We start from the raw sequence: 60,948 nt of genomic DNA on the forward strand, positions 1-60,948 counted from the left end.
GAATTCAGCCTGCCCAAAACTAGGCAAGCATGCTAACCAATTAACTAGAGGATGCGACTTATTACTAAAGGATACAGAGCCTACACATCCCTGGTCATTATTCTAGCCTTTCGGGAAGCGTAGCCCTCATGCATCACCAAGTTCCTCCATGCTCAGGGCATGCAGTTTCTGCCCATGTTTCCATTTAAACAAGTATGATTTAATTTCCTTAAGCTAGGATGGTATACCACAAATATATCGTTTACAGTAAAATAGGAAAACGGTCATGTGAAATGCTTAAATGTAATTTGAAATTGTTGAGTGGTTTTCACCATTTTGTGATTTAACCCTTTAAAACACAAGTTTCATACAGACTGCCTGGAATTACTTTGTAAATTTGTTTGTAAAATAAATAAAAAAAATTCTCATCTTTCAGAAACCCTTTGAATTTTCTCTCTATGCCAAAATGGTTGAGGAGTCTCAGTAATGAGAAATGCACATGGTAAAATCCAATCTGATTTGGACAGTCGAAAAAGGGTTAACCTCTTAACATTGTTAGTCGTAGGGTTAGGGTCACATTTATCCCTTTATATGGAATTTTCACCAGTTTGACACACTTAGATGTTTAACAGGCTCAGATATAATTGAGGAGGATGAACACATGTATCCTTTATGTAGCCTTTAGTGCATGGCACACTTTTTATCCTCATCCTTCTTTATCCATCTATGTTTTAATTATTTAAGATGAACAGTCTTTCTGCTCTTTACTGTATGTGTGTGATTAAAAAAATGTATATCTTTTCACATTGGTCCATGTTGTGAACTTGATTTAAAAGTGGCCCTGAACACAAAAAATGCTGTGAGCATTGTTACACCCGAACGATGCTCACAAAAAAAAAAAAAAACAGCTGTTGTTGGGCTGTAAAAAACTATATATGATACAGTCGTGTCAAACGCTAATTTTTTAATTATTCTAAAATGAGGCTATAAAGCAAGAATGCCTCATTTGTTAAATATCTGTTGCTTGAAATAATCTTTTGGTGTCTTGGTCAAAGAAAGGAGCTCAACTAGAGGAACTGAGGGCCTGTGAGCTGCAAAATAGGAAAGGAGTATTGACTAGGTGAACAAATAAATGCAGATAAATACACAAGGAGGGACAGTTAGTAAAAAAACAGGTGAACTTGGATACTTATTAGAATGTTGAAAGGAACAAAGGAGAGAAAAAACACATAAATTCACACGAGGGGCTGTCTTTTAAAGTAAAATGGGAAGTAAAGTAAAAGAAACACGAGAGCAGATAGAGCAAGTCAATCACTGATCGGAAGTTTGGCTGTTCAATCCCTGAATTCAGTCTGAGTGTCAAAGGATCTCGAGTTGTTCCTCATGGGTTCATCAGAGTATGAATGTGTGTGAATGTTAAGCAGAAAACACTGTGATGTAGAAAAAAGCGCTTGTATTCATGTGTGTGTGAAACATGTTGTATATAGTAATTTGAGGGCTTCACAGTAGAAAAACACTGTATAAGAACTAATTCATTCACAATGACTCAGTGTAACAAATGTTAGATGGAGTCACAGGTAAAAACATGAACATATAAAATAATAAGTTTTGAATAAATGGTTTAAAAAGCTAACTATCTTTGATATGTAACTAATATGTAATATTACTTATATTAGATATTAGAGAATAAAATAACCAAACCAAACTGACCCGACAGTATAGGAAATTTCATTTAAAAAAGTATAAAAGTATTTAAACAAAATCAGCCTTTATCTGAGAGTTAAATAAGAGTTCCTCACATGACAGGTGCTGATGATGAGGGGTTCTGTGATCCTAGTTCTCACACATTCCTATATGCTTTTATCCACTGTGGTTAAAAAAAAGGAATGATATTTTAACCAATCCATGTGTAATTAAAGGCTTTGTGACTTGTAGTTTTGCATTACTCATTAAATATGCTAAAGTTATTGTACAGCTGATTCTGATTGCTTTAGGTGGGAGGCACCCACAATTACTAGTCACATGCAGCTTGCAAGTGCTTAAAAGGCAACACTTCTCTTTACGTTAAGCCAAAAATAACACTTATTGGACTGCTGCTGATGTCTGAAGAATGAGAAGTTGATGGAGGAGAACAGGAAATGGTTCAGAAAAGTAAGGAGGTATAAAGTATATCTTTGGTTTTTGACAGAAAATATGGAGGGAGTTGAGACTGCATCAAGGGATGACTGACCTACTCTGAAGAAATTAAGTTAGCCAAGAAGTTGTTTTCCTTGTGTACTGTGTTATAGAACTATATTCTATAGTCTACCTGTCAAAGACTTCATGGAATATTTCTGAGGATCACATCAGGAAATACCTGCTGGGCAGCACCTACAGCTGTTTGTCTGTTCCTACTGTGTTTTCATAGAAATGACCTAAAACTGAAGCTCCACCCTGTACACCTCTCTTAGTTCACCTCCCTACAGAGACAGCTCTGACACAGCAACTCCCATTAACTTCACCAGAATGCCTTTGGGCTTTCATCTCTAAATTCTTCTCAAGTTCACTCAGTGACAGTCCTCTTGAAACGTGGCAGGAGAGAGGAAGTGCTGCTGACAGGCAGAACATTTAAAAAAGAAAATCAATAAAAGTCTTTTGTGATTTTGGGTGAGCCTCTCCAGATTCTGGACACCACACAAAACTTTCAAATCCCCCCCAAATAAAAAAAAAATAAACTGTCTCCTTCTTCTTTGCTTTCAGCCTCCACCTCTACTCACAACAACACCAGCCTGTGTTCAAAGGAATTCATTAAATGGATGGAGTGTGAATTATGACTGATCTTCCAAAACCTCTTACCCTCTATCCCCGAGAGACCTTAAATAAGAGACAGCTCCAAAAAACTCTTTTTGCTTTAGTTTACAATAAAAGAATGTAATCTTAAATGAACACAAAGATATACTATTGAAAAACCTCCATTACCAAGGTTACCTACAAGTAAGAGATGTTGCTAGCTACAGTGCTAGTAACTGCTAAAGTTTATAATTTTAAAACAACAGTTGATACTAGAAATTACTTAAAGGAAGCCCACAACAAGCTCAAACCAAATCATCAAGCAAGTTTGCTGTTATATACAGATTTTTAGCTTACTGTAGCCAACATTTATATGGTTGTTTAATTATCAGTAGTCTCACAATAAAAGCCTAGAAAATAAAACTGAATAACCCACTGCCACAAACTGCAGACTTTTAATGTTGTACAACTTAAATATGTAGTTACATATGAATGTGCAAAGTATAAGGAGCTTTCTAGTTTCTGTTTATAATCCATTTTTAGTCTCAATTCTATTGACCAGTTATATTTTCGTGGGCTTGGGCTGCAGGTAGGTAAATGTAGACCATGTCCTTAGATAGAAGAAGAAGAAGAAGAAGAAGACACTGCATAACAAGTACACTAAAGAGGAAGTTCTGGCCGAGGTGTTTGGCCAGCTATCTGCTGGCTACACCTGAAGCCCTGAAACATTGGTTGTATGCCTCTATGGAAGGCTATGTCTTGGTATTTGACATTAGCTGATGGGTTCCCAGATTGATGTCTTGATAGTAACTAAATTTGGAACACTACAAAAAGGGTAATTTCCTGAATAATTAGAGGACCTAGTAAGTAGCCTAACAGCTGCATTTTGGATCATTTGTATGGGAGCCAAACATGATTTAATGAGGTCAATATATAACGAATTACAATGCAATACAGTCTTGAGGGATGGATATTTTTATGAAATTCTGACAAGAAAAAGAAATGTACAACTGGATATCATCTGCATATCGATGATGTAAGATCCCTTTAAAGGTGCCCTAGTGGTAGTAAATATAGCGCAAACAAAACAAAACAGTCCCAAAACAGAACCTTGTGGTACATCACAGGACAAAGTGGTATATGAGGACACAAAGAGCTCAGAAGAATACCAATCTAAGATTGATTTAGAGATACCTACCCATGTCCTTAGCCTTTCAATCAAAATACCCAACTCTGTATCACGGCAAAACATGTAATAGACATGAAGGCCCACCGTGTCCATTTCATGTTTTTTTTCCTCTACAAAATATGCAATGGACACACATGCAGAAGTTGCATTACCAGCAAGGAAAAATAATATGTTTGAAACCATGAAGTTGGTCGTAAGTAAAAAACATATGAAGCACACTGCAGGATCCTTAATTGCCAGAAAGAATTAAACTAGGCGGCTAATATGTACTTACATGTAAATGTGTTAACAATGTCTCTAAACATTTTCCTGTGATTTTTATGTTGGCTTGAAATAAAATATCTCCCTCTGCTGTTACTGCAGATTACTGCAACTTACTACAAATTCTGTATGAGTGTCTCTTTCATGATTTCGAGAGGCAAAGTGTGAATTGGGCACGGTGGATTGGTGTGTCTGTTACACGTTTCCCATGATACTGGGTTGCAATACCATGATCAGTTATGTCAAATGCTGTTATTAAATCCAAAAATAGAAGAACAGAGCATTCATCTACTTCTCCCTTAATCAATTGTCATTAGTTATTCATCTCTGGCTCTCCTCCACAGCATGTCTTTTATCCTGTCTTCCTTCTCTCACCCCAGCCAGTCACGGCAGATGGCCCCGCCCCTCCCTGAGCCTGGTTTTTCCTTCCCACTGTCGCCAAAGTGCGTGCTCATAGGGGGTCATATGATTGTTGGGTTTTTCTCTGTATGTATTATTGTAGGTTCTACCTTACAATATAAAGCGCATTGAGGCAACTGTTGTTGTGATTTGGCGCTGTATAAATAAAATTGAATTGAATTGAATTGAATTGAACTGAATTAGAAACTCTTAGAAGAACAGTTTCAGTATGCATGCAGATGATGAAGCCAAGCCATAAAAACCTTCTGAGTAAATTCAGAGGAGGAAACGAATCATAACACCAGAGATTCCAGCCTAATCAAAAAGGACCAACAATATTTTCCAGCAACTCCTTGCTTCCAAAGCAACCACAGCCTTGCCTGGACTTCAGCATTGCCGCACTCTTCCTCCATCTGTGTCCGCAGGAGCTCCGGCAGCACTGAGCACCAACATCATTGGCTAATGGGGTAAACGGAGGCAACCAAGAGCCTGAATCACCAAGACTTAAAAAAGTACCATGATTCCCCATAGAAGCTCAGGTGTTTGACAGAACCTGTCAGTCATACATCCAGTGAGCAGCAAGACCATCATAGACCAGTGAGCACACCATTATCAACACAAAGACAACAGCTAGCAACCAGTTTGACAAAGCCAAACACAGGCACAATCTTGAGTTAGGGGGACTATTGCCTATTAAATGTAATGATTGAACAAATACTTTCATGTAGCACATAAGTACGTTGCTAGTGTTTCGTTATTGACATCAGTCTTATTCAGGCCTAAGTCCCAGTATTTGTCAATAGCTATGACTAAGTTCCTGTAAGTTCAGGGTTTTTTTTTTTTTTTATTCATCTGCAAACAGGGCCAGTTCTGTCTGGTCATGGTCGCAAAGGTCATTTTCATATCTGTGTTCTTCTGTCCAGCTGCTAGTTTGTTTTCTCAATTTGTTTGAGCACAACAATTGCGTTAAATCTTGGACTGTAAGCCACAACACCAGCAAGTCTAGACAAAGTACTCTCCACCTCTTGGTGAGAATTTGGCTTTGTTTTGACCCAACTAATAACGCATGCACTGCAAGTTTGAGCTAAATATCAATTGCAGATTAAACAATGTGAAATCAGTCATCAAGTGAAATCAAAAGAGGGTAGTGGCCAGCCATGAAGTGCTCTGAACTCTGACATGGACTAACAATAAAGCAAAGATAAGCATGCTTTATTCTTCTGGGCTTTTCCTGGATTTACTTTCTCTGACCAGACATATGCAGCCAGTGAATGGAAAGACTGTATTTTTTATTGAAATGAAACCAAACTGAAGGAAAGCATTAGCAAGTTTCCCCAATTCATCATTTACCTAACAGGCATAAAACATTTGAAAACAACCTTAGATGAGTTGATTTACATGTGTAGAGGTCAAGGTGGCCAATAATTTTATTTACTGATAAGATCTAATATTATTCCAACGTGTTGGCAGTTTGATATACTAAGAGCAAACCGGAGATTTCAGTTGTAGCCTGGATCAGACCAGAGCAGGTTCTCAAAAATATGAACAGATGAGCAGAACAGATGAACATCAAACATTTTGTGCTATCTTTGATCTGTGGATTAAAGTAATTGATGCTGAGTTTTATGGGATGGGCTGTGTTCAGTGTATGGAATATGTTCTCCGGCTGTGTGAGGCTTTGCCCGTAAGAATCTGGATGACTCATTACAACCCCACCACCCCACCCCTCAACCTTCACCGTCCAACCCCCATCAAACTCTCCAGTCAGACACCCCGAATCCTTCTCTGGCACCTCTCCTTCTTCCCCGTTCAGGGTGATAAGCCCCAATTATGAGTGCTCTCGTCCAGAGTTCACATGCGCGCACACATGCAAAACTACATATAAGTTAAAAAGTATACACACACATACACAGAGAGGTCTAGCGGTCAGGTGCTCCAGACAGCATTCCCACGTATGATTAGGCTTAGTGAGCCATCTCCTCTCTCCAACCTGTCGCCAGTAGCTCTGCTTGGCCTTAACACCCAGCCAGGCGGCTATGCAACACCACTGTCTGTGTCCATGCAAGAGAGAGTGTGTGTGTGTGTAAGTATGCATCCATAAATCCAGGCCCCGTGTGTGTTGAATTTCTCTTTCACATAGAGCTACGCAGTGTGTGCGAGAGAGAGTGTGTCTGCTGTCTGCAGCCCCTAAAGCTGTGTGGATTAGTGACAGGACCCCACCAGAGCATGACAAGGCTTTTGTCTCTGGAGCCCAGTGGTTTCATGGTAGAGCATATTCGTGTGTGTGTGTGTGTGTGTGTGTGTGTGTGTGTGTGTGTGTGTGTGTGTGTGTGCGCGCGCACACATGTGTTGCCATGTGTGAGTGCATCTGAAAGTATGTACCAGAAGAGTTATTCATTTTTTTGATTTCCCGGCTTTTATTTCTTAATAGATAGTCTGGAGATGGATTAGCAGAAGAGGTGAATAAGGCATGCTTATCATTGTATGTGTGTCTTTGGTTAATCAGCATACTGTACTGGTGTCTTGCTTTGCTGGAGCTGCAGTGTCCCCAGCAGTCATTCCACAGGACCTCAATCCAACTTCTCCACACCTGACAAAATGATAAATTCTCATTGGATCAGTCTAAAAAGATGTAGTTTTGCAAACTAGCAGGATCTTTCAAACAGATCACCTCCATCCACTAATAGATCATCAGTTGACCCCGCAGTCAGTCAGTTGACCCTTTAAGAATTTTATGATTTAAGACTTTATGATAAGGTTCTGAGGTTAACTATAGATAAAAAAACTTAGCACGAGACGTAAAGAAAATATGCACTTTGAGCACCACCTTTGGACTGTGGAGTTGTTGAAAAGTCCAAAACTGGTGAAGCCAATATCTTGTTAATTTTGGTTTGGGATTCAGTTGTATTTATAGACTACAGATAAGATAAGAAGAAGATTAGACTCCAGAGGTCTAATAAGCTCACTTTTTCTCATTTCCACCCTAATTAGCAAAAAAAGCCTTAATTCAGCTTTTTTTTTGTAGTTCAACCACGGTGGGGTTGGGAGAGGAGATAACATTCAAGATATTTACCAGTCTTTTCAGGAGTGGATATGCCAGCAAATTCACTATGACTGTGCAATGCTCAGAGAAATTGTAAAAAAGCCACCCAACAGAAAACCCAACAATCATATGACCCCCTATGAGCAAGCACTTTGGAAATAGTAGGAATGAAAAAAATCCCCTTTTTTTTCCCGCTCAGGGAGGGGCGGTAAGGGTGAGAGAAGGAAGACAAAACAAAAGACATGCTGTGGACTACAAGATACAAGCATGGTGGTGGAGATGTGATGATTTGGGCTTGTTTTGCAGCCACAGGACATGGACATCAGCCACTTAGTCGACCACGAAATCTTCTTTACCAAATGACTCCAGCGTCAAATGTGAAGTCATCTGTCATACAGCTAAAGCTTGGCTGAAACTGAGTCACACAACAGGACAATGATTACGGTGTCAAATCTAAAACAGACTGACTGAAAAATAAAAGGACCACTGGGCTGCAATGGCCATTTGAAAGTCCAGACCTCAACCTGGTTGCTTGGTTGTGGGCTCTGTGGGCACAAATGTAGTTTTGGTTTCTTTGGATAGTTTCCCACCTTTATAAAAATGCACAGTGGATGATTTCTTTGTATACCCATATTTTGATATATTTATACACCAGTGAGTAAAAATTCTAGAATTTTATTAATCTGTTATTTAACTGTTTTTAATGAAAATGTGTGTCTGAGCTTTGCACCCATACAGTATATACGCTGTATGGGTTTGCCAACCAGGGTTGCTAGTGTTAGCTGTCATCAACAACTCTTGGCAAACTCGTATAAATATGCAAACTTCTGGCTCCAAAAAAGAGAGAGAGAGAGAGAGTGAAACACTGATGCTGACACTTTAAAATGCTGAGTCTGAAACCAGTGGGTGGCATCCATCTTTGCTTTCAGTCTATGGTTTCCATCTACTTATATGACTCCTGTTTGAGCATACCAGCAGCAGGATATGATCCACAGGTATAATGTTGAATAGAATTACCACTGAAAACTGAAAACTAGCCTTTTTATCATAATGTTGTGAAGACTTTGACATAAAGTCAATAAATTCTGGGTTTTTAGGAAAACTGAGGTTTGAGGAACACTGTTGTCATAATTGCAATAATAAACCAGCATACATTTCTGTGGGTTTATTATCCAATCTGTAATTTTTTTCAGACTTTGATAATAAAATGGGCCCTGTGAAAAAATCATAATCATCACTTAGTGCCATGATACTGTTTGAACTATAGGGGCCATTTTTTGCAAAAGAATGCAGAGGTAAAATTTTATGCTTTTTATTTGTTTATTTGTTTTGTTGTCATATCTAGAATTCTTTTTTTTAATAAGCTGGCTATCTGACAAAAAAAAAAGCAGCAACATCTTGCCTCCCAATCAAAAAAAGGAAATCCAGGGAGACTGATAATGGCAAAACATCAAAAGCATTTTAACCTCTGCAGACTATTTATATGACCGCTCTCATACCCAGGTCTCACTGCCCCTTCCCTGTGAAACCACAGCAGTGCCTCCCATTGCTGTCTAGTGACTGCTGTACCTATGACTTTATCCCCTGCTGGTCAATGTACATACCAAATCTAAGTGTGCGTGTTTTCCTGTTTTCCACACTGCTAGAGCTCCAACCCTATTGTCCCTTGGTGGTCGTGCTCGTGTGACGGTGTGTGTGGTGGTGATTGGGGTTCGAGGGGCTGAAGCTGTGGTTTTCCGTGGAACTGAAATTCCAACTGGAAATACCAGAGCTTTGACCTCACACAGAAAAGATCTCCCAGTCCAAATCCCTGTCTGCCATCTGATAGTCCAACACTGAGACACACGGTGGTGTACAGGGGAAAACCTAAGAGACTAGTTGGAACTGGGAAATGTAGGGACACAGCTGATGAGTACTGTCGAGTTTACATTTTCACAGTTTTTCTTAAAAAAAGGACACAAGATTTGGTTTTACAGAAGTAGTCTTAAAAACATACAAGTTGACACTGAACAATAAAATAAACAGACAATAAATAAATGAAAAAATCTGGGCAAAAGAAAGAGGGAGACAAAAAACAGAAGATTACAGTCAAAATAAATAACTTTCCAAATTCTTGTGGACATGTTATGCTTTAAATAATTAAGCTATAATCCTTTTCCATTTTTAGAAAGAGCCTTTACTCATCATACATGTCTGGCAGTCTTTCACGGCTCCATCTAATCCATTTGCTTCAAGTCTATTAACACCATGAGTCCATGCTATGTTGTGCTTAGCTATGAGCAACAACTCAAAAGTTAAAAAAATATATATCTTGTTTTCTTTTAGCCAATGAAAAACACAGCATAGAAAACTCAAGGTTCTAACTGGGAGGGCAGCCTAAACACGCGTGCTTAACGTGATCAGAGGTACAGACACAAAGAAGTCAGCTAAAGCAGAATAACAACATGAAAATGAGCAGTTAGATTTCCCTTTGAATAAATGTTAACATTTGAGTAAGAGGGTGAGACATTTGCTGAAGACTTTCCATTTGGTTTCAGTGAATTTTAATTCTAATCATTCATTATTTTCATCAAGCTTTTATTCCAACTACTGCAAGAGCATTGATTGATTGATAGTAGGCCTTCTAAGTATTTCTGTAAGTATTTTCTTCTAAGTATTTTGGTGTACACAAAAAACTGGACAGCTTTTGTTTGAAGGTTTGGGTAAATATTAGCTCATTCAAGTTTTGTTTATTATTTTTAGCTGCCCACAATAAAATAGCAAACTACATGCAGCTCTGGCTCTGTGTCGCCATGGGTTAACTTGACGAGAAGTGTAATGTCTCCATGCACCAGGCTCATTTGTTACTGCAACAATAGTCCTTATAAAATCCTCATGAATCGTGTTGTTTAATGTGCCTAAAGATTTCTGCCTGGTTAGTGACAAAGGTGGGCACACGAGAAGTAGTGTAGACACACGTTTAATATTTTGTGTGTGTGTTTGCAAATTCTATACACCTCTGCAAACTATAGCCTGGGCATCCTTAAAGGAGGATGTTAGTGGTAAACCCCTGAAGGCACTCAGCCTTCACAGTAACAGTGAGAGGTGAAGCCATTCAGCGCCCTCAGAAAACAGAGGAATGAACCAAATTAAATTCAGCTGTGAGTGTGTCTCTCTACGTGTGAGTGTGTGTGTCAACATATGGGCCAAAATGACACTGAGCTGGACGAGAAAGGGAAAGACTCAGCAAGAGCGAAGCTCAGCAGCCTGGAGAGGTTGGTTGTTGTTGTTTTCACACTGGTGCTGTGGTTAATGCCTTAAATATTTGAGAAACCTTCATGGTTGAAAGCAGCTATCTGGTTTCCTGTTGTCTCATGGCTCCGACAAGGTAGATGAAGATGACCAAAAATCTTTTCCAGGAACTTGAGAAAACTCTTAGGGTCTTTTAGTTAAAAGTTAAAATAGCAACCGGATAATTAGTTGTAGGGTTCGGTCGCATTATTCTCATGTTTAAGAACCACAGCTTCCAAAACTCAACTCTCTACCATGCATTTCTTTTACCTTACAACTCTGCTGTAAGATGATTTTATCTGAGTATGTCATGAAGGTGAAAAAGGGTAGATGTGAATCTAAACCCTTTAATAAGTGATTAATTGTATATTAAAAGGTGAAGATTGTGTTATATGGCATCTGTTTCATGTGTAGTACTCTCAAAGTCCTTCCAGATGTCTGTCTCTGCAAAAATGGTCAACAAACCTTGAAATATCGTCTTCAGTCCATGTTGAAAAATCTTTCAGAATAGTTTATCGTGATTACAAGCAAAGCAATCAGTGAAGAAACTAGTGAAACCATGTGGGCGAGGAACAAGTCACAGTTTATTCGTGACAAATCTGTAACCGGCATGAGTTTGTCATTCGCCAACACACTCAGCTCTGACGTTGCTCAACTTCTGTGAATTCTAAGGAGACGAGGAATGAATCGGTGGGGAAAAGCTTGTGTGAGGGTCAAGTTCACTGAATGTTAACTTGAGTAGAATCATAATCAGAATACTTTATTGATCCCTAGGGGAAACTATGTGGAGCAAAGGCTTTATGAATTTCTTCACAGATAAAATGTTAACCATAAGAGAGAAAAATATCCACAGCCGTCCAACAGATGTGTCATTAAGGACAGCAATGTTAATTACTGCTGATATTTTCTTTCTCTCCAATTGATCCAAGTCTACCAAGGAAATGAGGACACACTTGGTATTAAAGGAACTGCAGTGTAGTGGACTGGATTCTATTTATGTGATAGAGTCCATTTCATGCATATAAAGTGCAAGAGGCTGCTGGGGGCCTCCCATGATGCCCTGAGCATTTCTTCTTCACTCACTGTTTTTAATACTTTGTTTTTTTTTAAACACCATTACTGTATTTTTTATTAGCAATTATTAAACTGTGGTTCTCTGTCTTATACTTTGCCCTTTTTTCTTGTCTCTTTCTGCTCTCTTCTCTCTCCCTTCACCCCCAACTGGTCGAGGAAGATGACTTCCCCTCCCTGATCCTGGTTCTGCTGGAGGTTTCTTCCTGCTAAAAGGGACTTTTTCCTTCCTACTGTCACCGAGTGTTTGCTCATACAGGGTTATTTGATTGTTGGGTTTTTTTTCTCTGTTAGTGTATGGTTTACCCTACAAATATAAAGTGTCTTGATGTGACTCATAGGGGGTTATGCAGTTGTTGGGTTTCTTTCTGATTTTGAACTCTTTACAATATCAAATGCTTTGAGGTGACTTTTGTGATTGAATTGAATGTCACACCACTTAAAGCAAATTCGTGAAGTTTCGGGAACTACTAGGCCTCGAGCAGGGACTTTTTAGGTGGAAAAACAATCTTCCCGGAACTTAATTTATATCCTGGTTCCTTTGCCTGATGGTTAAAATTAGTTCTTCAAAATATCCCTATTGGCATACATACTGTACTCGCTATTACTTGGGCCAAGGCCAAAGCCACTCCTGTCAACCTGTGCATGGAGACTGAAACTTTTGGTGCTGACAGACAGGCCTTTTGGACGCATACAAATCAAGTTTTTCCTCACTTGCTTCCCGCTAGCGAGGAAACTGTTTGCTCCTGAGTGACGCTGAGAAATAAACACATGCATAGTTGTGGCTTATGTCACTAAAAACAGAGGAAGTCACAGCCAGTAAATGTGGGGAAAGAGAGCGCCAACAAATGCTAAAGTCAGCACCCGTGTAGTCAACACCTCGAGGGCCCATCTCTCTGACTCTCACTCCCTCTTTTTCACTCATTACTGAATAATACTTTGTGTGTGAGAGAGAGGGAGGGAGAGAGAGTGTGTTATGTGTGCCCCTCACACAGCGTCAGCCCACTGTGGTAAACACTTTCATTTAATCATTAATTAAAGTGGGTTGACCCCTATCAGTAATGGTGTGGGGGTAAATCATCAAAACAAAACTTATCAGTCTCATTTTACCATCACATCATTGACCAAACATCTTTACTCATGCATTTATTGACTTGACTACATCATTGCTTGAGTCTAATTTTAGTTTGTTTTTTATTTTTTTGTACTCTAAATTTCATGTCATTAAAGCTTCTGAGGCTTGTCATCATCTTTCTAGTTTTACAGTTATAATGTCTGATAGGTGGATGGATGCACACTACCTTTTTAAAATCAGTGGAAGAAGTAGTTGGAAAACAGGCTGTAGAGGTGGAGGTGGTGCCTTTGAGTAGAAAAATGGAGCGACAGTTAGTCAAAGCAGACATTCACACTCTAATTCACCTGAATGAGGGTGAGGCAGGTGTAAAGGTGTAGATGCAAGAAGTAGAGGTAGTGAAGATGGATGGCAAAGTTTTCTTGTTACATGACTTCTGGAGTCAATAGCCAGTTTTTTAGGACTTAAAGTGGGCAAGAAATACTAAAAGTATTGAAAGAAACTTTTACCATAGAGCCCTGATCTAAAAAAAATATCGTAGATTTAATGCTCTTGGTGAAGCTGAAAAAAAATAACTGTTTAAAGTTTTTAGAGCATGGCACTATCTTCTGCCAGTACAAAAGGTGATGTCACTGGCTTGGTTGTTCAGTTGAATTTACATCTATGTTAGCTAACTAGTGTCAGAATCGGTTACTCAGTTTTTTTTAAATCAAGGATATACATCCACTTTCATTCTCTGTCTCTTAAGCAGTAAGTGGTTGATTGGTGTTTGGCTAGCTGCATCGAAACAGAAAAATCCACCACTTAGCTGCAGCGCTCAGGTTTGTAGAGCACTTTATGAATGAGACAGTGTGGAGGACAGCCTGTTAGAGTCACGTGTCCTGCCTCTAAGGAAGGAATTGATGGAAAGAAGCCACCCCCGTAATCTTTTATTTCATTATAATACTACATACTATGTCTGCATAGTTGCAGGTAAGCAGGTACAAAATAGTCAGAATTTAACCTTGGTGTAAGGTTAAGTTGGGAAAGTTGGCTATTAATTCCCATTATTTATGTTTTTGTCTATTTATTGATAGTGTGTATAGGGTAAATTAGCCATGGAGCTAACTGTTAGCAGCTAAAGCTAATTCACCAGTCCATGTGGCGACCTCATGGCTTTTTTTGTGTAGCTAACTGTAATCACAGTGATATAAGACTGGTAATCGCAGTAGCTTTTCTTTATTTTGATATCATTTATGCTACTGTATGAAGTATTTGTTGTTTTGAGTTCAAAACATACCAGGCCAGTCACTTTAACACAGTGAGCCTAGCAAAAGTCTGGTGACTGTGTACAAAACATGTCTGTATATTTGCAAATGGGTAGGTCATACAGTAAAGGCAGACTTATAAAGCCATGCAAGTTTTAACTGATTTTAATTCAAGTGTGCAACAAATAGATATGATGAGAGCTGGATGTTGTTTTCAGTGAAACAGACAGTGAATACTAATATATTTGTAAAAGCCAATGAAAGATGTCAGTGAACAGACAAGCAGCCAGATCCCACTCAGCCTTGGTTAACATTAGTCAAACTACAAAAGGAAACAGAAAGCTTGGGGTACCAATAATCTTGTTTTTTGTCTACAGATTTTGCATGTTCTGTTTATAGAGATCTGTCATTTACAAAGCTGTTGTGACTGAGGGGTACACAATGATCTCAATGCATGTTTATGCATCGTTATGACTACAATCACTCAGACTTGTTCAGCCAGTGCTGCAGTGATGCAGCAATGTTACTAAGTTTGATCCAGTAATACTGGCTTTGGGTCTTTAGGGAAAAATGATCAAGAGACTTATTCCTAAAGTAAATCAAATCCCCATTAGATTAGCAGAAAAGAATCGGGTCTAAAAGAGGCCTTTTAGGACAGAAACTAAATGTTGTGGAACACCACATTCACAATATCCCTCTTTTCTGGCTCAGCGTTTTTGACTGCATTAAATCTTTGCTGAGAGGAGGATCATACGGGACCTTCTCTTTATAGCTTCCAGCTTGATGGAAGCAAAAATCTTTTGGACTACAACTTCACAACACACACAATAGACACTACATCAAATAAGGCCTGCTGATGTGATATTACTAAAGTCGAGTAGTATAATGTTGCCTCGCCAAGATTGGAAAGCCAAGAGGTGACGTAGAAGAAGACATTCAGTGCTCCGAATTAGTAAAAAGGCCAGAGTTCTCATTACATTACATATTCTGACAAGATTGCCTCCAGACCTTCCTCGTGCTTGTTCTCATAGAGACAAAGTCATTTTCAAGGTGTAATTATAATTTGATCAGCTTCCACCAAAGTATGGAGACTGCGTTTTGATTATTTTTGTATCAGATGTCTGAGCAGAGACATCATTCCACTGTGGTGTGGGAGAATTCTTCTTTGAAGGCTATAAAACCTGCAGTGAAACTGGCCTCGCCCTGTCTGCAATCATAACTTAGAAAATTTCACCAGTATGACTTTCAGGGGAATGTTTAGTGTCCCTTCATGGCCCAAACCCTGTTCCGGTGGCATTTCCAACCAGACAAAAGGAGTACTCTGCGGCAGACAATTTTTCCACCCTTTATGCCAGCTCGAGTGTGTGTGCGCGTCGTGCTGAAGTGTGTGGTCACTGCTGGCTTTTTGCTGAAAGCCAAAGCTCTTCCAAAGCCACAGACAAAGCCACAGCAGGTGGATGGGTAGCCTGGTGGAGGAAAGACAGGAGGGGGCAGGGGGTTACACCAGGCTCAATGCCTCTTCTCATCACGCTCCTCGACTCTGAAGAAAAGGCTGATTAATCAGAGCCTAATAGGATGGAGGGGCCACACTTGTCCTTTAACTAAGCCTGGTCAGGCCTGCAGGACACCAACTGGCAAAACCGACAAGAACCAAATAATTCATTCCAAGATGAATAACAGCATGCCGGTTATTATTATTTTTTCTCCATGACCTCGAAATAAAAGAGTGACCATCTTCGGGCCCATAGATTTACTTTCTAAAGAATTTGACACATTAATAAGATGAGAGTATTTTGTGCCTCCACTGGTCTAGTGGTTAACACAATAAAATGTTCTTACTTGTTGAGGTTTTCCTGCTACTTTAATCAAATTTAAAAAAAAATCAGCCTGTGGCAATATAGGCTGGGTATTTTAGTCAGAGTGAACTAGTGGTTGTTGGACTGCTTAGTGTTTAAGGTTTCGTTAAAGCTACCTGGTAATAAGTGGTGTGAATAGATTCATCTTTGTACATTTGTGTGCAGAGGAGAAAAGCTCCAAGGAAACCTGATGGAATATCAGCATATAGACATGATACGACAAACATGTTAACAAATTCAGTATGTTGTTGTGAAGTGTTACTGTTAGCGCTCATTTGAAGTTGTGTTTATTTTTCATCTTGTGACCTTGCCATACATTTTTTAATCTTTAATATATATTTAAGAGTAGTATTTTTTCTTAAGCTGCTTCACCCTGCATGGACTAGGTGGCACGCTAATTACTACCACTGCTTCAAAGGAAGAAGGTCGTGGGATCAAATATCTAGTTGAGGTATTTTGTTGTGGAGTTTTGCATGTTCTCTCTAAGTGCTTGGATTAACTGGCAATTCTGAATTGCCCGTGAGTGTGAATGAGAGTGTAGTCCTGCAACAGACTGGTGGCCTGTCCAGGGTGTTGTTAGGTGAATAACAACTGCTTTATTGTCTGTAGCAGCTGGCATAAGCTCCCGTCCCCCGCGAATCGAATGAATGAGAAAAAAATTATGAACCATAAATCTAAACCTGGATGCTCAGTTCAGGTTTTGCAGTCATGTGACTTCTAACCACTTGACCTTAACATCTGACGTGACAGTAGCCACTACAGTAGTATCTGTAGCGCCAAGGGTTTAGGTAATGAAGAAAATGTATGGCTGGACTATGGTTGAAAACAATGAGGTGGTGAAATCTACTTTCCACCAATCATTGCATCTACAAGTGAACTGGCTTTAAGTTTGACACAAGGTTAGAAGGCCATACATACAGGAAGATACTCAAAATAATGTGATGACCACAGATCATAAAATGTCAAAATATTCTGTGTGGAACTGAAAAGCAAAATGAATGTTTCTGAAGGGATAGCACTTCTGTATTAAGACGTTACCAGTCTTGAATCTAAGGTGAGATCGTGCCATGTTTGCCTCCATCCATTGAAAGTGTTAGTTATAACCATTAAAAGTCTGTTTCCATTGAATACATGTGGAAAGAGTTGCAAAGGCTTTTGTGGCTTCAGAAGAAATTTAGCAAAATCCAATAAATGCTCTCCAGCAATGGCAGAAGGAGAAAGAAGTAAGCCTACCAGACCTCTGTAGCCTCATCGCTGCTCTGCTCAAGGCTATCTTAGGTGCAACTGGCATAGCACGCCACAATCTCTAGCTTTATTATTGGGGGTTGCGATGCATTGTGGGTGATGTGGGTGAAGGAATAGCAAACTTGATTACTTCTGAGGCATTGATTTCCCCCCCTTCACATTACCACATGTCTCTATTAGATGGAATGTGTTTTTGTGGTTAAGATACTTGCTGATGAAGCATCATCCAGAGCCTGGCTGAAGATCCCAGTGACAGGGCACTTGGGTGACCCACTGACTGATCTTTTGACGCCTGCTGGGCTTTGTAATTGATGCCAGGTCCCTTTAACCAAGCTTAGTCTGGCCCCTGGACCCATGGAAGGACTATGGGACACCGCTGCTGACTGCCCATTGTCTGTGTATGTGTGTGTGTCTGTATCTGTGTGTCCAAAGGGGTCTTTGGAGGCCTCCTGGGGGCCAGTGACTCCTCTTTGTCTCCGGTTGGCCTGCTGTCAGAGGGGCTTTGTTATGACAGTTGGGCTGCTTTCATACAGACTAAATCACCACTCTCAGCTGTTCATTTACTGGCCTAACCCCTGACAGCCCTCGTGACACCTTACACAGACGCACACTTACAGACACACACAGACACAAAACACCTCGGACATTATCCTCTCATACGTCAATCTCACACTCCAGCTCTTTCACTAGAAAAAACATCCACCCTGTGAAAATCTCTCTTCTGTGTAGAATGAGAAAAGAGGATGAAACAAGAAGGACGATGAGGAGGTTGGATAACAAAGCTCAGGGAAGGGAGGGGGAGGCCAAAGGGCATTTGACCTCTGACCTCCGTGTTATGGCTGGGGCACAGGGGTGGGGGTCAGAGGACATAACAAGCCCGACTAATCAGTAACTATGGACTAGATAGGATACTCATGCAGAAAACTGAGAGAACAAGAAGCACAATAAAATTCAGTGCCATTTAAATGTGATTTATTCGTGTGACAGGAAATGTAAAACAACAATCACAGCTATATATAGAATAGCAGTTAAACACAAACTTGACAGATTCACTGTGGAGGCATTTTGTCTCTATAGCAGTGAAAGTGAAGTAATTACTGAGCTCATCAGGAGTTGGGACTGAAACAGTAAGTCAACATATTGTCCTATCTCTCTCTAATCAGTATAATAAATGGTTTACAGAGCCAGAAACACTGATTTCTGTAGTCAATATTGAACAGCAGTGATCTGAATTGCACACAGTGTTGCATCAGCCCAAGACAGGACTTCTTTTTGGGAAGCACAAATGAACTCAGTGTGAACAAAGGAAACCTGTTGCTAATGCAGGAGGAGGCCGGGAGGGTAGAGGAGATGAGATGTTTGATGTGGCTGAACAGAGCAGGTGGACTGAATAAATGGAGGTCTTGAAAAGAAGGCAACTGGACGTCTTTATGTTTGTGGAGGTGATTCATCTCTGGGAATAACCCACGTCTTTTTTCACACCTTCGCTCACGTGACACCTCACATGATCACCATGATGTTTGTTAAATCCACAATTTAAAATCAGCTCCCAGTTTGGATTCGGGAGACAGACACCCTCGGGCTTAAAAATGTGCTTTTTAATAAAGAATATAGTTAGCGTTGGATCGAGTGACCCTGAATCCTCCCTTAGTTTGCAATAGGTCTAGTCTGCTGGGGGCCTCCCATGATGCACTGGCTGTTTATTTTTCCACTCACCTTTATCACTTAATATGTGTTTATACACGACTCTGCATTTAGTCGTTAGTTATTATTCATCTCTGGCTTTCTTCCACAGTGTGTCTTTGCCCTGTCTCCTTCCCCTCGCCCTCAGTCATTTGCGGCAGATGGCCACCCCTCCCTGAGCCTGGGTTTGCCGGAGGTTCCTTCTTGTTAAAAGGGAGTTTTTCCTTCCCACTGTTGTCAAAGTACTTGCTCATAGGGAGTCATCTGATTTAGTGGGTTTTCTCAATATCATTGTAGGATCCTTACCTTACAATATAAAGTGCCTTTAGGCAACTGTTTTTGTGATTTGCCACTATATATGAACTGAATTGAATTGAATTGAATTGAATTGAATTGAATTCAACTGAATTCAATTGAATTGACGGACTGCCCCCCACCCACCCACTGAGGGTTTATTACCTGGGATTCTCTGGGTTGTTGTAGAACTGAAAAATCATCTTGGATAAGAGGTGAAATGTCTTCACAAACCTAAAGAAGTACAGTTGCCTTCTTTTCAAGCTCTCAACCTACACAGACAATGAATGGATGCTGCCTCAGTTATAAAGAACACTAAGTTAGCGGGACAGCCTAAAGTCATGAACAACTGGACAGAAAGGATCTTGTGACTAGATTTCATGCCTGCCTGCACTGAACTGTAGCCAAGCTCTGTGTCATTTAGCACGTTACTGATCCCCCATGAATTCAGCCAAGCTTCTTCATGTCACAAAGAAATAAACAGTTCTGAGTGTTATAGGTGGCTACAGCTACTGTGAGATCTGGAAACGTCATTCTTCTGGGCAAGTGAAACTTTGAGGACACATCTGTATTCATAATAGCACTTCTTTTGACAGTAATGTCAGGAAAGGTGTTTTTTATAGACCGTTTGCTGCACACAGACTTTGGAAGCCAACTTTTTTTGTCCCATAATTCCACCAGTTTATAAACTGGTGTATTACCAAATAAACCTCCTGCTGCTTTTTTGAAGTAGACTAGCATTTGCAGCAGTCCCTGTTGTTGTTTTTTTTATTTTATTATCATTTTAATGACTTTACCACCTGCTAAAGTTTCGGGAGTGTTTTTGGTCACTGTGAATTATGTGAAGGTGCAATAGCTAACTGTTATTTTGCAAGTCTTGTAAAGTCACGTTTTACAAGTATAGTGGTGTTTTTTTCGGTGTATTACACTCTTGGCATTGGAAAATCTTCCCCATCTGATTGCACTGACAGTTCGACTGCTGGGAGTGAGGCCTGTAATCCTGAAAGAGCTGCATGACATGGTTTAAGAGCTGGAGCTGTTTCAGCAGTTATCGGGTGTTTGGACAACACAGATGAGCTTGATGAACTGATTAAAACCACGGGGATCACAGTGAGTGTAGTTTGCAGTCTGCAGTAAGCTGTTGCTACACTCCCCTGACCACGGTGTGATCATTCTTAGCTTCAGGACCTTTCATGCAGAGGTTCAAAGAAATTTTGAGGGTGTAATACTGGAGACTTTTACTATGAAGAAACGTTTCTGTGGCCCGAACCTTGAGCTTCTAGCTGTTGGAATGTGTCTGTAATACTTGCTGGGGAAATTTGTTGTTGCTGTTTGAAACCAGTTTGAATGCACACACTGTTTGTGTTCCTCCATCAGCTGCTGCAGAGGTCATCCAAATGACTCTGGCAGAGGTTACCACCCTCTGAACCATTTATTGAACATGCAGCTGAACACTTCATCTAACACTCATCTCTGCTACCACAGGGACAGATTTCCAACTCTTGATATTTTGTTTCATACCTTATCGTATTCAGTTCAATATAGTTCACTATTCATAAAGAACTATTTCACAACACTTGCTTTATATTGTAAGGTAAAGACCCTAAAAGGTGAACTGATGATTTCCTAAAAGTAAGCACTTGGCATCAGCATGAAGACTGAGGTTTTAATATTGATGGGGCCTGACTATTTAGGTCTGAATGTGAGGAGATGGATTTAACAGGAAGCCAGTGAAGAAAAGCTGATATGGGAGAAATATGATCTCGCTCTCTAGTCCCTGTCAGTACTCTGGGTGCAGTGTTTTAGATCAAATGAAGGTTTTTTACTCAGTCTGATAATAATGAATTACAATGGTCCACTCACAAAGTAACATTTTCAAGAACTGAGACAAGATTTTTCTAAATTTAGAGATTTTGTACAAATGAAAAAAAGCAGCCCTAAATATTTGTTAATATGCAGACTCCAAGTTCATTACAGGATAACTGGAAGTCGGGGTAATTCCATCCAGACCAGATCACTTGGTTGTGATATTTTTAAGGCCAAATACAACAACCTCAGATTTGTATGAATTAAGAAGTGTAACACATTTAGGCTGAGGGCTGCTGATATCCTTGTTCCAGCTAATGAAACTTCATACACAGTTAATATAGATAATATAATAACAAGGGCCCAGGAGCAAGAACCGTCCCTCAGAGCATCTCAATGTAATCCCCCAACCACTATGCTCCAAGGAAAAATAAATAACTCCCTAATAAATCAGTGAAAGGCAGCATAATTTAATTCATCTTGAGTCAAACTGCAGTGAATCTATTGGTATTAACTTCATTCTAAAGGAGAGCGTTCCACCTATGAATTCTGTTTCACAGGCATTTATACATTTGTCGTAGTCTTATATGATCAAAATGATAAATATGTCTTATAAATAATTTTTATTTATTCAGTGATGCATGTCCTCCAATGGTAAATCTGAAAGTAAATAAATCCATACAAGGCTTATTGCGTATGTTATGTCTTACAAAGTTGAGCATTTTTCCGTTGTTCCATGCATGGCCCTTCATTTACTTTATCTAATGGCTGTTTGTAAAAAACATATTGCATATGCCTGGTTTACACTGATGACTCATACTGGTGGGTTAGGATTAAGTTGTGTTTTAATTAGGTGTAAACATAATTTCCTTTGGTTGCAGATGCATATATAAATTACACATCTGGACGGGTGTCGATCAGACTTCATTTGCTTTTGAAAACAGTTGTGCGACAAATCCACCACCGGTCCTCTGCTTTCTGTAAGAAGGCCAGTTCACAACGTTTTATATAGATACATAAGTGGAGACATAATCGGCATGAGGATATCACAGTTATAAAGCTTTTGAAAGCATGCCAGGAATCATAAGCAAAAGCAGATTTGTTCTCTTTTCGGGCCCAAAGATGAATAAACAACTGAAAACATAACCCAGTTTCTGTTTGGGTATCAATATTGTAATTTCAATTTGATTTTAATTTTGTATGTATTATTCATATAATATTCTCAGACATTTTTTCATCTTAATATCTACATTATGATCTCGCTTTTGCTGTGCATGTTTTATTGTTATGTCTCTCTAAACACAGACTACAGCTGTCACCGCCTTTGATAGTCTATGACGAGGCTGGTGGAAAACACTCTGTTTATACTAGGCTGAGATGTTTATACACGATCCTCAAATGAAACGCAAATGCCATTTTTCCACCATCATTTCCCTTTTTTTGTGGTTTGAGTGGTATGCTTTGAAATTATAAATGAGATGATAAATTATCATCCTATTTCAGTCCCTTCTTCTGCAGTGGTTTATTGGCAATGCGGAATGGAGAATTAGCCTTGTTTGTGCCAAACTGCTTATATTTGTGTAACAGTAGTCGATGGAAACACATGATTTGGCTTTCTCCTTTGCAGAATTTCTGGAAATTTGCTTAAAATTGGTTAAACATTTGGATGGAAACTTGACTTCTGTTACAGTTCACATTAGGGCTGTTATCCCTGTGTGTGTATATGTCCTGAACCACTTAGTAAATGATATTTGGTTTGATCTAACACTTTTGTTTTTGGTATATCCTATGATCCAGACTCTTACTGTCTGGACTCTTTCTATTCTAGGTTTGAAAGCTAGGTAGGCACTTCGTATAATACGCATTAGCTTATACTGTATGTCCAGAAATAAGAGGCCACTATTGTTTATCTAAAATTTACCTGGTTCGTGGACAGGAACAAAACGTCAGCCCGGTAAGGTTATCATCGGTATAACTAACCCTATGCTTAGCCCACATATCCTAACCCTTTGCTTTTTGATGCTTGTAAGTTAAAATGATTATCATTATGATCGTTATTTCTGGTACCTAATGGTACAGCTTTTGGAAAGCATGTTTCTTTACATATCCTAATACCATGGGATTGCAATTCGGGAGTTATATTGTCAGCATGCCAAACATTTAGGGGTGAAGGTTGATGGTTCGATCCACGGCTGCTCCGTAAGATACCAAACCTCAAGCTGTGTTCATCAGAGTGTGAAGTGCTATAGGGAAATAATGCTTGGTTGAATGGGACATGTTGTGTAAAGTGCTCTGAGCACTCAAGTAGAGTATAAATGCACTATGTAAGAATTAGTTCATTTACCATGTCTAACCATAAGAGTTGTTGACTGACATATTTAGGAAAACAGAACATTGGAGGATGGACCCAGTGTGTATTTGCTACTGAGATGTATGATGAGTGTATGTGTGTGCAACAGTTCATTTGTGTAAAACTGTGTGTGTGTGTGTGTGTGTGTGTGTGTGTGTGTGTGTGTGTGTGTGTGTGTGTGTGTGTGTGTGTGTGTGTGTGTGTGTCGCCTGAGAGCAAATGTTAGAGAGCTGAGCAGCATTAGTGTTACCGGGGTGACAGCACAGGAGTGTAAAAAACAGGGGGGCAATATAAAACCTGTGCTTTCCCAGAATGCCTTTGTACCGGGCATGTGTGCCAGCGCCCATTGCCATGGAGATCAGGGAGGTCGTTAGGGTAACTCAGACCTTTTCTCTCATGACCCTGTTTCACTTTGCTTCATGTATCCATGCCGATCCATTTCTCTCTTTCGCTGTCACACACATTCATGCACAGATGTGTGTGTCTGTGTGTGTGCGTGTGTTTGTCTGGGCTCTCCACACGCCGCTGCGTGCCGCAAGCCCAGATGTCTGGGGCTCCGTGGGAGATAATGGTTTCTTTGACCGGTGGTGAGCTTGTGTCTCCCTCAGCAGTGGCACATGCTTGCAGTGATGTGACTTCAACAAACTGAGCAGGAGTTACACACAACACGTACGCGCACAGAACGCTGGAGAGGAAGCGATGATTGAAAGTGCTGAGTGTTGGCACGAGTGCTTGCATGCTTGTGTGTTTTGCACAAATTAGATTTGGTCCTGATTGTGTGCAGCAGAGGAATCTTCAGGACACCGCAGGAATTCAGCTCACTTTGGACATGTTGAAGTTTTGACAATGACAGCCACGTAACATTTACATATTATAAAATATATTTTTAAAAAACATTAAAAGTTGATCATGTCAGTTGAGGAGTTAAAACATCAATCATATTTAAAATCAAATGAGCATGCATATTCATAATCAACAGCTTCTGGTTCCTGTGATTGCTGCTAACTGTAACAGTACCTGAGCAATTTAAGGTGTGATTTAAAAGTTCTGAGAACAGCAGATTTTATATTCATATTTTAGATTCTTATTGTCCACCTACTGTGATATTTTTACATCGCTTGGAAAGAAATCCTATTAGCTCACATTCTGCTTGTGCCTTGGTGAGGCACATTAGATCTGCTCCAGAGTAAAACTGATGAGATCCTTCAATGATTAGGAAGTAGCTGAAAAGACAGGGAGGCAATTCTGGTGATAGGTCCACACACACAAATCAATATCCTGGGTTTCTGTGTACATACTGACACACAGTATGGGGGTGGCTGTAGCTCAGGAGGTAGTGCAGGTCACTGATCGGAAGGTTAGTAGTTCGATCCCTGGCGATTAGAACATACTGCAGCTAATAAAGGTTTGCACTGCAGTCGTTCATGTAAATGTAAACTTAGTTCGCCAGGGTGCAATTCTGTTTACATTATACATGCTTCTCTTAGGTAGTTTCATTAAAGAGCATAGCATGCATTATCACTGCTATGCAGATGATACCCAACTTTATCTATCCATGAAGCCAGATGGCACACACCATTATTTAACTGCAGGAATGTCTTTGAGACCCAAAGACCTGCATGACCTCTGATTTCCTGCTTCTAAACTCAGATAAAACTAAACTTAATGTACTCAGCCCCAAAAACCTTAGAAATATGGCTGGACTACTGTAATTCATTAATATCAGTATGTCCTAAAACTCGCTAAAAAGCCTTCATTTGATCCAAATTCCTACAACAAGAGTGCTGACAGGGACTGAAAGAAAGCATATTTCACTCATACTTGCCTCTATTCATTGGCTCCCTGTTAAATCCAGAATCGAATTGAAAATCCTTCTCATCACATACAAGGTGTTGAATAATCAGGTCCCATCTTAAAGCCCTCATAGTACCATTTCATGCTAGCCCTCTCTACTTCTAAGACTAGGCTTAAAACTTTCCTTTTTGATAAAGCTGGGGCTGGATCAGGTGACCCTGAATCCTCTCTTAGTTACGCTGCAATAAGCCCAGGGTGCTGGGGTGTTTCTTCTTCACCCACTATGTCTTTATACACACTCAATGTGTATTATTAATCTCTGACTCTCTTCCACAGTGTGTCTTCGTCCCGTCTTCCTCCCATCACTCCCAACCAGTCACAGCAGATGGCCTCCCCTCCCTGATCACCCACTCCCGGACCACCTTGAATCACCCTTTATTTATGATAGCATAAATAAATGAGCTTTGATAAGTTATAAATCAGTTACTCTGTGGTCAACTCATTCAAATGCTATGCTGTTTTGCTTTGAATATTGTCATTTTATTCTTCGTTGTGCTTCTACTCTACAGCAGTTTATTCATCTATCTTCCCTGTTAAGCATATGGTAATAATAATAAGAAATGGTCTTATAAAAAAGAAATGCTTGATTTGATTTGACCCAACCCAAAGAAAGAAAAGGAAGAAAAAAAAACATGTTTTATTCATACTTGATTCTTCTCCTCACAAGATTTTTTTTTTTGGCCTCAGCTATAAATGATTTAGCTTTGATAATTAAAATTAATTCTAATATGTTAATGAGCTGCATTTAAAATTCATATTATGTAAGAACTTATGAATTTCTGATTTCCTATTCATCATCGCCAAGTTCCTTTACTCACTTCCTCCCTCTGTTGGCCAGTCAGCAGCAGAGCTGGTGCAGGTGACCTCTTGGAGAACGACCTAGATGTGGTTTGGTGGGTCACCCACACCATTTCCATTCTGCTGAAATGCATGCTGGAGCTTTCCCAACAGCAACTCTCACATTCACTCTCTCCTGAGGTTGCTGCAGGTGCCATGTGTCTCAGTGAGAAGCAATGGATGGTTCAGTGGGAAGACGAGGATTTGGAAGGAACCATCAGGACCAAAATGTAGGTCATCAGGTTCCCACACCAGCCTTGCTCCACCATCCAAAGCCTCAACTCTGTGGGTATTTTTTCTGAACAACCTTCAGACTCTGTGCTCACATGATGAGAACGTCAGAGAACCTTGTCAGTGACTGTTTTCAGGGTTTAGTCGATGCTACATTTTGGTCTTGTGTTTGAGTCTTTTGCACAGTTGAATTCATTCAGTTTGGCTGCTGGCGCAAAATCTCCCCGCAGGGATCGATACACACTTATCTTATCTATAAGTATCAAAATCAGCCAGATGACCTGTCTCGATCAGCGCTACAGTATGCGTGTATATTTAAGTGTGTGCGTATGTGGCAACCAGCAACCACACTGCACACAGCTGGTGGCCCAGCTGCAGCGTCTTGTCCCAGCAGGGTGTATTCTTAGCTCCTTAAAACCCAGTAAGTGAAATGAGATGAGACAAAACACACATAACCCAAACCTCAACCCCCCACCACACACACACACATACACACACACACACAAGCGGTGAGGCGAGAGGCTACTGCTGAAGTTTGCTGTCTTTTTTTTTTTCTCCGAGTCTGTCCACATCTGTGTGTGACTGAGACCGGCTCTGATGTCATATGTTCACGTGCATCCGCATTACCCTGATTACATACACAGTTCCTGTCTTTTTATATATGTACCTTAAGCCTAGAAAATGCTGTTTCATTATTTAACATAATGAATATTCAAACCCATTTTAATAGATGTAGAAAGTCACTTTGTAACATTTAATGTTTCTGTACTTTTGTTGTTGTTTGTCACAAAGAGTTATATTGTACTGTTATTTGAATAAATTTGTAATTTTGTTGACAGTGATAATTCAATTTTTTGTGTAAGTATATATGGATAGGTTTTATTATGTTGTTGTCCAGAAGGTTACCACCTTAATCTGCAGCCATCTGAACAGCACGCTGCTTTAACTTAGTCCCTGGTTTTGTTATTGCAAAAGCCTTTTTATTCATGTGTCATTTCACGCCTTGGGTGGGTGTAATGAAAAAAAGTAAACCAACCGCCTGTCTATCCACCAACGAGGTCTAGGAAAGGTAATGAAAACTAAGGCTAGGTCTTTATCAGAAATGCTATGGTAGTCTATATTTGACCCAAATTGTTTGGCTGAGTATTAAATTTCATTTACTGTTAAAGCGACTTACTCATGTTTGTACACCGACAGTGTCCTTTCAATATGTTGGACTTTGAGGGTCAACCTTGAAACCTGGGCACAAGCCTAAATACTTGTTTAGTCAAATCAGGTACAATGTGTTAGCTCACACTAAACACCCAGTCTGCGTTTTTAATCAGCCTTTCTTTGCAGCCACCCTCTGCAGCGTGTCTGCTCACAAGTACAGTTTCATCCAAGGTGGCCATGTCCTCAGTGATGACAAAAAGAAAGAAACGCAGAGTTAGTTTGTGTTTTTACAGCTAAAATGGAACTGCTGGCTTTAATGGTATATTTAAGTTCATTATAAATTTATTGCACTTGTCTCAATGTCTGTAATTTATTCAGCTCATTTTATACTTGAGAGTAAAAGGCTTAGAGTAGATACTCATTTTGGCAGCATGCAGCATTTGAGTGCCTGAACTGTTGCATTAAGAAATATGACTGAAACTGAACATAATTATTTCAAACCAAACCACAAATTCTGTATACATTACATCCCTGTTCATTTTTCTGACACTGATAAACAGAAAGACCCAAAGCCTATAAAACTGGGTAATTCATGTGACCATATTAAATGATTTTTTTAGGTTGCACAACTTTCATTTTATCATTTGTATTGCATTGCTCTTACACATTAGATTAGCCTGTGTATACCATAACTTAGTAATAGTAATAATTTATCCAATATCTTCTCATACCACACTACATGGCACTGTATTTATGTCCAGTAATATTTTACTTTCAAATCCTCAATCTGCTTTACTGAGCTGTATATGAACATAGAATAAATGCACATAAAAATACTGACATTTGTAATTTTTCACAATGTTGTCTTTTATCATTTATGTAATGAAGAGCTACTCCTGAGGATGATATCATTATTAAACACTTAAATCTGCTTATAATTGAATTATATATAAACACACATATATAAGGTAAAGTTATCTATATTGTTATTTTGTTTCTTATGTTCCAAATATATTTATTTTATGTAAAGGTTTTCATACATTATATGTAAAGACATCCTTATTATATGTACAGTAAAGTTATTCATTGTTCTTTCACCTAGCGCATACTTTTTTATCTTTACTTTTATGTCCTTATATTTTTATATGTTAATAAATATGTAAGGTTTTGTTATTTGTATTACATATGAGTTATAGCCCTATTATATTCAAATTAAAGTAATGTACTGTGCTTTCTCTTAATTCTTACTTTTTTTCTACATTCAATTTTTTTTATACCTCTATCATATTACCTGTATCTTATATAATATATGTAAAGGATTTTACCGTATTATATGTATGTATCGTTCCTTTACCGAGCCCTTACTTTCTCTGTATGTCTCTTTTACTGTCTGGATTTCCTCCCATGAGGCTGTCAATCAAGACATATCATTTATGCTGTGTTTATAGTTTATGCAGCACATTTACTGGATACATACTAACGCATATAAATGAAATAAATCTCGCTTTAGCTTAAATATAGTATATTTTCCAGGTGTAATTATACATATATTTATGCTCTTTATTTAAGCAGTTATTTAAAAAGAAACAAACTTCTTGATGGTTTTGCTTACAGTATTTATTAATATGGGCTATCTTGGTAACTGCACTTGCTTATCCCCTCAGAGTTCCCCTCAATATCCTAACAAACTCTGTTTTATCACTTCATCCATATAAATAAATGTTCCGAACTAATCCACTGCCATGTTTCTTATGGCTGCAGCATCTTAACCAGAAATATTCTACATGTTTGTGTATCTTTTTATGCACTTTTCCGCCATAACTCACTCAGACGTGTTTGGCATATATGGAGTTTTGGGGATTTTCACTGCATTTAAAAATCAAGCTCAGCGGTCAGTTGAAGTGATGGTTCTGAATCGTGCACAATAAATAAGGCCGATTTGTTTGTAAGGTGATAGTTTAATATTATTTACATAACAAAAAGTCTTCCACTTCCTCTCCTTCTTCTTCTTCTTCGCCAGGATCAGGTGAGTCATGTGGAGTCCTCAATTGTCCTGCGCGAGCCCAGAATGGCTGCCTCACCTTATTATCCTCCTACAACTTTTTCATCAATCAATAGCGTGGAGCTGACATTTGTCATATTATTGGGATTTTCTGGTTTCAAATGCAGACATTTTGCAGCCAAGCTTTAAATAGACTGTTGACCGCAGAATATTTGGTTGAGTGTGTGACAGGGAGAGCGAGGCGCTGCCAAGAAGTGCGTGCGGTTTGAGGTGTGTGTGTGTGTGTGTGTGTGTGTGTGTGTGTGTGTGTGTGTGTGTGTGTGTGTGTGTGTGTGTGTGTGTGTTGGACAGGAGTGGAGGGTGGCTGGGGAGGGCATTAGTGAATGGCTGTGCTATTGCATCCTCCCAGGAGACCTCTAAAACACACACACACCATAGTACCTTAGCAGCGCATTAAACCCGCCTCCTTCATCCGCAAAAAACTCCCATCTCACTGCCGTACCTCTATAACCTCGCGCCGCCCCTCAGCTAAAGTCAGTGCACACGCTCTCTCTTCTGCCAGACGCTCAAGGAGACGGCAGTGTGTGAGGAGGACCCGCGTGTATTCACGCTCAGAGCGCGCGCGCGTGTGTGTGTACGTGTGTGTGTGCGCATGTCTCAGGGTAAGGTCGGAGATTCCCCAGCACGCTGACAGGAGAGCCCCGCTTGTCTGAGAGCGGCAGCCGGCAGCGGGTGATAAAGCTTCAAGTGAAGAAGAGCAGCGGGAGGAAGAAGAACCGGCGGAGAGCTGCTTCATCTTGGCTTTTAAACTTGACTGCTCCTCCACGCGCTTTCCCGGCGCAGAGAAGGAAAGCAAACAAGTTAATTCCGAAGAAGGGTCGATTCAGCCAAAGCTGCACTAGACCTTTTTTTTTTTAAGCATCCCTTTGGAGCCCCTCTCCCCGTCCCTTCTGAGCGCGCAGTGACAGAAGGAGGGACGGGAGAACCGGGCAGACGGACCGTGAAGCTGCGCGTCTTCCCCGGTGCAGGACCCATTAGATGCGGGATGATGGATTAACAGCCTAGACTGTGCCGCTTGACGCACGACCCCCTTGTCCACCTCGGGATTATTTTGGCTCTCACTGACCCCCCTCCCCTCCTTCCCTCTCGAGATGACCGAGGAATATGTTTTGCGGTGCGTCCTGATGCTCTGCTGCGCGCTTCTCTCGGCCAACGCGAGTAACTGGCTGTAAGTTGGACGTTCACATTTCTAAACCTGAATCCACAAATCTCCGCTCTTCTATTTCACCTGTGCTCCTGTTTTCTTCCTCATCTACACATCATCTTCGTCTAACCCCCCACCCCGGCTCAGTGGGCGCACAGGTTAATGGTTAACCATCAGGCACACACTGTCTCTCTCTCACTTTCTGTCTTTCAGACTTAATAACTTACTAATATGGCTACCCCCCCCCAAAAAAAAAAAAAAAAAACACACACAAAAAAACCCCCCAAAAAGCACAAGTTGACTTTTTGGTCAGCTGTTTGTTTTGGAGTGATTGGACGATAAATTGCATTTTGTCCAAAAAAGTTAAAAATTTTATCTACATGATTTAATTAACTGACTGGTTTAAAAAAAAATTAATATAAAGCCCAAGAGAAAAGTGGGCAAACTCTATGTGAGGCTCCTGTGTGCTGCTCTTATCAGCAGCAAAAAGTCAAATTAGGAGGGAGTTTTTGAATTAGGTTTTTTTCTCTTTTGCAAAACTGAACAATTCCTCCTCCTCTGAGAAACCAGACCAGGCATGAAGTAGATAAATAAATGCATATATAGATACAAATAAAAGTCCCCTTTTTCTTTTATAAACACCTTTCTTTAACTTGTAGAGAAACAGCAGGTTTTTATTTGAAGTAAAGTACTCCCTTTTAAACCTTTTTAAATGAGTGAAATAAAATAGCAACTTCAATTTTGCAAACAAACACCAAGTACGAGCTGCACACTAATGGTATGGGTGCATGACTGAAGATAAAAAGTTCAGTGAGGTCACTAAAAGCAAAACATCAGTATCATGCATTTATTTTCAAAAGGTGTAACACACGGCCCGACGCTGTAGCCGAAGCGCACCGTGCCACCTCTTCTTCTGGGGGCCGGTCGGTTGGGTCGCGTGTGTGTGCCTGCTCTGAAGGCAGCCTGTGGGAGGTGGATAGGTGGGTTTCTGCATTCCTCTGCAGGCTCCGCTCCATTTTCTACTGCCATTCATTCCACTCACCTTTAGCAAATTTACAAGCAGTGCTCATCATTCAGGGGGGACTGTTTCATTTCCCCCCCTCTTCCATAGAATCGAGGCTCTGTTGATATGAAGTCGAGCTGACAGAGAGTTATGTAGTGACTAATAACTACAGTATTCTCAAACTGTGGTTACTCACTTGACGATTTGTATTTTTATTTCCTCATAGTAGGGAGAGTTATAGTAGCCTTCTGTGTTTACGTCAGGCTGGTGCTGCAGACGGCCTGACTGATACTGCTGACAGATTCATCAGAGTAAGTTAAATTAAAGCCCTGCCAAACAGCACTGCCTACCTTGAACTCTGTCACTGAGTACAGGGTAATTGTGCTGTTTGGGGCTGAAGGCGTGGTGACAGCAGCACACAGCAGGCATGTACAGGCAGGCTGCCGAGCTGCCAGTCTGCTCTGCAGGATTAAACTGTTGAGGAAAATCCGTGTGTGAGTCCTCCACGCTTCAGCAAGGGTCAGAGGATGAGAAGCAGTTTCAGCATTGCTGTTACTACAGTGGCTCTGAAACATGCAATAACTACACCTGTTGTGTAACAGAGCAGGTTACCACTGTAGGATCTGATTGGACAGAAGACGGGAGTTGCATGCAATGTTATTTACTTATACTAGGATTTTGACATACAGTAGTCTTGATGTAGTCAGTTGACTTGTGTGGAACCATAAATTGTATATAGAAGATGGACATGGCATGAATTTTGAACACGTATTCTGTGTAAAGCCAGCAGGGGGCGACTTCTGTAGTTGCAAAAAGCTGTCCTGTTGTATAGAACTCTGTGGTAAAACTATCTTCAGGTGTCTTGATCTGTGACCTCGTTAAACACTCTCCTGATGAGTTTATGATGTCAGCTGCACATTTCAATTCATTTCACCAAATATTACACATTGTTCATGTTACAAGCAAAGTCAAAATAGGAGGATAAAACAGTATGGTCACTGGCTAATGATTCATCAATCAGATGTGGTTGTTTAACGCTGTAATGTGTTTGGTTTTGCAAAGCTGAGGGAAGAAGAGTCTGACTGATGCCCACTAGTGTTGTTCAATAATGGCAAAAAGTAATTACCATTATTTTGCCGAATATTGTGTTTACTGGTTTTTGTTTTGGTTTTTTTGGCCAAATCAGTGGATTTCTTCACATTTGTTAAAAAAGGGGGGATTTAAATGAGCTTCAATTATTAGTTAATAATTTAACTGAATGAATTAAATAAGTGTGAACTCAAGCAAACATTCCACAGCCTGGAGGGAAGTGTTTGGGCTTTAAAGGAGGGAGGAAAGGAAAGGGACATGCTGAAAGAGTTATATTAGCAGCTCATGATTATTCCTTTGACCAAATCTAAATCCAGTCACTACTTTTTGTTTTTGTTTTTATTTAAACTTAATGCCCAAAGCAGTAGAGAAGCTTCAGATATCGAGATATATAGAAATATGCTTCAAAAGCAGACAAAACATAACAGAAGTTAAATGAGCATATTTGACCTTTAGTTTCAAATTATATATATATTTCAATATAATCAACACGTATCTTGCAATAATTCAAAAATATTAGTCTTAATAGAAACTAGAAGGGATGCAGACTAAATCCAAGGATATGCGCCTACCTTTTTTAATGTGTCTTATGACTCGACTTACTGCACCGGGCAATAGAAATCTGGAAATAGAAACACTGAAAATCAGGGGTTTAAAGGGACATTACAAGGATTTAGTGATACACTTCCAAACAGTTCCAAACTCTTAGAAAAATTGAATTTGCAAAATCTAGAATACCCCGAAATTAACTCTGTCCTGAGAATTAAGCTCATCATGAGCTGGATCCTACGTTGCCCATAATGCAACTTGATAGTGTTGTTATCAGACCAGTCGACCCTTCCGGCCCAGTAAATACCCACACCTTTAAAACTACTTGGCCCCTGTTTGTAACAAAGGCACTTCAGTATAATGTATAATAATAATAACATAACAATGCTTTGTCTCCAAGCCAAAATAACCCTGATGTTATCACTATGACATAATTAGGATCGGGAATATGCTGAGTCATACTCCTAAACTGAAATCCTGGAACACACACACACACACACACACACACACACACACACACACACACACACACACACACACACACACACGCCTGTTTCGTTTCTGTTCCATAGCTAAGGATGACATCATGAAATCTAGCTAAAATTAGCCTTTGGTAAACTGCTGGGCATTTTCACTTTTATGAATTACGAGAACAAATCCATTCCTATAAAGTAATAATGTGCACGTTAGTTGATATTACAAAATAACTGAGTGAACTACAACTTCTGTTGAAGCAGTAAAGGCTAGTAGAGTCACAGTGAATGCTGAGGCTGTGTTCCGGTATAGAGCTCTTAAAATCCTGACTGACGAGGAGGTTAAACTGCTCGTCACGCCTCTCAGCTGTTCTTACGTCACGCTGAACCGCAGCCTGAACTGGGCTGTTTGTTTACTTCACCTGCAGCTCTCCGTGTCACCTTTAGCCCATCCACCAGGATGTGATCCATTTGCCAGATCTCTGTGGCTGCTGAGTCACATTTAGTGTCCCGTTTGACAAGAAGGGATCTGAATGCTACTTTTCATTAATTTGTCTATCATCACCCTCCTCCTCCTCCTCCTCTGCTTCCTCTTACCCTGCACCGACTGGTTCTGCTGCGCCTGCCCGCTGCTCCTGGCCTTGTGGGTGTGTGTGTGTGTGTGTGTGTGTGTGTGTGTCTTTGTGATTTTTGAACTTGAGTATGTGAGCTGGCATGTCCCCCAACAGTGGCACACGCTCAGTAATTACCACACTACACTGTGCAGGGGAATGGGAGCCACTTACATACGTGCGCATGCATGCACACGTGCACACACACACACACACACACACAAGCACACACAGATGTATTCTCCATCTACACTTGGTATAAACACATAATCTGTATGTGAATAACTGATCTGCATACAGGAAAAAGATGCATTAATGCAGGATGTTTGTGCACCTGAGCACCATAAAGTAAGGCAGACCACAGGCTGAGGCGGTCAAGCTCCAGCTGCCTCATACCATAAACCAAAGCTAGGCTCTCAAAGGCACAGGCACTATCATCGGCCTCAGCTCTGCCCTGGAATAAAACCAGAGCTCATGCAGAATCATGTCATGATGCATAGAGTGTTTGCTGACAAGTAGTTCACTTAACTCCACCTCATTTATTTACATAATTAAAACTGTGGCCATAATCGAGATGACAAAAGCAAGAAAAAGGGAATACCAATGAAAAGAATGTGATTAATCAGATAACGTATCCGGATACAGCTCACATTACAGGACCATTTTGGAATTTGTTTTTTGTTTTGTTTTTACCTGGGCACTAACAAAGGTTTGTGATCGTCTCAATATTGCGCAACAGCGCTACAATTGTCAACCGCAAACGAACTGCAATAGAATCCGATATTGTTGTTTGACAGGGTGTAAACACAGAAATTAGCCACCTGTCTCCTCCCAGGACACTTTCCAGCTGACAGAGTCACCGACCCATCTTCCAATTAGTAACCTCAAAACTTCCATCGCTTTTCCTCCATCAGTTTTACTGCTTTGGCTTTTAGTGAAATGTCCTAATCAGATGGAATTTTGTGCAGAAATCCACGGCCACCAGCTGATCAGACTTAGCTTTTCTTCTATTGATGCCTTTGACTTGAAAAAATAATAAGGGAACACTCAATCATCAGAGTATAGACAGACAAAGCCAGTTAGACTTCAGGGATGTCAGTAAGGAAGCATAAACCACTGTGGATCCATTTCAGCTGCTTTGGTGCAAATCCTCGAGGATTACACTTCTACACGTGATGTTGCAGAAAGGTGTGCTGTGTCTCCCAACACAGTGTCAAGACTATGGAGGAGAAAGCAGGAGATGGGTCACTGGATGAAAAGAGGGGGGGTTAACCCAATAGCAGGACTGGTATTTGTTTGTGCAACAAACAGGAGCAGACTCAAACTGTCATGAACAGACTCACTGAAGGCAGCATAAGAGTTCAGCATCCTCAGATGGGGCCGTTGCTCACAGCATAGCACCTCGCAGATCAATCGGCAAGACTCACTCAAAAACACCAGAACTGGCAGGTCTGCCACTGGCACTCTGTTCTCGTCACAGATGAGACCATGCTCACACTGTCGGTGCAGTAGGCCGTGGACAACCCTGACCTCAAGTGGCCGGTATGTGTACGCAGTTCCTGGATGACGAGGATATTGACGCCACTGATTGGTCCTCAGGTTCCACAAACCTGAATCTAACTTGCTGGTCCTAACACATCATCCCTGACATTGTCTCAAGCTACAAGCACTGACAGGGACACTAGCAAAAAGCAAACAAGAGAAAGAGCTATCAGACGAGGGAGCTGTCTTGTCGTTGCCTCTCCTTGTATCTGTCGTCACTATGACTTGTCCTAAAGCAGGTTAAGTGGATTGACATTAGTTTATTGTTCCAAAGTGGACAAATCAATATCCCTGGAGTTTAACTGACTGTGTGTTATTATTGTTATTGAGCAGCGTCATTTGCAAATATTGTAAGGATAACGTGCTAAACTGATGCCAAGGATGATTTAAAATAATTAATAACTGCAGTGGCAACAAAAAGATTACTTGACATTGGTCTGCGACAGATTCAGCAGTGTCTTCTTATTGTCTTGAATGGAAGTTAAAAGCAGGGCAAAGTGTTGGTTTTGTTTTTCAGTGTCTTTGTGTGTGAACATATAAGCGTACTGCGCGTCCTGGACGAGCGTGGTAAGGTGATAAAGAGATGGCAGCTGATCAGCAGTCAGAGAAAGCACTGCGGTACACACTGGCGCCTCACACTGCTTTTCACACGCGCACTCTCTCTCTCACTGTGGTAAATCAGTGGCATGTTATTTTGAGCCCTCTTGTCACCAGAGTGTGTGCAATTATCGTGGCACACTTGGAGCCACGGGATAACCAGATTACAGCCGGTCCTGCTCGGGGCTGACGAGGAAACGCCGGCACCGCTGAAAGACAAGCAGCCCTGGCTGACCAACAGAGAGGTGCACGGGGCGTTTAGAAGACATAACACGCTTTTGGAGGTCTGGGGGGTCCTGGGGTGTGAACAGCTGACTGCATTTCTGCTTTTGTACTACAGCGTCTGTGATGCGCCTGTGAGGCAGGAATAGAAAATGTTTCAAAAAATATCTCAACCGTATGCAGATGCAGGACAGTCATAGGTGCAGGCAAGTGTTCTTAAACAATGTGAAGTTAGTTGTTCCACTGTTGCTACAACTGGCAACACTGTAAATGGTGCCCATGTTAATAGAATGAGTATCTTCAGTATCTTATTGTAGCGTTACAATAGACGGTACTAATGTTCATTTTATTGACAGTAAAAAAGCTCATAGCTAATGATTTCTCAAAGTCGGAGCAGGCAATCACTTGTTCATAGGATTCTCTGTATAAGTTATTATATAAGTTATTCTATAGAGTAGTGTTAACTTGGTAGCAGAAAAGGTGAGAAGAACCATGCTAACCACATGCACGGGGACTTCTTTATATATCCAGTGTTATGTACAATACTTGGGTTATGTGCACATGTGTTAACTGTGTAAACAGTAAGCAAGAGCGGTAAATGGTGCAAGTCCTAACCTGCCTGCTCCGCATGAAGGATGTCATTTTCACAAGCCAGCTTATCTCCTTATCTATCCAACCTGAATGTGAAAATTAAAAAAAAAAAAAAAATCATAAAAGTGTCTTTGACACTGTGGAAAAAGGCATTAATAATTTAACTATTTGGACACAATCCTATTCTATCCTCTTTATTCCAGTTTGTTAGGTACACCGGTTCAACTGGTTGTTACCTCAAATATCTAATCAAATCAACATGGTAGAAACTCAGTGCATGCAGGCGTGGCCAAGATGACCTGCTGATGTTGAAATGAGCATCTGAATGGGCAAGAAAGGTGATATAAGTGACTTTGAGCATGGCATGGCTGTTAGTGCCAGGTGGGCTGCTCTGAGTGTTTCAGAACCTGGAATTTTGAAATCTTACCATCTCCAGGACCACAAAAGAGAAAATAACTGGCGAGCAGCAGTTCTTCTGGTGAAGTTTTTTTGTTGATACCAGAAGTCAAAGGAGAATGGTCCGGCTGCTTCAAGATGATAGGAATGCAACACTAACTGAATAACCACTCGTTATAACCAGGCTATGCAAAACAGCACCTGGTAACACACAACAGCGAACGTCGATGCAGATGAGCTACAGCAACAGAAGACCACACAAGTTGCGATTCGTGTCGGCTAAGAACCAGAAACTGAGGGCAAAGTCAGACAACAGCAGACTGGAAAAACTGGAAAATGGACCGAACAACATGACAGCATGGATCCATCCTGGAGGATCTCAGGTGGTGTAATGGTGTGGAGGATATTTTCTTGGCACACTTTGGACACCTCAGTACCAGATGAGCCTGCCTGAGTATTGTTGCTGACCATGTCCATCCCTTTATAACCACAGTTTACACACTTTCTGGCAGCTGCTTCCAGCAGGACAATACACCCTGTCACAAAGGTCAAATCACATCCATGCTGTCATGTCAACATGGACCAAAATCTCTGATGAGCAATCTGCTGAAAATGTACCCTGAAAAAAAAGACTGAAAGCAAAGAGGATCCAAACTAAGTGTCCAATGACTTCCTACCATAAGGCCCCCTTCCCACTCTGGATTGGATAAATGGAAGATGATTGTATATCTTGGGGTTATAATAGCTGCAGTCAGATTATTGATCGCTTTTCTTCTATGTACATTCTAGCCACATCTGGCTCTTTCTAGCCCATGTTAGCTTATGTCTTGGTTTATTAACTGATATTCTTCCTGATTACTTTAAAATGAAAGGCAGTGGTTTTCAACAACTAAACTCAGTTAATCAATGTCTTCAGGTAAGGTGCATCATGCTAAACAAACACGGCTCAAGACAAACACACATTTACTTAAATTTCTCTGGAAGTGCATGAGAGCATTTAAGTGCAGCTTAAGAAAGTGACACATTGTATGTCGTTGTTGTTCTTCAATGTGATTGTCTTTGATCAACTTGTGGTTAAAAGTCCGGAAATTATTTTTATTAGTCCCTGGACGCTTGTTTCTTTGATTGAAGCATGCAGCAGGCCCTACACTGATGGGCAGAGCCTGGCTTCTTCATTTAGATCTAACCACAGTTTCAGGAGATAACTCCACTGTGGTTGTGAGCGCTGCTACAGCTAACCTCTGGATTAGCTTGAATGTGATCTTCCTAAAGGTTGTCTGAATGGGTTACCATTCAAATATATGCAATACGCTTGCATACAGGAGTGTAGGATGGACACTGGCTCAGTGCTATTCAAAGAAGATGATTTTTTAAATGTATCATCCACTACTTTTTATTCTGTCTCTATTTGTCAGCTTTTAAGGAAATTGACACCAGCATACTTTGACTACTAGCTTTATCACCCGAATGAGAGAATTTTGACCGACAAATAGAGACTTGCTTGCTCACAAGCTGATATCATCATGCATGCCTATCATCTTTGTCCGACCAAACCCAGCTACACAAAACCATCCAGTTAGCTGGCTAATGTTACCTAAACACAGGAACGGCCACAGGTACATGTCACAGGAATCAGACACGGCCAAGTCCTGCATTTAGAAATAATCAGCTGTTCACAGCTATTGTTTCCCGCACACACACACACACGAACACACACACACAGTAATTGGCTCGTAGCCTTTTGAGGCTACCAGGCAGGAGGTTAATTTCATGGCTTTTACTGCTTCTTTCTCCAAACGTGTGTGAAAATGTGTTTTTGTGTGCAAGTGTGTGAGGGTTGTGGGGTTGGCAGAGCATGTTATTTTTAGGGGGAAATGAGCAGCTCTAGTGGAGCCAGCAGCATATAAATACACCAAGACAAACGTAGAGGCGCGCAGACACACACACACACACACAGCTGCAGAGCAAACTGTAGACCGTGCATTAATTGAACTCATCAGACTGTTTGACCTCTCACCTTTTAACACTTTAATCTTTTATCACTTAACCATCTCCCTGCCTCACAGCCACTTTTTCTTCTCTTGCCTTCACCGTCTGACCTTAAACGAGTCCTTCTGAGCTTTTTTCCATCCTCCCCTCCTTATCTCTCATTCTTTCCACTGAAGGTACTGTCTCTCTCCCCTACTTTTATTTTTTGTGCGGGTGTCACAAGGACGTTTTGAGTATTATGTCTCAAATGAATACAACACCCGACACATCCACCAAACAACACCGACACCAGCTTCTTAAACCAGCTACTGCATGTCAGCGGTGTTGACATGCAGAGAGAGAGATATCATGCATGCGATGAGGGCTTATAAGAAAACAAAAAAAACACAAAAACTAATTTAGCGGGTCATTTTTAGTGATGAGGTGCTTCTACTTTTAACTTTTTGCTTCTCTTTGTTTTAAGCCCATTTCCTAACGATGCTTTGCCATTATAAATGCAGATATGATCCTGCTTAATTAGATTATATAATAAAAGAGGGGTGAAGAAAAAGCATTAACTGCATATATAATTGAGCAAACGCTGTGCTATCCCAAAACATTTTGCATTCTGCCATTCCTAACACATATTTACATTTAAGGCATTTTTTTTTAGTTTATATATTTTCTTTTTAACTTGAGATAAACATGTCTTACCCATTACCATGGGTAAACAGATATAATATTTTTTTAAATATATAATAAAAACATATCTAATAAAAGAAGTAAACCTGTGTGTAGGTAGAGTGAAGTGATCAGAATACTTACTGTGAAGCCATTCGCTGCACTCAGATGTCATTTTTTCTTCTTTTCTTTGGGCTATACACGCTTGGCAATTTTGGCCATCCGCTGGTTTGAATCAAAACGCAACTGGCTGGCTTCAAATGTGAAATAGAAATGTCATACAGATGTACTGCCAGAGACAGAAGGAGCAATGTAAAAAGTATAAAATCACTGAAGTTCTGCTTTTAGGCATTTTCAAGCTGCAGTCATACGGTGCAAACAGACACCTGCTGAACGGTGCTAAAAAACTACTAAAATAATATAACTTCATTCACCAAAACTGAGGCACAGTTTGTACCACACAGCAAGCCATATGCAGCCTTTTTAGAATCTGCGCTGAAGCTTTAGGATCCCAATTTCAAGTGCCTATTGAAGGAACTGCTGTTTTTGGCACCAGTGTTGCCACTTGGAAATACTCAAATAACAAAATAAAATAAAATTTAAAAAAAAGTTATTTTTACTGATCGTGGTGTAAAAACGCCTGCTGCAAAACCAGTCAGCATGAATGTGGTTTCTGGAAGACTGGGTTATAAAACACTGTGCAAGCGCAACGTCATTGCATCGATTTGACAAAGTGGATTATGCAGGTTCCTTCACACGCTGGATATAAAGTATTTATATCGTTTATATGCATATATTTGGAGACAGAAAATGTTTGGATATCTTGATTATCTCCATATGGCATACACTGACACCTTCGTTAGGGATTTTTAAATGTTATCAGTCATCGGTCAATCATTTTTGCACTTCCATATAAGGTCTGCTGTAACCCCATTACAGTTGGATATGTGGACAAGAAGCCTCTAGCACTGCCGGAGTGTTTTCCAAATACTAATTTGTACAGGCACGTGTACAACACTGGCTGTTCACAGCAGCGTAAAGCCATCAGGAAGTTTAGAAGCTGGAGAGTTTAGTACTGTGTTGATGCTCAGTGTGGGAAGGTGGCTTAAGCCAAACTGAGAGAATAGTGCCCTCTACAGGTCAGTATCTGCTTTACATGCTGTGTGAAACACTGCAGAGGGCACACTGAGGGTTAGCTGGGGCCACTTGTTTTTGAATGTATACTGCCCTCATGTTCTCCACCAGCAGTGCTCATTGTAAAAGTTTATTATTTCATTTGATTTTACTGCGCTGCTGAAAAATGACCGTCAGTGCATGTTGACTGTAACTGGTAGTAGGCTTGTCTCAGCTCTTGTAAAACAAGCACACAGTCCCTCGGCAGAAAAGACTCTTTTCTTGCAGTGCTCCTCCTCGCACTTCCCATTTATGCTATATTTACCGGTCACTGTGTACCTCTGCTGTGTGTTCAGTACTGGAAAGTCAAACATGAGGATATTTTCATATAAATACACACTGGAGACGATGGCGGTGCAGAGAGTGTGCTGCAGTTTGGAAGCATTTGTGTCATTTTGTGTGAAGAGATTGACTGAAGCACAGCTCACAGCTTCTACCCCAGCTCTCTCTTGTCTGCAGGTTCTCTTCCTTTTGGCCCTCTTTTTATTTTTGTGGTGAGAAGAGAGACTTTTGAAAGGAGAGAGGTCAAATCTAGCATCGAGCAGGGGTGTTTCTGTGTACTCTCTCCAGGTACTCTGGCTCCTTCCTGCAGTCCAAAGACTTACAGTCAGAAGGGTTAGGTTAACTGGTCATCCTACATTTCCCTCTCTCTCTTTCTAATCTAATAATCTATATATTTGATACAGGAAGAGAGCAAAGAAGAGAGAAAGTCTAAATAGCAGCTCTCCTCTGTACATTTGCACTTAGTTTACCTCAGCTGGTTCTCTTCAAGGTACTTGCTGATTCTGATCATTTGTCTGTACTGATATCTCATATAGCCACTACAGTCTGTACCAACAAAGTTCATACGTACCAACATATCCTGGTTTGCACTCGGGTACTCCCTGGTGGCATTGGTGTAGGGTGTGTGTGTGTTTGTTTGTGTGTGTGCCCTTGAAAGCATGATGGTAGTTTTGGTACAAAATATATCTATCTCACATCTGAGCCAAACAATGAAGTTTGGCTTTTCAGTTTGTGGGTGTTGCAAACAGTATTCTGCTAAAAAAGATGAACATTAACTGAACTTAGTTTCTACCCCTGAACCTACATGGGTTCAGAAATCACTCTGTCTGGTTTTAGTGCAACATCTTAAATCACAGACTTTTTACAGCTTCAAACCAGGAGCGTGGTGGGTGTTTGAATGACCAGATATTATATTTGAGCTTAGAATACTTTATTACAACTGACAAAATGTTATCATTTTGAAAAAGCTTTATTAATGGCCACCAGTGTTGTTCAAGTTACTTGAAAAAAGTAATTAGTTACTTATTACTGATTACTTCTCCAAAAAAGTAATCCCATTACTTTACTGATTACTTATTTTCAAAAGTAATTAGTTACTTATTACTAAGTTACTTTTAAAGACATGATACACAACCTGAATACCTAATAAAGCAACAGACCTTTCAGCCCAATTCTATTTTTTCTGCATAATGCATCATATAAAACTGAAACAAATGGAAAGCCTCTTTTTAAAACTTGTTTTATTAGTTTGAATTTTATGCACATTGCACTAAGCAAAGATTTAATTATATGCAACAGTCATTGTCTTGAAGAAATGTGTTTAACATTTGAACCTCTTTTCTGCATTTTCCAGCATATAAAATAAAATAATTTTTTGTGTTTACACTCATTCTTTCAAATAAATGCAAGTAAAACAAAGCAGAAAATAAATAAAATCAAAGATTTAGCAGCACTAAGTCCTGTCTCTTAAATCTATTGTCACCTGTTTAGCAGGAGTGGGGCGGGTGGAGGTTTGTCCGGTGCCACCTCCTCAGTGGGAGGATCCGGGGGTTTCTCTGTGAATGTCACATTCCCGTGGCAGCGTGCTCGGTGCTTGCTCAGATTTGAAGTTAAATTTTTTGCTGTAGAAAAAAGTTTTCTTCCCACACAGAGTGTACAGCGGACGCTGATGTTTTTGTCACTTTTTACAGAGTCAAACTCAAAGTAATGTCAGTACTTGTACGTTTTAAACACTGCATGGTCGTACTCTCTCCTGCACACCATATTATCCATTGTTGATCTGCACACGTCTGTTGCTGCCACGGGCGTCATTGTCATGAGACACTCTCACAAACAGAATCACGGCGTGCTTAAGGAAAGTAACAGTAATCTAATTACTTTTTTGCAATAGTAATCCCTTACTTTACTCATTACTTGAAAAAAGTAATAGGATTACAGTAACGCGTTACTGCCCATCTCTGATGGTGACACAGGGCTCATATTGTTATAGAAATACAAATAGGAGTTTTTGAATGGTATTCATTTCTTTTTTATGTAGCTGCAATAAACCTGCAGTTATGGCGGCGCTCTGTTTATATTTATCCGTTATTTTCAGTTTCAGCCTCTCATGAGTGTGGGGTGGAGGGTGAAAGGTATGGAGCATTCCACCTGAAGCGCGGTGCGTTCGCAGGCCACTGTGTGTTTGTGTTGCATTACACGTCGCAGCCTTCACAGCACCATTGGCTCCACTGGGCTTAGGCTTCTGAGATTTAGGCACGCAAGCACCAGAGACCCTGAGAGACAGAGGGAGAAGAGGGGGAGAAACCGGGATGTTGGTGTGTGTGTGTGTGTGTGTGTGTGTGTTTGTGTGTGTGTGTGTGTGTGTGTGTGTGTGTGTGTGTGTGTGTGTGTGTGTGTGTGTGTGTGTGTGTGTGTGTGTGTGTGGTGTTCTGTCCTTCTACGGGTTGACTCCTCTGTAGAGGTGTTTTGTTAACCTCATCTCTGGGAAGTGAAGTGTATACACTGCAAAATGAACAGATAAAGTGGGAGAGGACTCACACACACACACCCAAGGCCTTCAACTAGCTTTCCCACGCACACACACACACATCTATAAAATTACCTGAATAACAAGTTATCCATTGTTTATTAAATGTTTCCAGGGTGAATGTCAGGCCAGAGCGATGCCATCCAGCTGCTTCTGTCTCTTTGTGTGGGTGCTGCTGTCAGTCGTTTTGCGATTTTGTGCCTTTTTTTTGTTTTGGGGGATTATTTCGTGCTGACTGACGGTCTCCCAGCTGGATGCCTTGACCCAAACGTAGCACCATGCCCAAGGCTATGCTAGAAAACAAAGACAGATCAAAAGCCCCACATGTCTTTGATGAGAGCCGTGCAACTGCAATCGAGCAAATCAGGGGGAAGAGTTGAAGTGGACTCGATCCAGTTCAGATGGAGGGAGGGAGATGGGGGGCAGGACCTGTTGAAAATGATCAGAGGATGTGCCTCACAGAGAGCTAGAGGGTCGACCGTGAGGCCCAGGGTTCCCTTGAAACCGTGCGGATTTACCTGAGCAAAACATTTCCAGGCTAAATTTGAAGAATTTGCACAAAGAGCCACCTTTAGCAGCAATAACTTGAAGTCATCATTTTCTGTGTGACTTTATCAGTCTCTGATAATTGTGGAGGGATTTTGGCTCACTCTTCTTTAGAGGGGTGCTTCAGTTCATTGAGTTTTGCTGACATTCATTCACGCACAGCTCTCATAAGATCCCACCACAGCATCTCAGTCAGGCTGATGTCCACACTTCGACTGGGTTTTTCATTCTGTTGTAGATTTTCTGGACTGTTTGGGTTTTTTCTGTAATTTCTATGAACATTGCGCAGTCTGACCTTGGGGCGACATCCACTCCTGGGAGGACTGTGGTTTGTGTGTTAACACACATCTGAATGCAAAAAGCACCTGGCTGCTACTTACCCTCTTACTTCCTACAGAAGCAGTAAGGGTGTACTTACTTTGCTAGTTTCCTAGCTGGACTAGGAAGGGTGACCTTATTTTTACAGGCTTCAGGCAAATCCAAAGTTATTGTTCTCACGCGGGCGCCGTGGTTCGCACTGTTGTCTCTGAAGAGTTAAAGAAGGAAAACTGTCATGTTTGCACCGTTCACTTTTTAACCAAATCTCAACATTATTCAAACAACTGGTAAAGTCGTGTTTCATGTCTTTTCAGCCACTTTTTGCTCAATGGGGACTTCTGTTCTTTCCCAGTTTCTGCAACAGCATTAACCTTTCAAAGAGGAATCAGAAGTTACATTTATAATCAATAAAATACACACTTGCACATTTTAGTACAGCCAATCAGGAGTGTGACTTGTTGCATGGTGAGTTAATAGTATGACACCAGCGCTTGTGGTTGGAGTTGCTTGTATTACTTACAGCAGCGGTGTTTCATAAAGTGGTCGCAGAAAGCGCATGAATCCCTCTGAACACATGATTACCAAAGCAGCTCCACATTGTCAGCATTGCTCAAGACCTCAAGCACAGTTCAGCTTTATTGACGTCAGATCTAAGACCCAGGTGGACCACGCATGGCTCAGATTAGTGATACAATTTGCTGACTTTGTGTCTTTGTCTTCAGCACTATCATTTAAACGTACGCTACCATGCACATTTCTTTGAATGTATTGGATTTAATTGTACTCTGTCTTGTAAAATACCTCGTACTCTTTTTTTTTCTGATTAAAAAAATTACTCTGGTAGCTGTAGTTTGTAGATATTTTCCTTTTACAAACCCAAACCTCTGAGTGACTTATAAAATATGATTTGGCACTGCGTGTGCACACAGGTGTTTTGACTTACGCGCCTTGATTAGAAAGGTTGGAGGTTGGAGGTCGTTCAGATTGGAGTTGTGCAAATCCACATATGCTGGGAATTTACTTTGAGCCAATATGTTCTAATAATAATGATAAATATGTATCTTGTCCAGAGAGTAAGCCATTTATATTCTTCCAGTACTTGTTGCTTGTTACACTTTTCATTTGTATTGCTTGTTGACATTTCTACACTGTGTACAATTCAAAAAACATCCGAGTCCTCTTTCCACCAAATTACATCTTAGCACATCACACATAAACATTTCAGTGAAATGCATACATAATGTCTCCTCTGATTACCTATTTGTTGATTACTGTTCATGATCTCATCCTTCACACTCTCATGTTGTTTAATGATGATGTCACTAAATAATGAGGTCTGCAAATGTCAGGTTTTAGTGTCCTTTGTTAAAGGTTTAAGTTCAGGGTTTTACATGGATTCAGTTTGGCTTCAAAAAGACAAATATTTTATAAAATGACGGTTTATTGTTAAATGATTAACACAACATTCATTTTGAAGTCTTCGGGTCTTTTGAAGCATCTTGCTTTATCATCTAGTCTACTCTAAATTAAATCACAATACAACAAATAAACCTGTAAAGAGTACTTGAAAGTAGCCACAGAAGCCCTGAACACATCTGAAAATAAATGAGACGATAAATTGTGAAGGAATGGGGGTCATTTTCATAAAGACTTTCATGCATGACTTGTGTTTGCAATAAGAGAAATCCCCCACTTGCTAGTCATTAGGAAGAATGCAAGTTTACAGCACTTCCGCATTGCCCACACTTTTTCTGACTCAACAAATGAATATTCACACTTTCTCTTTCCAGCTCAGACCTTCTGTGGCTCCATAGTTGCTTAATGCTGCATGTTGTCCAAGCCAATACAAGTCACTATTTATCAGAGCATGTTACTTCTGCAATACACTAAAATATGATACATTTCATAGAGTTAATTGTAGCCATTTCAAATTTTTACATATTCCATCGTTAACACAGAAGTGCTGATCAGTGCTAATTTCAGCCACAATGCTTGTTGTCCACGACATGAGAGAATAGTACAGACTCTCTGTTGAAGGTCAGCATGGAGGTGCTTTAACTTTCTGAGCGCATGATGTCAATCGTTTGGGAGGATGTGAGCAGATGCGGCTAAGAGGTGGCAGAGTGGCAGAGAGTAGGGTTATCACAGTGATGAGTGTTTAATCCAGACACTGTCTGGATGGGAAGAGAAAAAGTCCATGGAACAGACAGAGAGAAAGAGAGAGGAAGACATTATCTCAGCTGTTGAGAGGTGGCGATGAAGGGGGTGAAGGGGGAGGAGGAGCTGTTTGACCTCAAGAAGGACGGCATTGTAATACTGCCCCATTACCACTTGTTACATCCACCAGGTCATTGTGTCCCATCTAGAGTCAGGGCTAGGGTTTTGGTAACGTTAGCGTCCACCCTTTTTATAGAACACTTGTCACTACACCCAAACAGGGAAGCTGTAATGCCAAAAGGAATGCATGCGATTTCAGATTTTTTACTTATTTAGCATATGACTTAAAGAAAACGAATCTTAGTAAGGTCTCCAGTGATCTGGTGGATGTTAAGAGGTTAAAAGAGTTGAGCAGTGGCTACGAGCCAACCATTACCAGGGAACATAAAGTCTTTATTAAACGATCTATAGCCTTAGCCAGTGTAAAGAACTTCAGCTGGCTTTGTGTTATATTAAAGTTTGGTCTGTAATCTTACAGAAGAATTCTTTGCAGTCTGGTTGTGCGCCATGGCTTGATTGAGATGGGCAAGCAGGGCTTTACAGAGGTATGTGTGGTCTGGGAACTCATAACCCAAGACTCATAAAAGAAGCTCGAGGAACCTGAAGGAAATACACGTCTACTTGTACAGAATAATAGTCTAAAAGTTAATTCTGTTGGAATTTGCCTTTATTAAGGGACATTTTGGTATTCAAACTCTGACCAGTGCCCATTTACTGAATTCTTTCTTACATAGTAAAATCAGCCATGTCTCCTAAAAAGACATGGCTATACGACTATATAATTATATGCAGTGCTCTTTTTTTTCCTCTCGTTTTCTCCCTTCAGAAATACCTTACAGTGAGACCAACAGGTGGTTAAAGAATTAGTCACAGCCCACTATTTCAACTTTTTGGCTTCTAAGCTTTCTTTTTTTAATCTCAGATTTAGACTCCTTTTTACTAACTTTTGGAAATGACCAAAAGTTACAATAGATGCTTTCAAACATTAACTATATTAAACCTTGAAAACCTCAGTTTTCAAGGTCATTTTTTGCCCCAAAAGTGACAAGAAAACAAATTACATTTAACAAATGTGCATGTGTTTCTTTCAAAATGTGATTGAGAATCCAGCACAGGTCTGTGGAAAGATGCCTGATAAAACAGGGTGTTCACTTCAAAATCTAGATATGATACCACATTTGAAAGTGTATGCCAGCTTTTGAGCGTTTTGAGTTAGTTAATACATATACTACTATATATACTGATGCTGTGAAGCCACACAGAACACTGGGATATCACAATCCAATGTTTCCTGAGAACTGAGAGATCAATACTCAGCTCTTCTTTGGATTTCGCCTGCTAAAGAACACGGTTTGGCATCCCTCTACGTCTTAGCAAAGCTTTTTGATGCATTAATAACAGTTTTTTTGAGGACCAGTTTTTAGACCTGTGTGTCTGAAGCTTTAGCAGTCAATTATACAGTGACTGACAGCAACCTCCAGAAACCAATCACAACCAGTCGGAGAATACTCACTTTTCCCTAGTGAAGGTGGTTGCCAACTGGTCTGTAGGCTTGTGTGATTGCTGATTAACACCTCCTGAATAATCCTCTGCAGAGATTTACTCACAGATATGAGGCTGGAAATCAATTTCCAGCAAGATGCAAAAATTAGCATAAAAAGCAAACAAAAAGTACATATGTAATACAACTTTTATTTTTAATATTTTTATACACCAGTTTATTCACTGACACTACACTGTATGAAAATGATATTCATAAGTGTCTTGAAATTAGAGATAAAATATGAACTTAGGAAAAAGTGTTAGTATCACTATCATTGTTTATAAAACATTATTCTTCATTTATTATTTTCTTTTTATTATTTTCTTCTGTCTTTGTTTTGGCAAAATCTTGTTGTAAAATTGCCATTTTACTGTATTTCACAAAAGTAGGTGTAATAATAAACTTCAGCCTTCACATTTTCCCTAAATAATTTACCAAAATAAAATTAATCATTATTCGATACCAATTTCTGTGTTGGTTTTTTTCCCCCTTTTTGGGAAAATGAAAACAACTAAGGATCACATCTGTTTGTTTTAGAAAAACAAAACATTTTAGACTCAGCATGTACATGCATATGACATCTTGGGACACTGAGGGGTGCAGACAGTACACAGCTCGGGTAGTTATGAGAAAGCCTATTTCTGTAAGGTGAAGCTATGACTTGAGATATGAGGCTGAGGTGGAAGTGGTAGGGTCAGGGCATCCAGACTGATGCCATTTTCTCACATATCTTAGACTGTGTGTGTGTGTGTGTGTGTGTGTGTGTGTGTGTGTGTGTGTGTGTGTGTGTGTGTGTGTGTGTGTGTGTGTGTGTGTGTGTGCAGTATATCTCCCTGACCTGTCTGGCCTGGAGGTGGTGTGTTTGTGTGATAAGCCACTTTCCCTCCTCTCAGCGTCCTCACAGTTGGATGTTCATCCAAAACATTCCCACAAAGGCACAGGAGCTTTTTGCAGCTCTGCTTCCCAACTGTAAGAATGATTAATGATGAGCATGGCTCGAGAAAGTCTGCAAGTTAGTTCAGGCTGGATACTCGAGTTGCTGCTTGCATCATACGGCTGACTCTCCTTACTCTTCTTACTTCACCAGCATCCTCCTGTAGGCTCCAAGTAAATGTTTGTTCAAGACTCACTAATTTCTTTGTGTATCATATTTGCACTGAATGATGATCTAGGAGGGGGGAGGGAGCCAGTTTAGCAAGCAACCCATATACCATAAAGTTTAATGCAGAGCCCTCTTCAAATCCACCTTGAGGCCATTTACTGTGTCTCCTTCATCAATGTGTATTTGTAAAATGAAATAGTGCTTTTTTAGCTCACTAAAGAAGCCTTGTTGTTTTTTCCACTAGGTACCTCGCCAAGCTGTCATCAGTGGGGAGCATCAGGGACGAGGAGACGTGTGAGAGGTTACGAGGCCTGATCCAGAGACAGGTACTCCACTCAACTTACTGACTTTGTAGTAATAAGTTACTAAGTCAGTTATGAAGTTACAAATGCTCTTCAGTGGGGGGGCTTATCAAGATCCTGTAGAGGCTTTTCTTTGCACCAGTGTTCAGTCGTGGCAGTGGTCTTTGGAAGTCTTGTAGGAGTCGTTTGAAAGGTTTAAAGACTTGTTTGTTTTTCACTATAAAAAGTTATATTCAGTCAAGGTGAGCTGTCCATCAGTGTCCATCAGTCCACACCCGAAACTCCAATATCAGTATGGATATATATAAAGAGCAATACTATCCATACAGGGCAAACATATTTATTGCACCAGCCTACAAGCATGGCTTCCTAAGGCTGTAAAGTTGGCCATTTTAACATGGAAGTCTCTGGGGGATTGAATCATTTTTGGACCCAGCCTGAAATGTCCATGGAAGGACCTGCAAAGGAATTTCAACTTGCACCACTGAGGGTTGCAGATGATTTTAACAAGCATGTAAGTCCTTAATCATGAAAAAGAATTTATAAACTACTGCTATCAATCATTTTTAAGGTTTGATAGTGTAGACTAGTAAAACCAAGCTGTTAATTCTTGAAAAGTTCTACATTCAAAGAATTTGAGCGTAAAAAGAAATGTGTACATAAAGCGGTTTTGTTTAAGGATTGTTAGCTCGTTGGTTTTCTGATGTCAGTTGTTAGCAGAAACAAAACCAGCCAGCTTCCTCTTGAGAGGACAACACTTCATAGATGAGTCCTTGGAAGATTCAGAAACTGGGGCCTGACTTGTACATCAACACCATATAGCCCAACATCAACCCCAACAAGCTAAGCTATGTTACTCGATATGGTAGCATCTACAGAATAAATCAAAGGCTTCTAGGCTACATTATGACACTGTTTGCAACATTTATGGCATTTGGTTTACTGCTTTGTCAGGTATTTTAAACAGATATGTGGTGATATTATTTGTTCCAGCCACTTGTAGCTGTTGTTTTGTCCTCCACTGTTCCATATGCAGTTAAGCTTTGCTGATTTCTATGCATTGCCTGCCATAAAAAGAAAAGTTTCTCGTGGTAAGCCATCTTGATTGTTTACATTCGGTATTGTGAGTCTTGGACACTCCAAGCTTGGAAATTGTAATCCTCAACTTGGAAAATTCCAACCTGAGTTGAATGCACAGCCGTGCACACTGAGCGGTTACCTGTGGTCTATCCCGCCTCACTAACAACATATAGGCTCCATTTCCAAAATTAAATCCAAGAGGTCATCCAAAACAAAACTGAATACATTTACAAAACTACATATAGAAGTTTACATATGTTAAAGAAAACCATATGGGTAACAATATGGACAAAATTTTGCCATGATCGTTGGAACTCATAGGCTCATGGAAATTAGAGGTAGTAAAGTTAGCATGTTGATATGTCTCACTAACTACTGGTTGCATTGCCACTGATTTTTACACTGACATTCCTGACTCCTATTGACTCAGGTGATCCCCAGACATTTCCTGTAGTGCCACCAGTAATTCCAAACGCTCCATTATCCAGCGAAATATCTCCACATCTACTGGATATATTGGGACATAATTTTCTACAGACATTCCCGGGTCCCAGACATGACTTTGCTGATCCCCTGACTTTTCCTCTGGCGCCACCTCAAAGTTGACATTTGTGGTTTGGGGTGAAATTTTCTTGACAAGTTTCGGATTGGTTACCATGACATTTGCCCTTCAGGAAAATTTACAATGGAATTTAATTCTGATGATCCTCTTACTTGTCATGAGGCCCCTCCATCAGGTCAAATTTAATTTGTCTTGTATTTTGGTTTCTGACAGAATACAGGTATTACATAACTACTAGCATACCAACAACCCAAATTATTAGAGCACATGCAGCATAGGTGTTATAATGTATTATGCTAATACTGAGAGTTTGAGCATATAAGCATCATGAAGTGCCGAAACAGGTAGTAACAATAGACCGTATTTAAAAGATGAAAGTAACCGTGATGATGTTGCCTATCGTTTTTTGAGGATCTGTTCTGAAGCACTCATATTTTTGCCCATGTTGGTTTTGGACTCAGAAATGACTATATAAACAGATGAGAGGGTGGGGAGCTAATTCATTAGCTAGAGGAGCAAGTCTGGGTTGAATACTACATCCATGAAGTGCACAAATGGACCTGCTTATCAGTGTAAGTGACAAACTAATTAAATGCTGATGGGGAAGCTTCTTGGATAGGTGGAAAAACACAGCAAACGGTATTATTTTCCAGATAATTCCATTACGAATGCTCTAAAAGACCCAAGAGCACCAACAAACTCGACAAGTTCAACCCAGTGACTCATTTTAGCTAACGTGAGCCCTAAAAGACAAATATCCCCTCCGGCTGCCTTTGTTGTCACACCTCTCAACGTAGCCATGCCACTAATTTTAAGCTTAGATCAGAACAGTAAAAACTTTTTAGCTGCATGCTCTTCGTTTGTGGGTGACGCAGCTCCTGTGTGTCCACTACAGGTTCAGATCTGTAAGCGGAGCGTGGAGGTGATGGATGCGGTGCGTCGTGGAGCCCAGCTGGCTATAGATGAGTGTCAGTTTCAGTTTCGCAACCGTCGATGGAACTGCTCCACTCTGGAGTCGATGCCTGTGTTTGGGAAAGTGGTCACGCAAGGTAAGATTATCCACTGCAGCGATTCCAGAAGACACTTTAATGGCAGACAACACTAAAGCTGGTCTATAATACTAAAATAGGTTTATCTGTTCTGCATTTACAAAACTGCAACATAAATAACTCATCATGTTTTATATACTGTGAAATGTTTGAGCTTGTTTCCATTTATATTGGCTCCAGCGTATTAATGTCTGGGCCCAATTCTTTAGATTTTAACACACTTTTGTGTGTATACACACACACATACACTTTATCTGATCATTCAGAAGTACAAGCTCTTTTCATTTGCATAATGACACAATGTGACTGTGTGCTTGTGTTTATGCTTGTGTGTTAGGCACCCGTGAAGCAGCCTTTGTGTATGCCATCTCAGCAGCCAGTGTGGCGTTTGCGGTCACGAGGGCCTGCAGCAGCGGGGAGCTGGAAAAATGTGGTTGTGACCACAATGTACATGGAGTCAGTCCAGAGGGTAGGTCTCTCTCACTCTTTCACACAAACACACACTCAGAAAAGGAAACACAAGGGCCAACTGATCCTGTACAGTTTAATGCAGAAATAAGACTATATAATATGAAAATTGCTTTCCAAGCAGACATAACTGTCAGACTGTTAATGATGACATTTTAAAGCCACCCCACACACATTTCCACATTAAATTATAAGTTTATAAAGAATAAAACCTGACTGAAAAATAGCTTGTGGCATAGTATTAGTGCAACATTTAAAAGCTGGAGGCCTTACAATGACCGTTTCTTGTCTCTGTATTAATATCCTTTATTAGGGTTCCAGTGGTCAGGCTGCAGCGATAACATTGCATATGGAGTGGCCTTCTCTCAGTCCTTTGTCGATGTGAGGGAGAGGAGTAAAGGCCAGTCCTCCAGTCGGGCTCTCATGAACCTGCACAACAACGAGGCCGGCAGAAAGGTAATCCACTGCTGTTGATAAAGAGCCGTGGCTTATGTTTAATTATTTGAAACAATCAAGTCATTCAAGATAACAAAAAAAAGCTTGAAGAAAAGCTTGAAACCTTGAATTTATTTACAGAAGATCCAAGGTCAACTCTCAAGTACATGAGAAGCCTCAAGTTATAAGAGACACATTCCCAAGTCAAGTCTTCAGCCATTCAAAGGATCAAGATATTTTAAAAAGTAGTTTTTACCTTTTGTAGGGGTTTGATGTCCATTACAGTCAAATCTTAAGTCATTTGAGACAAGTCCATCTAGGTCAGGTTTTAACTTCTTGAGAATAAGTTTAAATTGAGCGTTAAGTCACCAGTGACAGGTCCAAGGTGTAACTGGACACACATGTAAGACAAGTCACAAGTTTTTTTTTAGTTGAAAGGTTTTTAGTCCTTCAGTTAAAAAAAAACTAGTCAGGATTATATTCGTTAAAAACAGGCTTAAGTCAAGTTGTGATCAAGTTGCTGGTTATTTAAGACAAGTCCAAGTGTCACACCATATGTGACAAGTCAATGTCAATTCTCAAGTCAGCCTAGAAAGTCAAACCCAGAGTTCTCAAATCATGTCACAAGTTCTTTAAGACAAGTTTAATGTTGTTGTTGATGTTAGTAGTCTAGTCCAGCCATTCGAGAAAAGTCCAAGTGAGCATAACCAAATAGAAAGTTAAGCCCAAAATTATAAGAGATAAACCCTTGAATCAAGTCTCTAGTAATTCGATTTGCCCTTTTGTAGGGTGGCACTGCATTAATTTACAGTCAAGTTTCTTTGAAAAGAAACATCAAGTCTGGACTTCAGTCATTTAACATAAGTCCAAATTAAATATGAAGTTACTGAAGAGAGATCTAAAAAAAATGTGAGAAAACTAAAAGACAACACAAATTATTTGAGACAAATGCAAAGTCAGGTATCAAGTCATTTAATAGAAATACGAGTCAAAGCTCCATTTTTGTTTTAGGTGTTACTGAGAGCAAATTCAGCGTTATAGAAACAGATGTTGGCATCCAGATATGCTGCTTTTAAAGCTGTTTCAGCAAACCAAATGTTCTTTGGAATCCTTGCAGGCCATCCTGTCTCACATGCGTGTGGAGTGCAAATGCCACGGCGTCTCAGGCTCCTGTGAGGTGAAGACCTGCTGGAAAGCCATGCCACCATTTCGCAAGGTGGGCAACATCATCAAGGAGAAGTTTGACGGCGCTACCGAGGTAGAGCAGCGGAAGGTGGGCACGACCAAAGTCCTAGTTCCTCGCAATTCCCAGTTCAAACCTCACACGGATGAAGACCTGGTCTACCTGGAACCAAGTCCAGATTTTTGCGATTACGATCCACGCACGCCAGGGATGCTGGGCACGGTGGGTCGCCAGTGTAACCGAACGTCCAAGGCCATCGACGGCTGTGAGCTGATGTGCTGCGGCCGTGGCTTCCAGACACAGGAGGTGGAGGTGGTGGACAGGTGCAGCTGTAAGTTCCACTGGTGCTGTTACGTCAAATGCAAACAGTGCCGTAAAATGGTGGAGATTCACACGTGCCGGTGATGGAGGCGGAGGCACAGAGGGAACTGCTGATAGACAAAAAAATGCCCCGTACTCCTGATCGGCTAAAGGAAAGAGGAGGGAGTAGGGAGGACTTGTTTAGTTCCTTCATCTCCTTTAACCATCCCAGCCTCCTACTGCTATTCAACAGACACAGACTGATTGCCTGAGAGGTCAAAGGTCATCCGATCCTTTATTTTTTTTGCCACCTTAGTGGACATCAGTAGATAAAGCTACAGTCTGTTTGTTTCTTCTCAAGTAGAGAGCATCTTTCAGTTCCTGACTCGCTCCCTCACAGTCATATTTAGTTTGTCATTGATCCTTATTTTTGTAATGTTTAACTTATTTGTTGAGAGTTTTGCTGAGGGGGTTGACAGGGGCAGTTATAGAAGGACTCCAGACAAACCGACGAGTGGAGATTATCATGGACAAACTAGACAAACGGCTAGGCAGTTTGGGGGTTGTGTTAAGGAGGAGGGTTGTTGGCCGTCAGCCCTTGTTGCTGCTGCTGCTGCTACAGGGACTCACTTGGAGACAAAATGGAGACTGCGAGTCTGTCACAGGACAGGCTCAAACAACAAAGAGGAACACTTTGTGATTTGCTTTCTGAGTGTACATGGCTGCGCTGAGGCTCATTTGCCTCTGAGTCGCTTATTTTGCCCTCCGCAACACCCTGATGCTGCTCTACTCACTCATCCACTGTCTTCCTACCAACAGGAGGACGATGACAGACGTACGAAAGCCACTGTCAGCTGTGTCCTGTTTTTTCACTAGGCAGGTGATGGGCGTCGGTCAAACAAAACACTCACACCTGCATTCACCCACAGCTGCTACCCACAAACACACACCAGACAGCTTCCATGAAAAACACTTTCTACGTCAGCTTTGGCGCATGTCCTTAGCATCACCCTGTGTGCTCATTTGGGAATCGATGCGGCTTCTGACCTTCTGCTGCACGCTGTCATCTGCCAAATGCTAGTCAGCTTAATGCAAACAACACACAGTCAAGTTAACACACAGCGACATGCATGCATCTCCAAACAGAGATGATGTAAATACACATTCAGACATACAAAGAAAGGGGTCTGCCAGAGGGTTGCCGAGCATGTTCATCACACATGATGACTGAAGCACTTTCTCTCCAAGCGCACATAGAGCCCTCGCCCTACAGCAACAAACGCAAAATCACATGACCAAGTGTTCCCTGTTCCTTTCCTAACACGCACGCACACACACACACACACACAGTTTCCCATGCCACTTTCAGGACTCTACTGTCATCTTGTACCACCATCATAAAGCCAAGCTTTCCTATAATAACTTGCTATCATCATAGAGACATACTGTAGATCTGTAAAGACTTATACACTGAAGACTATACTGCCTATGAATGTATGTTAATAATGAATATATGCTGTGTCAAAAAAAAGGCTTTTGTCGCTTTTTGTTATAAAACACGTGTGTGTGTGTGTGTGTAGGAGAGAGAGAGAGGCAGATATAATAGACAAGAAGATGGAAAGTAAAAGAGTGCAGAGTCTCCACCACCAACTACAAACACACACACACACACACACACACAGAGAGCTCTGCTGACAGACATACACATATTTCAATAAAATCACCCATTTCCCGTGTCTTTCAGCTGCATTATTATGTGGCCACAGTTTGCACTGTGCAGTATTTTGTGTGTGTGTATGAGTGTGTGAGCAGTACACCCCGAGATGTTTTCCTGCACCCCTGACACCTATAAACACAGTTTATACACCATATATCAGCACTTATGCTACACCAACCAAGGATGTATTTCCTGCAGCGTGGGGAAGGCAGTTTTGGGAAGAACTGGAGCGACTGCTCAGATTTCAAAGCCCGTCTGATTGGGTTTGGGCTGAAGAAGGAGCACAAGCAGGAACACCAGGCTAGAACAGGGATTATAGCGAAATGCAGACCACATGGCATATGCTTTTTTTTCCTCCTTCTATCTCTATCAGTATCATGCTACCCCCCTGCACCTTTCCAGCTCTGGCTTGCTTGCTCGTTCTTCTCCAATATCGTTGACTTAACACTGTACCCAGTCAGCGCTCCACTCTGCGGAAAACGTAACTCTAACCACTCTCGGATCTGTCCTTCATTAAGCCACTGTGATGGCCCACATGAGGTGGGTGGTGGTGGCCACACTGATTGCGAAAGTCTGCAACCAAATTTGTGTGCGTGTGTGCACGCTGAGATAGTGACATGTACTGTACAGCGAGCCAGCCAGAGAAGGCTAATGCTTCTTCTGCGGTTGTGGCAGAGACAAGAGGCTGACAGTGGGGGTTTTACCACTTAATCTGTGTACACTAGAGAGTCTTTTAGAATTAAAATGCAACAAATCTGGATTTATGAGCACTGAGACGTAAATGTTTAAGCTAATCATAGCTGACATATTAGACTAATACCTAGCATACCATCCACACAAACATTTAACAGGCCATAACCAACCTCCCCAAACAAAAAGAGGTACTCACTATCGAATACACACACCTTTCATAAACATGCAACGAGGTGATAGACGTGCATTCGTCCACTGAATGACTGAACCCCTCATCATGTCTCTCCGAACTTTCAGCTTATCGGTTCCCCTTGCACTTGCGCTAGTTTGTGTGCCAGAGAAGGAAAATAGTGGCGCATCCTGCAGCTTGGATATTGACATTACAAAAAAAATTTTATTGCACAAAAGCACAACAGTTCAACAGTAAAGTGCAAACCTCGTCCACAACAGAATCAACCGCATTATGCTGCTAACGCTAAGCTAGCCAAGAACCCAGAGTGATGTTAAAGCCGTTGTGTTCTGTGTAGTATGTGTAATACATTACTTTTTTTGAGTAATGGCCCCAACACTGATCACAAGGGGAAATACCTCTAACACGCTAAATCTGAATCATTAAGTTCTTATCAATTCCCGTCCCTAGTGAGTAGGCCATAAACTGTATGGGCAGAATGAACAGTGACACCTATCAGCTAAGCAACAGACTACTAAAATACCAGAATTTTACTCACCAAAAGTGAAGTGCAGCTCTCCACTTGTACCACACAGCATTTCACCACAAAGTGAAGAAATCCAATTCACTGTGCCAAATCAATGGAGGCGAGGCCTAACTACAGCTCCACACCTCTCAGTCAAAGTGGTCATGTATCTAGTTATATTAAAAAGTAATTTTCCTGTACCAGCCATGTTTTATTCTGAAATGTACCATCAGATTTTGATCTATGTGGAGAAAGTCTGAGTGGCAAAGGCCTAATTTTTCAACATGACATTCAGGCACAGCCCCAGTATTCTGATTTTGGACACATTAGAGTTATTTGGGCTTGGCCTTGTAATTACATGTTAATGTTTTTATCACTACTGCTTCTAGTAGATGCAGGCATGTGTAAAACTTAAGAAAACAATATCAAACTATCATTGTTATTTTTGCTGTTGATTATGAGGACAGTGTGGGCTATCCGCTCACTTAAATACCAAAATCCAAACTGTAATTAAATTATCCATCTTACAGCTGAGACAAAGAGAGTGAGAGGAAGAAAGAGACATGAGCCACACCGACATATTAAAGGACAGAGAGCAGCTTGCTTCTCTTTACTTTCAGGGTCAATCCCTCTCAAATCAACCAAGCCTCCTGCTTATTAATTTATAAAGATTGCTGTGAAATTGTAGCTTCATATGTCAGATACTTTTCAAGATATATATTTCCTTGGAAAATAATCTGTCTACCTATCTTCAGGCCTTTCTTTCACACATTGAAAAAGGTAATTTTGTTTAATATGTGAATTCAGTAAAAGCATACCTGGATAGAGAAACACAGAGAACACTATGAGTCATGGACTGGCCTCCCCAGAGTACAGACCTGAACATTACTGAAGCAGTGTGCGATCATCAGCAGAGCAAAGAAGAGCATTGAATGTCCTTCAAAAAGCCTGGAGAACTATTCCTGAAGGCTACTTAAAGAAATTACAAGAAAGCTTGCCTAAGAGAGTTCAGGCTGTGTTGAAGAATAAAGATGATCACACCAAAAATTGACTTTCAAGCTTGTTACAGTTGTACAAACTCTGTTTTTCATATATACTGTATTTCCACGTTTTAATAAAACGCTGCACTCATTTCCCATTTTTTGTGCAAAACATAAAGAAGTAAGGGTTGGTGCCAGACTTTTGCACCCTACTATAGATACCAAAATGACCATTACTATGGGTATAAAGTTGTGATTCCCTAAACAATATTCTCGGGTGTAGTGTTTTGGGGGTTGGTTCTTTTCATTTTCTGCGAAAGTGAAGTTTTGTGATTTCAAATGCATTATTAAGAATGACTTTTGTCAAAAAATGTCAAAAACATTACAGAATATCAGGTAAGGATTTGTTCTGAGGCTGCTCTGTGGGATCAAATCAACTGGATAGTGAACAAAGTTTCCTCACTTATGGAACCAAGCCTGGGAATTCTGAATTAGCTCTGGCTCTCTGCAGATACAGTGTTAGCATGATTAAACAGCATACTAAAGGGACAATGTCTTGCATCTTTGGGGAGCTCTATCAAATTAAAATTGAATTATATTCATGTATTCATCCCAATGCATTTCCTTTCCAACACTTCCTCCCTCAGACAGCTCCATTTACCACTCAGCTACCTACGCACGTTAAAGGTTAAAGCCTGTTAAAAGTTTGCTGTCTTTCTCCATCAGTCTGTGTTGTGAGCGTGCAAAGGGTTAACTATGCAGGTTGGCTGGATATTAATGCCAGTCGCTCAGAGAACCCAGGAGAAGGCTGGCTTTAGCCCAGGGCCCAGCCCTCCCAGGCCTCTCTCAAACTCCCAGATCTCTTCAGCATACTTCTCATATTAAAAGAAAACAAGTTACACAAATGAGACAGATGGTTCTTGTTTATGATGACAGTTGCAGTTCTTTCTCCTCCTGCCCTCCTCCCCTCATCTTCCCTCTCGGCTTTCCTCTTAGTGTCTCCAGTGTTTTTTGCCGTGAAATGGTCGCGTTGTGCAACACAAGAAGAGCGTTTGTTAAAACCATGCTGGTGGCCACTGAGACACCAGCATCAGTGTTTTACATCTGACACTTCACATTAAAAATGTGTGTGTTGTATTCTACCTGCCTTACACTGCTTGGGAGTCCCGAACAAATCAAGTCAATCGAATGATAAAAAATCCTGGATCTCCCGTAATGTTTTCCATGAAATATGCTCTCA

General features: G+C 40.6%; 1 protein-coding gene across 1 annotated transcript; it reads left to right on the plus strand.

The window, feature by feature from the left end:
• Positions 1-30,216: 30,216 nt before the first annotated feature.
• wnt4 (wingless-type MMTV integration site family, member 4) lies at positions 30,217-57,138 on the plus strand. The gene is made up of 6 exons (XM_063474810.1): positions 30,217-30,838; positions 50,489-50,570; positions 53,084-53,237; positions 53,575-53,706; positions 54,019-54,161; positions 55,258-57,138. The coding sequence occupies exons 1-6, from the start codon at positions 30,762-30,764 to the stop codon at positions 55,726-55,728; spliced, it is 1,059 nt and encodes a 352-aa protein (XP_063330880.1). The 5' UTR covers positions 30,217-30,761; the 3' UTR covers positions 55,729-57,138.
• The last annotated feature ends 3,810 nt before the right edge of the window (positions 57,139-60,948 follow it).

This window comes from Pelmatolapia mariae, linkage group LG5 (assembly GCF_036321145.2).
Source record: "Pelmatolapia mariae isolate MD_Pm_ZW linkage group LG5, Pm_UMD_F_2, whole genome shotgun sequence".
Taxonomy (NCBI): domain Eukaryota; kingdom Metazoa; phylum Chordata; class Actinopteri; order Cichliformes; family Cichlidae; genus Pelmatolapia; species Pelmatolapia mariae.

Excerpts from the sequence above, each read along its gene's own strand:
- wnt4 (XM_063474810.1), top strand. The coding sequence starts at position 30,762 with ATGACCGAGGAATATGTTTTGCGGTGCGTCCTGATGCTCTGCTGCGCG. Across the intron at positions 50,571-53,083 it reads GAGGCCTGATCCAGAGACAG|GTTCAGATCTGTAAGCGGAG; the intron begins GTACTCCACTCA and ends TGTCCACTACAG. Across the intron at positions 54,162-55,257 it reads ACAACGAGGCCGGCAGAAAG|GCCATCCTGTCTCACATGCG; the intron begins GTAATCCACTGC and ends GAATCCTTGCAG.